The sequence below is a fragment of the Gallinula chloropus genome (genome assembly GCF_964237585.1).
Source record: "Gallinula chloropus genome assembly, chromosome: 3".
NCBI lineage: Eukaryota > Metazoa > Chordata > Aves > Gruiformes > Rallidae > Gallinula > Gallinula chloropus.
Genome location: NC_140087.1, coordinates 119,741,320 through 119,812,324, shown reverse-complemented (window position 1 = coordinate 119,812,324; position 71,005 = coordinate 119,741,320). Strand labels below are relative to the sequence as shown.

The 71,005-nt window shown below is 51.4% G+C and overlaps 1 protein-coding gene across 1 annotated transcript; it reads right to left on the bottom strand.

The window, feature by feature from the left end:
• Positions 1 to 33,889: 33,889 nt before the first annotated feature.
• FAM167A (family with sequence similarity 167 member A) lies at positions 33,890 to 46,465 on the bottom strand (the record flags this gene model as incomplete). The annotated part of the gene is given in 4 exon segments (XM_084261561.1): positions 33,890 to 34,153; positions 45,949 to 46,332; positions 46,336 to 46,431; positions 46,433 to 46,465. Coding segments are annotated over 4 exon segments (777 nt in total).
• Between the last annotated feature and the right edge of the window lie 24,540 nt (positions 46,466 to 71,005).

The window sequence follows — 71,005 nt, the reverse complement described above, 5'->3', positions numbered from 1 at the left end:
CTGTCACCTTGCTGAAGAGACCACTGCCCACCTCTCTACAACCTCCCATCAGGCAGTTGTGGGCAATTAGGCTGTTGTTGCTTCCTTTGGGAAATACAGGCACTGTGCTGGTACTTGCTAACAGTTCTTAAATCATGATAAATTGCTAAAGTGACATCTTCTGTAGAGCATCTCTTCTAGGTAGCTCGTCACAGAGAGTCTTGAGTGTCTTTAGTTACTCAGAAGCATCTCCCCAAGGGTGAAATATTCAAGAGATATTGAGTTCCAGCACTACAGAATCCTGGTTTGGTATTCCAGTAGGGATCTGTGCCTTTGCAGCTGATTGATGTGGGTATCTAATAGGGAAATTAAAAAATAGATGCCCAAGTCCAGCCCCTTCACACCCACATGTGTGTCCCTCCACACTCTTCCCCCTTTTCAGGTGCCTTTGGGGAAAGGACAACAAACAAGCAATTTCCCTTTCTCAGTGTTACTCCTTTTATTTTAGGTCATCTCTGCTTCCACCTGGTTTTATTTTCCATGGTCATGTGTGGGTTAAGGAGGTTTGAAGCTGTGCCAGGGCCCATCGTCACGGCTGGGCCTGTTGAGGTCAAACGTGCTTGGAATAACCCCAAATCCTCCTCCTGTGATCAGTTCCCCACTTGAAGGTGGCATAAAACCTGATGTATATCACAAAAAAAATCCCCAGTTGGGTATCAGCCATCTCCACCAAGCAGGAGGAGAGGAAGCTGATGAGGGGCAGATCCTCCAAGCCCAGGACAGCTGCTCCTCTGGTGTCCACACTAGACCATGTAACAACCTTCCTGGAAGACCTGCTGCCCCTTTAGTATGCTACAGGACTGGAGGAGTTTGTGTAGAGAGTGGGGTGTAAAAATCTCTGAGCTCCTGCCAGGAGCAACCATGGGATGTGCTATTGGACCCCAGTGCTCACTAGAGACTCCGTGTGCCACCACCCTGCCACCGCATTGCCTGTCCAAGCTTCCCCGTGGACATCAGCTCCACACTTCCAGTAGTGAAGGTTCAGCCCTTGGTTTGCACTGGGGGAACCCCACCTCTGTCAGCACTTGCCCACGAATATCTTCTCCATTAATGGCAGAGGACTTGTGAAGCCTCCTGATGGCGTCTGGGCCTACCCAGAGGTTTGCTGGCGGATGGAGACAGCAGCACCTTTATTTCACCATCCCCCTCACCCCTCAGCCTTCCTGTCTCCTTGCTGGGTGGAAAACCTACCCCATCTGTTGCACAAGAGCAGCAGGCTCTCACTAGAGACACCCCACAGACGATACAACAGATGTTTGAGGTGCCCATGACCTGTGGCTGCCATGGGGTGTTTGCTCTGCTGGCGGCCTGTCCCGGGATCAGAGCCAGGAGCAGCTTTTCCACCTCCAGCCTCCCCGCCTGACAACAGCAGCCAGGCAGTTTGCCCAAGATAAGGCTGAGCCTAGGGAGAGGGAGGTGGGGGACACGTTTCCCACCCGTCCCCAGGCACGTACAGCTGCCAGTGACCATTGCAGGTGCTCAGCTGGCAGGAGGCTGGGGCCATCAAGATTGGAAAGGACCTCAAAGCCCATCTAGTCCCACCCGCTGCCATGGGCATGGACACCCCCCACCAGCCCAGAGTGCCCCAAGCCCCATCCAACCTGGACTTGAGCCCTGCCAGGGATCCAGGGGCAGCCCCGGCTTCTCTGGGCAGCCTGTGCCAGGGCCTCCCCCCTCCCTGGGAAGGATTTCTGCTTCCCAGCCCCTCTCCAGCTGCCCTCCTGCAGCTGAAGGCTGTTCCCTTGGGCCTGGGGAATGTCCCCAGGAGGAGCCCGTGGAGGGCATGTCCAGAGGAAGCCATGGAGATGACCTGAAGGCTGGAGCAGCTCTGCCATGGGGACAGGCTGAGACAGTTGGGCTGGCTCAGCCTGGAGAAGGGAAGGCTCCTTTTAGATGACTTCCAGTACCTGAAGGGAGCAGAGAAACAGGAGGGGAATTGGCTTGTTCAAAGGGCAGCCAATGGCAGGACAAGGGGGATGGAGTGAAGCTGAAGGAGGGAAGGGTTAGATGAGATATATATATGTCTGGTATTCTTCCAGCCCAAGTGCAAGACCTTTCCCCCTTGTATCTTTTCCATAGATAAGGTCCATGTGCATGGGGATAACTTCAGGATACCCAGTCACACTGTGGCTCTTGCATCCCCCAAAGTGACTCCAGGAACTGAGCCTGTGCCAAGGAGAGGTGAGCAGTGTGGTCCCCATCCCTGGTTGTGGGGGGACACACCTTCCCTAAGCCATGCATGATGCCTCAGAAACCCAGGTGGTCCCACAAGCAGGAGGGCAGGATGGGGAACTTATGGATTGAGAGGAAAGTGGTCCCTGGAATAAATCCCAGCAGTACTAAAAATGGGAACTGGGGGTGTGTGTGAAGCTGAGCTCTCCTGAGAAGGCAGGGAGCACAGCCAGGTGACATGTAAGGGGGATTGCATGGGGCCAGGATTCCTCCTCCAGTCATTTTCTATGTATTTCACAGAACTTTCTCACAAGAAAAAGTGCCAGGGGCAATTTTCAGTTCAGTCCCTAAGAAAATGGCTCAACCATGTGTCTGTCTGCTCATCAGTGCTCCTCCAGCAACTGTTGGACTCCATGATTAGTGTCAGCCAGGCTGCATTGTGCTAGAGTGGAAAGCAAAAGCCAAATCTGTAGAAATTTTGGGGCATGGGCAGCTGGAAGGAGTGAGAGATGCCACTGAGGGGGGAGTTGAACCCCCTATTAAACTCCAAAGGAGCTCCTCTCTGGCACAAACTTCACTCCCTGGGGCTGATGGCTGCTCTCTCCCCAAAATGCATGCTTGTCTTGCCATCTACTGGTGAGAACCCATCAGAGGAGCAAAGAAGGGGCAGAGGACAATCAGGAGGAGACTGGGTGGACTGAGCCCTGTGCTGCTGCTGCTGGCACCCCCATGGAGGACCAGCCTGATGGGAGGTAACCAAGCACAGCCTTGCAAGTAAGTTTCTTACTTTTCTGCATGTTTTCCTTGCTTGGGTGGTCTGATAGCTGCTTAAACACGTTCCTCTTTGTGATAGCAATGCCCCTCTCCTAAACCCTCCTCCACCCAGGGGTACCTCCCTACTTGCTCCTCCAGGTCATCCTTCAGGGATGCTCCCTTCTCCAGCTTGTTCCTGGTTTCACACTCCTCAACGCTGAGGTGCCAAGGATAAGATGCAGGTGGGTCTGGCCCACAGGAGCCATGGTGTGGATTTTGATGGGGTCAGGGGTCTGTGAAACCTCCTCACCAGGAGAGCACTCTGGCCAGTGGGGCTTAGAGAAGCAGCGAGTCTTTCCTGCACAGAAAGAGGTGGTGATGGGAGGAGCTCACTGTGGGTCTGGGGGAGGGATGTGTCTCCTATATGGACCCATGCTTGGCATGGAGCTGCAGGTGCTTTTGTTCAGCATGCTTGCTGTGGTTTTCTGGATGAAGCTTTTGAACCTCATTGCACCTGGGTATTTCTTCAAGGGTTTCAGTGGGTGAACCCACACCCAAACTGGATCCTTAGGGATGCCTGAGCAGCTCTGTTGTCCTCTTCGTGCCTGTGGTCCAGACCTGATGGGTGATAAACAACCCCGGTGCCTTCCCCATCAGCTTTTGGGAGGATGTTTGAACGAGTAAAAGGTGTCAGGAGAGGGAGCCAGAGGCTCAGCTGAGAGCTGAGGGAGCTGCTGCAGAGGGCTGCTCACCGCTGTAGGGACAGGATCACAGAACGGTTGGAAGGGACCTCTGGAGATCATCCAGTCCAACCCCCTGCCAGAGCAGGATCACCTCGAGCAGGCTGCACAGGACAGCATCCAGGATCATGGGATATGAATGTCTCCAGAGATGGAGACTCCACAACCTCTCTGGGCAGCCTGAGCCAGGGCTCTGCCACCTCCCAGGAAAGAAGTTCCTCCTCAGGGTTAGGGGGAACTTCCTCTGGTCCAGTTTGTGCCCATCACCTCTTGTCCTGTCCCTGAGCACCACTGAACAAAGACTGACCCCATTGTCCTGCCCTCACCCCTCAAGTATTTATCAGCATTGAGAAGATCCCCCCTCAGTCTTCTCTTCTCCCAAGTCCCTCAGCCTCCAATCATAAGAGAGATTTCCAGTCCCCTCAGCATCTCCATAACCCTTTGTTGTTCCCCCTCCAGTAGCTCCCTGTCCTTCTTGAAGTGGGGATCCCAGAATATTCCAGATGAGGCCTCACCAGTGCAGAGCAGAGGGGCAGGAGAACCTCCCTTGACCTGCTGCCCACACTTTTCTCAGTACACCCCAGGATGCTGTTGGCTTTCTTGGCCCAAGGGCACATTGCTGGCTCGTGGTCAACCTGTTGTGCACCAGGACCCCCAGTCTTTCCTCACAGAGTCACTTCCCAGCCTGGGGTTATTCCTCCTTGGGTGGAGGACCCTACACTTGCCCTTGTTGTCATCCCAGATTCTACAACCACACATCTCCCCCCTGCTTTCGACCTGGTCCCAGGGACGTTTGAGGATGCTCAGAGCAAGTCCAGAAAGTCATGCCCTTCAGACCCCTGATTTTTTGGAGATACACCCTGGTGTAGTCAGCACAGGGGACCAGTGCCCTGTGGGACATCTGCCTTGAGTGACAGTGGCATGGAGTGCTCTGGGTGCTGCATGCTCTGGGTGCTGCATGCTCTGGGTGGGATTTCTCCTTCCCCCCTCTTAATGTGGTGTTAGGAACCTGAATCCAGCTGCCTTGAAACATTTCCTGAGTATCTGAACAAGCTGTTGCAAGCCTGCACGTGGCAGCACCTGGTGGGGTGCTCGTGGGGGGTACCAGTGTGTACCAGTACACACGTGGGGCTGGATGGAGGCAGGCACTAACCCAGGCATGTTTGAGAGCTCACCTGGGTGTGCAGCTGTGGTGTCTGTGTGAGAGGGGCAGGAGATACTTGGGATGTCTTTTCAGGGTGTGCTGGCATCAAAGACAAAGTGGGCAGGTGTTCTTCCAGAAGCTCAGCTGATGGCAAATGCACCCAAGGCTGGTTTAGAAAGAGATCCTCCCCGTGCTGTTGTGTTTAACTTCAGCCTTTTGCCTTCCAGTTTTCCTTCTCCCTTCTCTCTCTGAATTTAAGGGATGCTCAGAAAGATGTAACAGCCTCATCCCAGCGTCTCAAGGATGTGAAAGCATTTCTGCCATGCCAGGAAATTAGGAAAACCCTGTTCCAGCAGGATCAAAACCTCACTCAAGGTAGAGAAAAGCACAGAGCTGAGTGTGGGAAGAGTTGATAAATGAGGCTAGTGTCTTTCTTGTGAGGGAGAGTCTAGCAGCAAGCTGGACCCTGATGTCCTGAAGCCTGAAGAGAATCAGGATCCTACCATCTTCATCTGTCAGTGAAGCAGGAGAAAGGATGGGCAGACTGAATTTGGTATCCACCCCTTGAAGCACATGGGTGATAGCACTGCATAGAATCCTCATAGAATCTCAGACTGGGCTGGGTTGGAAGGGACCCCAAGGATCAGAGAGCTCCAACCCCCCTGCCATAGGCAGGGCCACCAACCTCCAGGCCTGGAGCTACACAAGGCTGCCCAGGGCACCAGCCAACCTGGCCTTGAACACCCCCAGGGATGGGGCATCCACCCCCTCTCTGGGCAGCCCCTTCCAGCCCCTCACCACTCTCTCTGCAAAGAACTTCCCCCCAATCTCTCCTCTAACCCTTCCCTTCTTCAGCTTCACTCCAGCCCCCTTGTCCTGCCAGTCTCTGCCCTTTAACAAGCCCATTCCCCTCCTGTTCCTTTGCTCCCTTCAGGGACTGGAAGGCTGCAGTGAGGTCCCCCCACAGCCTTCTCTTCTCCAGGCTGACCCAGCCCAGCTCCCTCAGCCTCTCTCCATAGGGGAGCTGCTCCAGCCCTCTGATCATCTCCGTGGCTCCTCTGACCCCTCTCCAACAGCCCCACATCTTCCTTGTGTTGGGCCCCAGCTCTGGACACAGGACTCCAGATGTGTTCAACAATGGCCCATGGGCAGAGTGATGTTGGGTGCTTCAGGGGCTGAGCAAGCACCATCCTGCATCTGATCTCCAGCTCAGTTTCAGGGCTCCCTGAATTATTGATTGCTCTATAAATAGCTCCCCAGACCTTTTTCCCTGTGGGCTAGAGCTGGGAACACCTTTTCTTTCTCTTTATGTGTTTTTACTCTGACTTGAGCAAATTTGGGAGGGAGGAAGGGAGGAAGGGACAGAGGTGGAACTTGGGGAACATCAAGGGAGGAGCAGGATGGCTTCAGCTGTGTGGGATGGTTTAACAGAGTGGCTGCCCTCATTAGAGTTCATCAAGGAAAGGGGCCTGGGAAGAGCCCAAGCTGTCTGAGGGGTCTTAAACCCATTTTGTACAGGGTGGAGGCTGTGCCAGGAGAAGGCAAAGGATTCTTCTTTGATGCTTTTCTGGTGATGATCACAGGATCAAAGAGTCAGCAGGTGACCTCACATTCCCAGGCCTCTCTCTAAGGTAGGATCATGCCACCTAAACTCACCCTGGCAATTATTTCTCCAGGCTACTTTAAAAAGATGGATGGAGATTAAGGAATTTTCCTTCTTGAATGAGCCTTTCCCTGTCTCTAATCCTGCTGTGAGGGACTTGCCTTTTCAATGGGAGTCACCTCCCAGGGAGATGCACGAGGTCAAAAGGAAGCATGGCAAGGAATGGGGTCATCAAGAGGGAGAAGATCAGATCTCCTCCATCCCAGAAAGTCTTGGACACCCAATTCCTGGGCTGGGGATGGTGCTGGGGTCAGCTTGGGCAACATCATACCAAGGATTGCTCTTGTGTGCAACAGCACACCCTCCTCTCTCCTCAGCTTCATGGGGACTTCAACACCAAGAGCTGGATCAGTCCCATCCCCTCACAGATCCCTTGCTCAGTGCTGGGAGGTGTCTCTGTCCCACCCACGCAGTAAGTCCTTGCTTGAAGATGCACATTAAACATACACTTGAGAACATTCCTTAGAAAATTGTCCCTTTTCTGAGAAACCCAGCATAATTAAAGAGTTGACTTGGTCTCAGCTGCTTGGGAAGGGCGGTATAAATCTGCAGACAGGCTCAGAGCTGCTCTCCTGCTCTGCAACCACTCACTTGTTTAGCTGTTGGCAAAGGTTTGGCCAGGGTGAGTCACACTCATCCACAAAAATACCTGTGCACGTGCATGTGAGACCACAGCTGGAATATTGTGTCCAGTTCTGGGCCCCTCAGCTCAAGAAGGACACAGAACTCCTTGAAAGAGCCCAGTGCAGGGACACCAAGGTGATGGAGGGAGTGGAACCCCTTCCTCATGAGGAGAGGCTGAGGGAGCTGGGCCTCTTTAGCCTGGAGAAGAGGAGACTGAGGGGTGACCTCATTAATGTTTATCAATATGTAAAGGGTGAGAGTCAGGAGGAGGGAGCCAGGCTCTGCTCAGGGATGGCAGCGACAGGACAAGGGGCAGCGGGTGCAGCTGGAGCAGAGGAAGCTCCATGGGAATGTCAGGAGGAACTTTGTCCCTGTGAGGGTGACAGAGCCCTGGGACAGGCTGCCCAGAGAGTTTGTGGAGTCTCCTTCTCTGGAGACATTCAAACCCACCTGGATGTGTTCCTGTGTGATTTAGTCTGGGTGCTCCTGCTCTGGCAGGGGGGTTGGACTAGATGAGCTTTTGAGGTCCTTTCCAAGCTTCCAAGTCCTGACATTCTGGGATTCTGTGTGATGCAGGGGTGGTGGACTTAAAAAGAAATGGACTTTTTGGAGAAAGGATTTTCCAGAGACACCACCAGGCATTTAACTGAGGTGAAGAGCCTGCTACCAGCCTCTCTGGCATCATCTGGGGGTGAAAAGGGAAATGTAAGGGATGTAGTGGGGTCACTGGGATATGCAGAGTTATAGGACCAAGCAAGGACAAAGGGGGCCATTCAGTCTGTATGGCAGAGAAAACCCAGGGCAGATGGGACACAGGTAAGGTAGGTGAGATACCTGATGAGCTCATCACATAGATGCCACCAGCACCAATTTACGTGCAGTTTCTCCTCTCATGGGGCTGGGAAATAATGTGAATAGCTTTTCAAAACCCTGCCCAGATCTATTATTAATCATTTCCTAAGGGCCAAGTGAGCCTGGTAACCAACTGCCTGACCTTCCCTTCCACCCAGCGACGCAAAAAGCCCAGAGATGAGTGGATAAAAGAGCAAAGGTGGGGGTTGAAATTCAGGGCAGAGGTCATGGGAGCCTGTTATAAGTAAACAGCACTTGTTTAAAAGATGATATATATTCTCTGCTAATATTGCTCCCAGTCTCCTACTCATCACTGCAAACTAATTATGCTTCCTGGAGCCATCAAACTTCCCTCTGCATCTCATACACCCTGCACAAGGCCATGGATACGACCCAGCAGCTTGGGGCTGCCCTTTCTGTTTAGGTTTCTTTTAGCTTCTCTGCTGTAATTGGTCATGCAATTACACACTAATGAACTGTGGCCTGGCCTCTGAGGAACTCTGGGCTCCTGCCACGTTTCTTTGAAAGAACATGGGGTTAATAGGAGGTGAAGTCCCATATAAATCTCCTGTAAGGCTTTATGTGATGGGATGCAGGCTGAAAGTGGGGTGGGTTTTTTTTAGCTGTATTTGTGCTGGAAAACAGGGTCCCCACAGGATGGGGGATGGAGCCACTCACTGGATCATGGCCACCTCCACTGGGTTGTTGTGTTCCCTCATAATTTTAGCCCACTGCTTAGAAAACCAGGGATTTCTACCTCAAATCTGGAAGGGAAGTGGTTAGTGGTGGGGTGGTGGAAAGACTGGGAATGGTGGCTTCTTCCCCACTGTCTGGCTCTGTGGTGTCTGAGAGAGACTGTTTAATTTGGTCCAAGTTTGTGGTTTCTTGGGACCACATTTGCAGGGTGTCATCATGGTGGGGGAGGTATATCCCTAAACTGCTTCACATCAACCCCTACTTACATCAGACTGAGATTGGTGGGTGGGCCAAGACCTCCTCTTGAATTCAGTCCTGTTGGAAGGGGGATCCTCTTCTGACCTTAACACCACCCCACAGTTCCTGAGAGACCCCATAGCTCCTGAGAGGAGGCTTTCAAACAGATCCTTGAGGGCTGCAGGTCCTTGAGGCCAGTCCAGAGGTCCCTTGGCTTTGGGTGGTGGGTGCTGTGAAGTGCCCCTTGGCCCCTTACCCAGGGTTCAGGAGAGTTGTTGGCATGTGTGTAGTCATTAGGATGATGCATGCATCCCTCAGTGGTATCCTATCAAAAGCTGAGTAGATGCCCAGCAAAGAGGACATGGCTAAATTGGGGTTCACTCCTTCTCCAAGAGGAATGGAAGATGCTGCCACCTAATTCACCAGCCCCAGATTAGAGCTGGCCCCAAGGATCCCCCTGCCCAAAGCAGGTTGCACATGTGGTTTTGGGGCTGAGCCCACACTTTTCTCTCCACTACCTCAAGGTACTCCTGAGTATGTCAGTGGTTTCTGTCTGCTCATTTGCCAGCTGAATTTTGCTGTCACAAAATAATCTGGTCTTCCATTAACTTCATGCCAACTTTCAGCAGCATCAGAGTCTTGCAGCAAGGAGTTCCACAGTTCAGGTGCCTGACTGGTTTTAAGCACTTTCCAGATTGAATTGAGCCTGGGTGGGGGGAAAAAAAGGGTAATGGTCAGCCTCTGAGAAATACAGACACCTTCCTCTGGCTTCTGTCCCTTGAAAATGCTGCTGCCTTTGAAGCAAAGATGGGGACAACAGACCTTTTCATACCTCAGCAGAGAAAAGAGCAGGGCCACAAAGCTAATCAGCCAGATTTTCCATGTTTCTGGGCTAGACAGGTGGAAAACAGGACTGCCAGCAAAGCACAGAGGGAAACCTAAACACTTCAGGTGCAGTGTTTCATGATGCTCCAGCCAAATGTGGGATTCTTCCCCCTGAAGATCTTAAAATTGCTTTTCCTGAGCCTGAAGATTGATGGGTTCATTCCTTCCTTTCCTGAGTGTCATTTCTCTTACTCTGACTTTGTTCTAATAGCTCCAAGTGTTTAAAAGTCTGAGATATTTTCCAGATAGTTTAAACACCACCTTCCAGGGCTGACTTGATGGTTTCTTGCTTCACTGTATCCCACACTTGGATGCTGCACTGTATGCAGGTGATTTCTGGCATCTTTCTCCACAGACCAGCAGCTTTCCAAGGGATGATGTCAGTGAATTTGGCTGACCCTTCCCACACAGAACACCTGCTTTGCTTTTCAAAAATTGCTCCAATATGCTGAACCTGAGCAGCCCCCAGGAGATCCCCATTCCCACCTTTGAAGACCCTCCTGTAAGGCTTTGCTGTGACGTTTCTGGGTGAGTGGTTCACATCTATTTAAGTTATTGGTGTCACCAATGTGCTGGAAAATTGATTTAAAAAGAAAAAAAAAACCAAAAAACCCAGCACCAGATGTAGCCCCCAGAAGTAAAACTTCTTCCTGGCCTTGGTGACTGGTAGTAGTTAGTTTATTAGCACAGACCACAGGAGCAATTTGAAATGGTGGGATAATTCAGGTTGGAAGGGACTTCTGGAGCTCATCCTACATCCTACTCAGTGGAAATATAATTAAAGCAGGTCACCAGCTGGGTCTTGAATTCCTCCAAGGATGAAGATTTAACAGCATCTCTGGGATCACAGGATCATAAGGGTTGGAAGGGACCTCAAGGGATCATCGAGTCCAACCCCCTGCCAAAGCAGGGTCCCTGGATGCCACCAGGAAATTTGTTTCTACTCCTTTACCAGAAGCTACCACCCTGTAGCAAAGGCAATAGTTTCCTTTCACAGGCTGGGACAGCATCACTCACCTTCCTACCTGCTGGCCTAGGGCAGGGGTTGGCAGAGGTGTCTGCTTTAGTCCTCTGCTTTTGGGGGTGTTTTGCTAATGGTGTCCACACTGTGACTGTTCCAGCTTAGCAACTTATCCTAGGTGGGTTGGGCATGATGTGAGATGATGGCTGAGAGCTGAGAGTGCCATTTACACCATGCTCAGCCCCTTGGTGGGTCTGTAATAGGCTGGAGAGACCTGCAAGGACCCACCCTGGGTCATTTTCCAGTCTTGCCAACACTGAACATGAAAATATCAACCTGTTGTAACATCTGCCTTCACTTTTTGGTCTAAACATGGTGTTTGTTGGTTGTAGCTGTGATCTTTTCATGGGGTATGAAGCAGGTAGCAATGAGCAGGGTGTGAGCTAGCAAAGCCCATGCTTTGGTGCTTGGAGGCCAAGAAGGGCCTGCCCATGCCATTTGAAGCTTTGAGGCAGGATGGCAGCCTTTTCCCCTGGTCTGATAAAGTCTATCTGGCCTAACATAACTCTGTGGAGACAGGTAGGGAGAGATGATGAATGCATGAAGACCTGCAGCCATGGTACACCTAGCTTTGCACAGGGAAACATTCTTTGCCATGACCTCCATAGGAGAGGCTTTGGAGAGTTGAGCCTTCCTGGGTTCAAACCAAGGCTCATCTGGCACCATGAGAGACTTCTGCAGTCACTTCATCTCCCCAGGATGAGCCTGAGCTGCATCAAGCACCATAACCTGCTGTGAGTCTGCCTCTAAGAAACACCATGGCCACGGATGGAGCCATAGGTGTGTCTTGAAGCTTTAGCTGGATTTAGAAATGAGTTAAATTAAATATGAGTCTGCCCAGGGGCACTGAAAGGATAAAACAGGCCCTTGCACTCACACCCATCCTGGTTTTGCAGTAGCTGACCAAGGTGGTGCTGGGCTAGCTGGAAACCTGGCAGCAAGGCAGGACAGAGCCCTTCCAGTCATTGGGACATCTCAGTCTGGAGTGAGACCCCCAAGGTGCTTATATCCTCCATGAAAAAGGGAGAAACCCCATGGTCTTTAGCCAGCCAGAAACCCTGAGGCTGGACAACTGGGCTGAGAGCTCTCCCACTACAGGAGACATTTCCAAGGGCTGTGGGAGAGGAAGGGGTGTGAGCTGCATGTGTTGGATGGGAGCCACCGACCTCCAGCCAAAGGCCACTTTCTGCTCTACTGTTCTGGTCCCTTTTTCTCCTCATTAATGTCACTTCCATGTTCCACAGTTGTGATTTGAATAATTTTGGCTGATTAGTGTTTACACAGCAACATTTGGAGGGAATGAAACCACCCCACAGCCAACAGCCAACGCGAGGCTCTGAAATGCTGGTTTGGTTGGGTTTCCTAAAGAAAAAGGGGCCTACAGGACCCTGCAAACCCATGCCACTTGCTGGTCTGAAAGGTGAGTCACCTTGAAACGTGACACATCTCATTTTGGGGGTGAAGGTCTGGAAGACATCTGGCTCTTGCAGGTTTTTAGTAGGACTAGCTGCTGGCTGGAGGATGGGGGATGCGTTACTGTTGGCACTGGAGGAAGGGCAGGGGTAGCAGTGCCTTGGGTTGTTTGGTGTGCACTAGAGCATGGGCACAGCAGCTGGACAGTGCCCTTGCACTGTGGCTCAGCACTTGTGTAGCTCCAAAGACAAGACAGAATCACAGAACTGTAGGGGTTGGAAGGGACCTCCAGAGCCCATCGGGTCCAACCCCCTGCCAAAGCAGGGTCCCTAGGACAGGGCACACAGGTCAGTGTCCAGACAGGGCTGGAATCTCTCCAGAGAAGGAGACTCCACACCCCCTGGGCAGCCTGTCCCAGGGCTCCCTCACCCTCACCAGGAAGAAGTTCTTCCCCAGATTGGGGGGGAACTCCCTGTGCTCCAATTTGAGCCCATTGCCCCTTGTCCTGTCCCCACAGACACTGAGAAGAGGCTGCCCATGTCCCCCTGGGTCCCACCCTTCAGCTATTGATACCCATTGATCAGATCCCCTCTCAGGCTTCTTTTCTCCAGGCTGAACAGCCCCAGCTCATTCAGCCTTTCCTCACAGGGGAGATGCTCCAGGCCCTTAATTATCTCTGTCCCTCCTCTGGACTCTCTCCAGGAGATCCTTGTCTTTTTTATCCCAGGAAGCCCAGAACTGGACACAACACTCTAGGTGGGGCCTGACCAGGGGGACAAGACATGATATATCCACAGCCTGAGAGCCAAGGATGGGTAAGAAACAGGAGGAGAGAGGAGAGAAGGAGGTGGAAGTGTTGCACTTAGGAGATCAAGGGGACTTAGGAAGGATAAATGAGGTTTATGGGTTTATCTGGGAATAAGTGTGAGTGGTCAAAAGAGGACTAAGAGCTGTGGGACACAAACATAAATGCTGTAAAGATTGATCCTCTGCATGGAGCTTCTTTACCTTTTTTCAAAGGTTTCTGGGGATGCAGAAACCCTTTTGGTGAATCCTCTGCCTTTCTTCCTCTCTGCTGGCAGAGGGGCCTTATCTGTTCTTTTTCTGGAAACAGATGTCCTGCCCCCCTTCTTCAGAGGTGCTGGTGGAAGTTGGGATCCTTGAAAAGGTGATGGGCAAAGCCAGGAAGGTTCCTCCTCACCAGTCTGCCTTTGGCACTGGCCACCTCTGCTTTGTTCTCGTCTCCTCGGGGCTCAGCCGCCTGCTTGAGCTGGCTCAGGTGACCCCAGGCATATCCTGGTACCTCCAAATCCTTCAGAAGAACAGTTTCAAGGGGGAATATCTGAATGCAGGGGGAGGAGGAGGAGGTCTGAACAACCTCAGTGGAGCCTGTGAGTTGTCCCAGTTAGCAGTGGACGTCTGTGTGCAGTGACACTGGTGCGACTGGTGCTGGGATTCCCCAGCGCAGGGGCATGGGGATGGGACTGGCATGAAGTGCTTTGGGCCCCATAGAGTTTGCCCAAACCCAAATCTCTTCCAAATCCAACCTGCAACTTCCCTCACTGGTGTTCACTTGTCTGGGGCAGTGGGAGGATTCCCACCACTCTCCCTTTCCCTTCAAACCCAAGAAACCAGGAAAAGAACAGGAGAATTTAACACAGAGACAACCAAATCCCAACTCACTCCCCCCACATCCAATCTTTGAACTGAGGAAGGAAAAGGAGCAGCTCCTGAGCCCCCTCAGTGCCCAGTGGGAGTTTGGGATGAGTACTGATATTATTCAGGAGATGCTCTGATCTCCAGCAGCGAACTGAGGGTGAAACCCCAGGAGAACTCCAGCAACCTTCCTCTGTTTACTTATTTATGTGCCACTGTGTGCGTGGGCACGTGTGTTTGGATGGGTAGGGATTTCTAACTCAACTCAGGCTTGCATTTCCTTGATGGTTGGGCTTATTGAGGAGGTTTTTTTGGTGGTTTTTTTTCTCCTTCCCTAAAAAGGCTAAAATGCACCCCTCTAATTTAAGTAGATCTGTGTTGGCAGTGACCACACACACCCCAGGGGTGTGCTCAGTGTCTCTGAGGATGGCTGAGAGGAGCCTGGCTCTGGCTGGGTGTCTGAGTGCTCTCTAAATGAGGGAAGAGAAGACATTTTTGCCTTTTCTCTTCCTGCCTGCACATGATACTGCCAAGGAAATGCAAACACATCCCCTCCTGGCTGCAAGAATTAATAACCAGTTTACTGAGACAAATGACACCAGCCTCTCTGTGTTCACAGCTCAGCAAACACTGATGCTCAGCTCGTGGTGGCTCCCAGCTCTGCTCTGCACGTGATGCAGGTGGGGATGGAGAGCTGCTCCCAGGGAGAATCATCTCCCCTGAGACAGCCATGTCCTCTGTTTTCCAAGGTCTCTATCCTTGCAGGACTTCTGGGTGGGTGTTTTGATGCATGGCTCTGGCTTTCCCCATCTGCTGCCCCTCTCCTTGGTTGGACCATGGGCTCCCTCTGGGGGTGTTTCCACAGCCCCGTGGGTGTGGGGCATCAGTCCCAAGAGGGATGGTGAGGATCTGGGTGGCACAAGCAGGAACAGATGTCAGAAATGTCCCTGAGGATCAGGGCATGGTCCCTTGAGCCCATGCTGGCCAAAGAGATGCATTTTAAGCAGAGCTCATGAATCCAGCACCTGCCCATGGACCACTCCTCCCCAGCATCCTCATCTCTGAGAGTAGGAACACTAGAGAGGACATCCCAGCCCGGTCTTTAACATCCATTTGTGGCCCTGCTGTCCACAAGTATTTCTTGCCCTTCTCCCAGAATCCTTCTGCTTTCGGATACCCCAACACAAGGAAGATGTGGGACTGTTGGGGAGGGTCCAGAGGAGCCACAGGGATGCTCAGAGGGCTGGAGCAGCTCCCCTATGGAGAGAGGCTGAGGGAGCTGGGCTGGGTCAGCCTGGAGAAGAGAAGGCTGTGGGGGGACCTCACTGCAGCCTCCCCGTCCCTGAAGGGAGCAGAGGAACAGGAGGGGAATGGGCTTGTTAAAGGGCAGAGACTGGCAGGACAAGGGGGCTGGAGTGAAGCTGGAGGAGGGAGGGGTTAGAGGAGAGATTGGGGGGAAGTTCTTTGCAGAGATAGTGGTGAGGGGCTGGAAGGGGCTGCCCAGAGAGGGGGTGGGTGCCCCGTCCCTGGGGGTGTTCAAGGCCAGGTTGGCTGGGGCCCTGGGCAACCTTGTGTAGCTCCAGGCCTGGAGGTTGGCGGCCCTGCCTGTGGCAGGGGGTTGGAGCTCTGTGATCCTTGGGGTCCCTTCCAACCCAGACCAGTCTGTGATTCTATGGTTCTATGATGGTATAGACATCATTAATCACAAGCACATCCAGTGCTGGATAAATACAGTGATGGAAAAGGACGTGAGAAACATTTGTGGGAATGGGGCATCTCTGGGGTTCACTGCTCTGTCGAATCCAGCAGGGACCAGGAGGTTCCACAGTTGTTTGGAGGGAAGAGGAGGTGGCCAACAAACAAAGAAGTACACAAGCTATGTCATTCATAAGTGGTGTAGGGAAAAAAACCCAACAAACACTCCAAAACAGTCCTGTTTGACAGGACAAGGGGCAATGGCCTCAAGTTGGAGCACAGGGAGTTCCCCACCAATGTGGGGAAGAACTTTTTCACAGGGTGAGGGAGCCCTGGGACAGGCTGCCCAGGGGGTGTGGAGTCTCCTTCTCTGGAGAGATTCCAGCCCCATCTGGACACCAACCTGTGTGCCCTGTCCTAGGGTTGGACTCCATGGGCTCTGGGGGTCCCTTGCAACCCCTGTGCTTCTGTGATTCTGTGAAAACCTGCTTCTGCATCAAAATCAGACCTGATACCAAGCAAATGAAGACCAGGACAAACAGGGAAATCTTACAAGGCAGAATTAATCAGACCCACCAAATAAATCACAGCCCTGCCTCTGAGAAAGCTGGAGAAGCAGGGAGGCAGAAAATGAGTCTGAGCATCTCTCTCTCTCTCTCCCCCCACACACACCCAACATGCAAATCCGTCCTGAGTAATTTCTGGAGCAGCAGAAGGTCAGTAATTGATTTGGAGACCTGAGTTTCTGACTAGATCACAATGCAGATGTGCTTCCCAGCCTGGCTGGCGGCTGTGCAGCTCCCACTGCAGCAAATGAGCTCAGAATACAAATAGAGGAAGGGAAGGAGCACGCTCTGCCTTCAACAGGGGAGCAATGGGGAGACAGAAAAAGAACCCAACACCCTTCCATGCTGAATTAACCCAGTTTTGCCTCGAGTTGCAACCCACTCCCTGCTGCCTTCTGCTCCCCAGAGCAAAACGCCTGGCTGAGGTTGCCTTGCTGGAGTAAAAGGATGCTGGAGGAGGAGGAGGAAGAGGAGGAGGAGGAGGAGGGGAGGGCTTGGGAGAAGAGAAGGCTGCGGGGGGACCTCATTGCAGCCTTCCAGTACCTGAAGGGAGCTTATAAGCAGGAGGGGATTCAACTTTTTAAAAGAGCAGATAATGGCAGGACAAGGGGGAATGGACTAAAGCTAAAGGAGGGAAGGTTTAGATTAGATAATAGGGGGAAGTTTTTTACAGAGAGAGTGGTGAGGGGCTGGAACAGGCTGCCCAGAGAAGTAGTAGATTCCCCATCCCTGGGGGTGTTCAAGGCCAGGTTGGCTGGGGCCCTGGGCAGCCTTGTGTAGCTCCAGGCCTGGAGGTTGGTGTCCCTGCCTGTGGCAGGGGGTTGGAGCTCTGTGATCCTTGGGGTCCCTCCCAACCCAGCCCAGTCTGGGATTCTATGATTCTATGATATCAAAACCAGCACATGGAATCATGGGCCAATGAAGGCTCTTGGGGTGATGAAACCTGTCCCTTCAGGACCTGGATGGAGAACCACAGCTTTGTGTAGGGGATCTTGCAGATCTAAACCAGCTACACCTCTGATTTATGAGTGTTGGTACCTGACCACCACATCCTCAGGCTGTCAAGCAGCTGTCCACAATAATGACTGTGTTGGGAGCTGTTGCTGTTGTTTGAAAAAGTTCAGGTGTCCTCTAAGCTCATGTCTGTAGGTTTTAAGTCCATTCTGCATGCTCACCAGCTCTGGATTTTGCAGCAGTGAAGTTGGGTGGGTGTCTCAAGAGTCACTATGAAAAACCCAGGGAAAAAAAATGGAATGCAATGGCTGGAAGAGCTCTGGAGGGGTGGAATTGCTCTGGAAGGTCTCTGTGGGTGCAGCCCTGACCTCTCAGAGCTCCTGAGACAGAGGAACGTGGTGAACCATCTCCATGTAGAAAGGGATGGATGTCCAAAAGGGCAGCTGGGGCTCACTCCCTTGCTCTTCATCCTTGAGGAGCAGTGCAAAGAGCAGCTCTTGCCTGCTGCAGACTTGGGAGTTTGTTTGGATAGAGTGCTCCAAACCCCACAGCAGTGAACAGGAGGGATCCCTTGGATACACCCAGCACAGGATGTGCACTAACAACTGAGCAGAGAAATATCTCAGAACATGATTAAACAGCCAAGCAGAAGCAGCACAGTTTTTATTTGTTTCCTCTTTAATTATGTCCTCTCTTTTAATAAGATCTACACTGATGCAGAGGACAGATGGGCTGGGCTAGTCTTCTCCTCCCCCTCCCTCTTTATTTCTACAGGGATGCTGCAAGGAAAGGCAAATATTTGACCATTTGGGATGTGGAGGAAGGAAAAAAAATGAGCCACTGAGCAGCTCCTCACCCAAGCAGAGCTTTCTGCAGCACCAGCACTATCCTCTGTCTGTATTGGAGGGGCTGGAGTAGGAGTTTCTGGCAGCCAGCTGGGAGGTAAGACTGAATGAAGAACATCTGCATCCTTTTCAAGGACATGCCCTTATCTGAGTTCCACAGCCCAGGGCATTTTGGAGAGGAAAAAAAAAGGGTGTTGGGGAGGAGAGGGGTGACTTGGGAATGAAATGTGCCAAGAGGATCCTTCCTCTGACAGTGGATCTCATTCAAGGAGGTGTTGCTTTGGTACCACTTCACCTCCAGTCCCCAAGGACAGCCAGGCTCAGCTCTTCCTCTCCACACCTAACCTGCCTGCACCACAGTGGGTGGCATCAGCAGGCAGGGATGAGGTGGCTGGAGGTGACAGCATGGTGAAGGGGTGATCACTGGATGCTTGGCCCATCACACATCCCCAGGGATGGTTTGCAGCCCTTCCTTGGAGTTTCCAGAGCCTCACTCCACTCCTTGTTGCTCTTCAAGGAAACATCTAGAAACTGAGGATGGAAACAAGAGTCGCAGTGACCTGCCCCCCACAGCACCAGCCTTACACACCCACTGTGCTCACAGAGCTACACAATGAGACACACACACACAAACACACCCCCACCCAAGGCACAGACATGCACACACATGTAAATGTGCACCTGCTTTGTGGTCTACACCTGGTACAGGTAGATGGTCTTCACACAGGGGCTTCTGTCTTCAGCTCACACCTGTGCTGATACATGTAGGGGCATAAGCATGGTGGCACATGCCCACACTTAGGGGGTTTATTATCCCTCTGCTGTGTTTTGGACATGACACTTGTGTACAGAAACACACACACACAAAGCCTGTGTGATGCACACACAAGTGTGTCCAGCGTGGGCTGTGGGCACACACACCTGGGGCACACCACGTGCCACACCATGGTATGCACACACACACACACTCATGCCCAGCAGACACCTCACACTCTGGAAGCCCATCCCCAGAGAGATGTCTTCACGTGTCTGAGGCAAATTGATGGGGTTTGGCAGCTGATAATAAATGATGATCTCTCTGTAACAGTGCACGGAGCCCTCAAAGCCTCAGGGGTGTGTGGTTGCCTTTCTGAATGCCTGAGCACAGAATCCCTGAATCACAGAGCTGGAAGGGACCTCCAGAGATCATCAGGTCCAAAGCAGGGTCCCTAGGACAGGGTGCACAGGTCGGTGTCCAGATGGGGCTGGAATCTCTCCAGAGAAGGAGACTCCACACCCCCTGGGCAGCCTGTCCCAGGGCTCCCTCGCCCTCACTGGGAAGAAGTTCTTCCCCAGATTGGTGGGGAACTCCCTGTGCTCCAACCTGAGCCCATCACCCCTTGTCCTGTCAAACAGGAGAGAGAAGAGGGATGCACTTCACTCTTAAGACAGAGGCAACAATATGTTTATTGATATAAACCAAAGGCTGTAAGGGTGTTTGATAATAAAAGTGATTAAGGATTGATGGTAAGGTAATCTTGATTATTTAGTGCATAGAGAACAGGGTCAGATCAACCTGTCACAGAGACCCTCCTGTTGAATCATGAGGATCAGAGAGAGGAGCCCAGGTGTGGCTGGATCCAGTCTTCCTCCCAGTCTTGGCCAATGGCTTATGTCTAAAGGATTATATATGCACAGTCAATCCTTCAGATCACAAAGTTTAGTGCACTTCTTCCCAATTCAGACCTGTTGTGGGTCTGTGGTGGCAAGGATTCTCTCAACCTCAAGGAGTAACCTTCAGAGGCGTCCCTTTCAAGGGGAGATCCTGCTGTGCAGCCCTCTGTCATCTCAGGAGATCTCAAAGGGCTCTTGGGCTGCTCAATATTTATGGAGTAAGATGATTGGCTCATGATTGGTTTACATACCACCCATGGGTGCCAGTGGGCACTGAGCAGCGCTCTGTCTGGGTGGGCACATCAGCACAGACAGCCCTTGGCTGTTGTGCTGTCATCTGTCTTCCCCAAATCACTGTGAGACAGATGCAGGCATCACCAGGGGTTATCAACAAATCCAGATTGACAGGGAAAAGGTGGGGACAGCTGGGGGAAGCATACTGTCACAGCTCCTCTCTGCCAAGTGAGGTGCATGACTCCCACCTGTGAGACCCTGCAGGAGAGCATCTGTGTCCCAGCTGCAGCCAGGAGCACAGCAGTGTGCCTGAAAGCAGGACACATGGACCAGGCATCACTGGTGCAGGGACATCACCCCCCTGTTGCCCAAAAACATCCCAGACCAGCAAAGTTTTTGGCCCTTCGGTCTGGCACAGCCACTGGTGGCAGGGGACAGCACAGATATATGTTCAAAACCTTCCCCTTTCCCCTGTTTCCAGGCTGGGATCAGCACAAAATCCATGGCAACCCAGACAGCAGCCCCAGAGCCAGCTCCTCGCTCCCTCCCCTCTGCCTGCATCTGCCACTGCCACATCCTTCCAGCCCCCACTTTTTGCTCTCCTCACAGATTTCTGAGGGAGCAGCTTTGCTCTTTCCTTCCCCTAGGGCAGTGATGGGGACAGAAGAGGTGGGTTTTCTCCTCTTGTAAGAGACTTACCTGTAAGAGACAGCTTTACACCTCTTCCCACATCACCAGCATCCCTTACCCACCAGTGATGAGCACAGATGCTGGCTGGGAGGAAGCAGCACACTGGCATGAGCATGCAGGAGCTCCTGTGCCTGCAAGCCAGCAAAAATCCCAGGGAAACTCTCTGTAAGAAGCCAGGCTTATGCTGGCAGGATTCTGGAGGGGAAAGCCTCTGAGGAGCAGCTGAGGGAGCTGGGGGTGTTGAGCCTGGAGAAGAGGAGGCTGAGGGGAGACCTTCTCCCCACCTCCCCTGCCCTGCCAGGAGGGTACAGAGAGGTGGGCGATGGTCTCTGCAGCCAGGGGACAGGAGATGGGACAAGGGGCAATGGGCTCAAGCTGCCCCAGGGCAAGGTCAGCTCAGCTGGGAGGGCAAAGTTCTTCCCTGGCAGAGTTGTGGGGCTGTGTCACAGTCAGAGCTCATGCTCAGCCCAATGTAAGCCCATGACTTGCCTGTGAGTACACCCTGCAGAGGACAAACAAGTGGTATCAGGGGAATCTGCCTCCTTTCCAAACAAAAGCAGAGCAGAGGGAATCCCAAACCCTCTGCCTGAATCCCCTCAGGCTGAGCTCAGCCCAGATGTGAAATCCACGCTTCCTCCTTTAAGAGCAGCTCTGGAATCTCTCCTTCTTCTCTGTTCAGAGCACATCCCCCTGGGAAACAGCCTCCTCTGCAGTGTATGAACCCCCCAGGTACCTGAACAGCCTCCTCTGCAGTGCATGAACCCCCCAGGTACCTGAACAGGCTCCTCTGCAGTGCATGAACCCCCCAGGAACCTGGACATGATGAATTGGGTCTCTGCATCCCAGGAGTGCTGGCTCTGTGCTGTTGCCAGGCTCCCAACTCTCCCTGTCCCCAGGAGACTGGGGTGAACCACTGAGGAATCCTGTGCTGGCAGGAGCTCTCCCCCCCCACCCAAATCCTGGCCAGAGCTGCCCAACATCCCTCTGGTGAGAGTAAGTGATGGCAGCAGCAGGAGCAAAATCCCCTCTGCATCCCTCACAGACAGGCTTTGTGTTCATGACCCTGGGGCATGCACAGAGAAGGGCTGACTGTGGGGAAGGGGTGATTTTGGGAAAGGGGTGACTTTAAGGAAGGCTTAACTTTGGAGAAGGGGTGACTTTGGAAAAGGGATGACTGAGGAAGGCTTAACTTTGGGGAAGGGGTGACTTTGGCGAAGGGGTGATTTTGGGGAAGGGGTGACTTTGGGGAAGGGGTGATTTTGGAAAAGGGATGACTGAGGAAGGATTAACTTTGGAGAAGGGGTAATTTTGGAAAAGAGGTGACTAAGGAAGGCTTAACCTTGGGGAAGGGGTAATTTTGGGGAAGGGGTGACTTTGAGGAAGGCTTAACTTTGGAGAAGGGGTGACTTTGGGGAAGGGGTGACTTTGGAGAAGGGGTAATCTTGGAAAAGGGGTGACTTTGAGGAAGGGTGACTTTGGAGAAGGGGTGACTTTGGGGAAGGGGTGACTTTGGAGAAGGGGTAATCTTGGAAAAGGGGTGACTGAGGAAGGGTGACTTTGCAGAAGGGGTGATTTTGGGGAAGGTTTCTCTTTGGAGAAAGGGTGACTTTGGGGAAGGGGTGATTTTTGAAAAAGGGATGACTGAGGAAGGCTTAACTTTGGGGAAGAGGTGACTTTGGGGAAGGGGTGATTTTGGGAAAGGGGTGACTTTAAGGAAGGGGTAACTTTGGAGAAGGAGTCACTTTGGGGAAGGGGTGACTTTGGGGAAAGGGGTGACTTTGGAGAAGGGGTGACTGGGGAAGGGGTGACTGAGGAAGGCTTAACTTTGGGGAAGGAGTGACTTTGGGGAAGGGGTGATTTTGGGAAAGGGGTGACTTTAAGGAAGACTTAACTTTGGGGAAGGGGTGACTTTGGGGAAGGGGTGACTTTGGAGAAGGGGTGACTTTGGGGAAAGGGGTGACTTTGGAGAAGGGGGCACTTTGTGGAAAGGGCTGACTTTGCAACGTGGCATTTCTCAAGCCCCTGCAAGAGGAGCCCCGATGCCTGGCGTGATGTACTCCTCACCTCCCCTATGCAAGCTGCCTTCCTCTTCAAGATAAGCCTGTGCCTGCAGCCCGGGCTGGCTGGAGCCCAGCGCCAGCACAAAGAGCGCTTTGTGTGAGCAGGATGCGCCGAGCCGTGGGGCAGAGCCCCTCTCCAAGGAAACTGGAGGCCCCTAGACAAAACCCTGTCCCTGGGGAGAAGTTCAAAGGGGGACCTTCCTTTCTCTGCTTCTCTGCAGAGAGATGGGGGCAGAGATGCGCGTTGTAATGAATAAGCCGCAGGTGATCAAACCCCTGCAGCCGCTGAGCAGGGAAAGGGAAATAAAGAGGCGCTGGGAGGGAGGAGTAAACACTCTCTGCAGGGCACTGCTGGGAAAGAGAGGGGGGCTGAGCTGGGAGGGGATGGGAGGCTGAGCCACGGTGGCATCTCTCACATCTGCCAGGCTTGGACTCATCAAAGGCTGTGTCCCCTACGGGCTGAGCTGTGGAGAGCTGGGCTTGAGACTGACTCTCCCCCTGGTTAGAGGAAAGGGAGAGGAAAGTGGTGTGATTTCAGGGGAAAAGCATGTCCTGGTGAGCTTTAGTAGAGCTGAGGCCTTGGCCAGGCTGTGCTGGATGTCTGGCCAAGCAGAGGAAATGCAGGCTGGTCTGGTGCCTGGGGAGGGGGTATCTGCAAATCCCACTTGCCATGAGCATCAGCTGGAGCATTGCAGCTGAAGCTCTGGCAAATCACAGAATGTCAGGGGTTGGAAGGGACCTCAAAAGCTCATCTAGTCCAACCCCCCTGCCAGAGCAGGAGCACCCAGACTGAATCACACAGGAACACATCCAGGTGGGTTTGAATGGCTCCAGAGAAGGAGACTCCACAGCCTCTCTGGGCAGCCTGGCCCAGGGCTCTGTCACCCTCACAGGGACAAAGTTCCTCCTGACATTCCCATGGAGCTTCCTCTGCTCCAGCTGCACCCGCTGCCCCTTGTCCTGTCGCTGCCACCCCTGAGCAGAGCCTGGCTCCAGCCTCCTGACTCTCACCCTTTACATATTGATAAACATTAATGAGGTCACCCCTCAGTCTCCTCTTCTCCAGGCTAAAGAGGCCCAGCTCCCTCAGCCTCTCCTCATGAGGAAGGGGTTCAAGTCCCTCTATCACCTTGGTGTCCCTGCACTGGGCTCTTTCAGGGAGTTCTGTGTCCTTCTGGAGCTGAGGGGCCCAGAACTGGACACAATATTCCAGGTGTGGTCTCACCAGGGCGGCTGAGGGAGCTGGGGGTGTTGAGCCTGGAGAAGAGGAGGCTGAGGGGAGACCTTCTCCCCACCTCCCCTGCCCTGCCAGGAGGGTGCAGAGAGGTGGGCGATGGTCTCTTCAGCCAGGGGACAGGAGATGGGCCAAGGGGCAATGGGCTCAAGCTGCCCCAGGGCAGGGTCAGCTCAGCTGGGAGGGCAAAGTTCTTCCCTGGCAGAGTTGTGGGGCTGTGGCACAGGCTGCCCAGAGAGGGGGCTGAGTCCCCACCCCTGGGGGTGTTTAACAGATGGGTAGATGAGGTACTCAGGGATATGGTTTAGCACAGGACAGGGATGGTTGGACTCAATGAGCTTAAAGGGCTCTTCCAACCTTGTGACTCTGTGTGATTCTATGATTTTAAACAACCCTTGATCAATGCCTCTCCACATTCATCAATGTACTTGACCTGCTGCTCCTAAATGTGGAGGAGCAGGGGGCAGTTGTGGTCTGGGGCAGCAGCTTGGTCTCTGGTAGCTGTGAGATGACCTGGGCTTCCATCTGGAGAGAGGCTTGAGAAGACAAGCTGTGGATTGAGGATGTCAGGAGACTTGACTTATTTGTGGAATTGGGAGGCTGTATTGAGGGGAGAAGGTGTCCAAGACAGCTGGCTGATAGTTGGGTGGGTTTTTTTAAAGAAAACTTATTCAGAGCTTGGGAACAAACCCTGCCTTTGCACATGAAAATCAGGAATTTCAGCACAAAGCCTGCTTGGCTAATTAAGATGCTTCTTAGTGAGCTGAGCTGCTAAAAGGGAGCATACAAGAAATGGAAATAAGGAGAGGAAATGAAAGAGGAGTGCAAGTGCATTGCTTGGGTACTTAGGGATAAAAGCAGAAGGGCTCAAGACCAGCTGGAGCAAAGGCTGGCCAGGGATGTCAAGAGTAACAAAAAGGGTGTTTGCAAGTACTTTAACAGCACCCTTCAGAGAATATGTAGGTTGGTTGGTGGTTGAGGCAATAGCTAGTGATGGATGATTGTGGTCATAACAACCCCAGGCAGTGCTACAGGCCTGGGGCAGGGGGGCTGGAGAGCTGCACAGAGGAAAAGGATCTGGGGGTGCTGGTTGAACTCACCTGAACAGGAGCCAGCAGTGTGACTGAGTGCCCAAAAAGACCAATGGCATCCTGGCTTGTGTCAGGAATAGTGTGCCCAGCAGGACCAGGGAGGGGATCATCCCCCTGTGCTCAGCTCTGGTGAGGCTGCACCTTGAATACTGTGTCCAGTTTTGGGCCCCTCACTCCAAGGAAGACATCGAGGCCCTGGAGTGTGTCAGAGAAGGGCAACCAGGCTGGGGAAGGGGCTGGAACACAAGTCTGATGGGGAGCAGCTGAGGGAGCTGGGGCTGTTCAGCCTGGAGAAGAGGAGGCTGAGGGGAGACCTTCTTGTTCTCTCCAGCTCCCTGGAAGGAGGTTGTGGGGAGCTGGGGCTCAGCCTCTTCTCACAGATACCCAGTGACAGGAGGAGAGGGAATGGCTGCAAGTTGTGCCAGGGGAGGTTCAGGTTAGAAATGAGGAGACATTTCTTCTCCCAAAGAGCAGTTGGGCATTGGAAGGGGCTGCCCAGGGAGGTGGTGGAGTCACCGTCGCTGGGAGTGCTCAAGGAGAGGTTGGATGAGGTACTCAGGGACATGGTTAGTGAGTGGTAGAGGTGGGAGGGGGCTGGTTGGACTAGATGACCCTGGAGGTCTTTTCCAACCTTAATGATCCTGTGATTATGGAGCAGGTTGGATCCCATATTTGCCTCAGTTTCCACAGGTCGGGCTCACTCCAAACCTCTGCAAGTAACAGCAGCATCTGGGAAGCAGAGCAGCCAGCAGTGGGGGAAGAATAAAGAGTAGGGACTATTGGGTGAAATTAAATGTATTTACACCAATGAAACTGGAGGAGATTCACCCCAGTGCTTTGTCAGAGCTCCCTGGTGTGATGTGAGGCTGCTACCTGGCTGTCTGGCCTCTGTCCACCTACCAGGTGTCTCCAAGAGTTATCTGGATCTGAAGAAAGGGAGAGAGGAGGATGTGGAGAGCTGTAGAGCTCAGCCTCACCTTGAGCCCTGGAAAGACCATGAAGCAGGTACTCTGGGAATTGATTTCTGAATACTTGAAAAGCAAGAGGAGAGGGACCCAGGGGCCCTGAGCTTGGCTCTGAGGAGACTGGGGTTCAAGCTGCTCTGTGGAAACAGAGGCAGGACACGGGGCTGAGAGAGAACATACCAAGGAGTCTGCTTTCCTTCTTCAGTGGCAGCAGCTTTGAACTGGGGCCAGCCAGAAGCCTTGCATTTCAGGCCTGTGAAGAAACCCCTCAGCACTGAAGTCCTGGCACTGAATCCTTTCTGCCTCTGCCAGAACCCTCTGATAAATAATTCCCTTTCTTTCTACTCGTTGCATCTCGTCACCAAGATGTCTGGGGAGCATCCTGGGACCACCTCAGAGCAGACTGGCAGCTAAGGTTTTGTTGTCATCTTTCCTAACACACTGGCCAAGCTTTCCCATGGGCTTTGGAGAGGACCAGGGCTTATAAGAGACCCAAGCAGGGGAGAACTACTTCACAGGTTCACAGATTCACAGAATCACAAGGTTGGAAAAGACCTTTAAGATCATCAGGTCCAACCATTCCCATCCTATGCAAAACCATATCCCTAAGTACCTCATCTACCCTTTTTTTTAACACATCACTGGGACTTTGCCAGTTTTTGTGCTGTGGCTGTATTTGTGCCAGCAAACCAAAGGGCTGAGGAGCATTTCCAGGGGCTGGAGTTCAAACATTCAGTGGTCATCATAGTCCCTGGCAGGATTTAAGCACAGGACAACATTTCCCATCTTCCTTGGGTCAGGAGCCATTCCAGCTGTGGCTGCCATATATTCAATAATATGGACCTGGCCAGATTGCCCCCTTGACCTTAGGTCAGAGAATGGGGTCCTGGTTGCTAGTGGAGAGGTTGCTCTTGGTGTTCTCCTCCTTATGAGTGATCTTACATCTGGGTGGGAGGTTTGTGTGTCATGAATCAAGAAAACTTTGTCTCCACAGCCTTGTCTTAACAGTGCACTGGGGAACTGTTCCTTCACAAGGCTTGTGAGTCACTGCTGACTGCTGCTTTGTTAGAAAGGTTTATTGCACCGTCCTGGCTGCAGATGTTGCAAGGCTATTGGTGAGCTGAACACCACCAGGGTCCCTCTTCTGTCCTCAAGATCATAGAATCACAGAGTGGTCTGGGTTGGGAGGGACCCCAAGGATCACAGAGCTCCAACCCGCTGCCACAGGCAGGGACACCAACCTCCAGGCCTGGAGCTACACAAGGTTGCTCAGGGCCCCATCCAACCTGGCCTTGAACACCTCCAGGGATGGGGCATCCACCCCCTCTCTGGGCAGCCTGTTCCAGCCCCTCACCACTCTCTCTGCAAAGAACTTCCCCCTAATATCTAATCTAACCCATCCTTCCTTTAGTTTTAATCCATTCCCCCTTGTCCTGCCAGTCTCTGCCCTTTAACAACCCCATTCCCCTCCTGTGTCTCTGCTCCCTTCAGGTACTGGAAGGCTGCAGTGAGGTCCCCCCACAGCCTTCTCTGGTACAGCCCAGACAAATTCACATGGTCAAACCCTTGTGCCCCAAGAGAGGTGGCTGCACCCAGATCACCTGTTCAGGATGGTCCTTGTCTTACCCGAGCTCCTGAGCCCTACCTGCTGGTTGCTGTACCAGATGCTAGCTGGGCTGGACAGACAACATGCCAGGACCCACACTGACAATGGAGCAGGCAGAGCTCATACCAAGACCACAGAAGCTGTGGCAGGGTGGTGAGGGAGACAGGGCAGTCTCACAAGCCACCCATTGCACAAGCTGATGTTAACAGCCTTAAGAACTTGATCCCTCTGACATGGTTTGAAACCTTGCAACAGGCTTCCAGTTTTAATATGCTGGCAAGACAGGCTTTTGTCTGAAAGCCCAGTCCCAGCAGCTTTCATGGTGACAAAGGACAGGCTGAGCATGCCAAGGTGGGCACATCTGAAAGTCCAGAAGGTCCAGTCTGTATCTCAGGCTGAGCAGCCACTGCATGGGGCACCCCATATCTCTTTTCCCACCTTATAATCAAGAGTTTAATTGTCATATCTACCCTTCTAGGGTGGTAGGAAGGGGGCTCTTTGTAGATCTCTGCACAGCACTATTAGCAGCGTTCTTTCTTCCCATCCAGTTGCCTCCTTAGCTACCCAGGCTGCAAGCTAAAGCAGCTGGGGGGGACGACTCACTCTGCCTGCCTGAGCAACCCCCATCCTAAAGAGATCCCCTTGCAGCACATGGCATTTTTTGGAGCAGCTCCTTCTTACCCCCATTGTTCTTGGGGAGGAGAGACAATGATCTAAGAATGCAAAGCTCTTGAAACCCCTCCAGAAAGCTGCAATTTATGAGCAGCCTGTTCCAACTGGCAGAGGGAGACTGTCAGTGGAATAAAAACATTGTGTAATAACCCCAGTCCTCCTCCTCCAAGGGGTTGGGGAGGATGTGGGGGGTGCTGAGATAGTCACCAGTGAGAGGGGGTGTGGGGAAAGGGTGTTGGGTGAAGCACTGAGCATCTTCCAGCAGCATCTCAGGGCTGGGGCATTGCAGACCTCTCGTGGTGGCTGACACAGAGTGCTTGCAGCAGCTCCAAGATGCTGAAGTCAACAGCAACCAGGGTGGCTTGGCTGCCCCAAGGCTTGGACCACGGGGACCCTGCACTGCCCTCCTTTCGCAAGGATGGGGCGAGTCCAGGTCACAGCTGGTCTGAGTGAAGGGTCATGAAGCTGGCACCTCGGTCCTTCTTCATAAAGGACATGGAAAGGATGAGAGAGGAAAGCCTGAAATCAAGGATTTTCTGGAGATCTGATCATCACTTACCTTAAAATCCACATCCAACCATTGCAGCTTGGGGCACAGCTACATGAGAGTGTGGTTATCTGAGGTTCAAGGGGTCCCCTGGTCAGAGAGGGGAGGCAGGTGCTGATGTTATTCAGCTTTCCATGTTTCCCAGGCAGAATGGAGACTGGTGAGGATTTCTGGGAGCAGCCTGCACATCCTTTGGTGCTGGATCCTCTTTGGGGCACTGCCTGGCCGCTCTGGATGCTGGCTGGGCTATGAGGGGTGATTCCTCCACAAGGTTTTGGGATGCCTTGCTCCCCTGTGTGCACCCCCTCAGACACAGCACTTGGCTGTAAAACAGGCAGTGAGGGGAGCCAGGCTGATTCCAGTCTCAGCATGTAGCCTGCCACCTCCTCCTTGCAGTCCTCCCCCACCCCCCAGCTCCCATCTCCCTTGTTCTAAAATAAACCACTTAGCAGGCAGCTTCACTCTGCTAGAGGGAAACACAAGGTGCTGGGCAGACTCCAGCTGGGGGCTTGGGGGGGTTTCTTTCATATCTAAAGGTTAGACTGTGATACTTGTGACAGCAGAATCTGAATATTCACTCTTTAAGTCACAGAAATCACAGAGTCACAGAATCACAGGGGGTTGGAAGGGGCCTCCAGAGCTCATTGAGTCCAACCCCCTGCCAAAGCAGGGTCCCTAGGACAGGGTGCATAGGGCGGTGTCCAGACAGGGCTGGAATCTCTCCAGAGAAGGAGACTCCACACCCCCTGGGCAGCCTGTCCCAGGGCTCCCTCACCCTCACTGGGTAAAAGTTCTTCCCTAGATTAGTGTAGAACTCCCTGTGCTCCAACTTGCAGCCATTGCCCCTTGTCCTGTCCCCACAGACTCTGAGCAGAGGCTGCCCATGTCCCCCTGTGTCCCACCCTTCAGCTATTGATACCCATTGATCAGATCCCCTCTCAGTCTCTTCTCTCCAGGCTGAACAGCCCCAGCTCACTCAGCCTTTCCTCACAGGGGAGATGCTCCAGGCCTCCTAAGGAAGTAGGACTTGGGTGATGTTCCCATGATTTGCTGTGGCAAAATCAAGGTCTAAGTGGGACATATCAGGGCACTTCCCCGACGTCACCTCTGTGGAATTTCATTTCCAGAGCTATATGGAGGCGATTGTGGGTGACATCAAAATACAAACCACTCACTTTGGCACTTCCCAGTGCCGAAAAAGTGAGGAACAAGACACCTTCCTAGGAACAACGACCCCTTTTTGTATCACCACTGCACTGGAGTGCTGACAGATAAGCCCAGTCTTGCCTCTTGGTACACTGGGGCAGATCACACCAGGGATCATGGCCAATTAAAATGTGTAAAATTGCTTTGTGCTTCCTCTTAATTGACCCAAAGAAAGACAAGAATCAAGCTGGGCAAATTTTGGGCTTTTTGGACCAGTTTCTTTGTGCTGAAAGACACACAGAGCTCTAGGTCGACTCTAGCTGGATGGATGGCTGATGGAAAAGAGAAAGTGGGAAAGTTTCATTAAGGGAAAGTTTCCATTTCAGGGAAAGTATTTTGACCATTCATGACAAATTAATGTTTGAAGGAAAATGAGGTGTTAAGGGTTTCAGTTTTAAATCAAGGCTTTGAGAACTATTCTAAGTAAAAGCACAATGTGACTAATTAAGATGCCAGGCTGACTCCTCCCATCCACAAATCTGCATATACAAGAACTTTTTGGGTCAATTAAAAAGCTATCTGAAGTTTGGTCTTCTAGTTAGCCTGGAGAAATCTGTGGTCTTCCAAGTCTGGATGTTTAAAATAGAATGCAGGTAATTATTCACATAGGCTAGTCCCAAATGTGGTCTTTAATTTCACATAGGCTAGTCCCAAATGTGGTCTTTAATTTCAGTGAGGAGCATGTCTCTCTGCTGGACAGCTATGGACAACCATTGAACCAACATCCAGCAGTGCCCTGCTTCTCAGATGGAGCAGCACCCACCTCCACAGTGCTGCTGGTGGTCCACATGGCAGTACCACAGCCTGGATTCCACACACATGGTTGTTTTAAGGGGGGTATTTTCAATACACACCTCAGAGATGTCAACCTTAGTTGGCACCAGCCTTTCTCTGCAGGCATCATAGGTGATCTAAGGAAGGGGATCTGGCTGTAAGACCACTTGTATGAGGAGAGGACCTGGCACTTGAGGGCAAAACTCACCTCATTGCAGACAGCAATGAGATCTAGACATTCCTTTCTGGGAATTTTGGGGCAGGAGAAGTGATTTGAACTCAATTTTCAAGGTCTGGCCAACCTTTTACAATGCCTTTTTTTTTTATTTTAAAGAAAGTTCAACAAAAATCAGACACCCTTCTCTTTATTTTTCTTCCCTAGCCTGATATATATCTTTAATACTTGACCCTTTTTTGACTCAGGGGTTGACTTAACAGCACCTGGCATGTAAGAGTGGTTTTGGGAGCGGGGGGGGTTTGGCTTCCTTTCATGCACATTTTTATCCACATAGGTAATAAATGCTCCCACCTTAGTTTCTTCCCATTTCCTCCAGACTGGAAGGCAGAGGAATTGCTGATGGAGCTGTAGGGGTTGTCCCAGTGATGTCTACAGATAGAGAAACCTGTCTGGAAACCTCACACACCCCAAACTGGTGCTTTCCCCGCCCACTCTCCAGGCAGGGCTGGAGCCATTGAACACAGAGGCAGAAATCAATACAGACATCATTTTATAATTAGAAAAATGTGCATTTTGATGAACAGCTGGCAGTTGTAACCACTTAATGCAAAAAATACATGTCTGGAACCTCAGACGTCTGATATTTCTAATGCCACGTGTCGTAACCTCCTAAAGACTGTGCTTGTATTAACCTCCTCCTTTCAGCTACCAGGCAAGAGCCCAGAGGTGGGCCCACCCTAAAGTCAACCCTAGCTGATCCTAAAGAGAACCAGCCCCCTTCTTCCAAGGCATTGTCTTCACTGAGAAGTCCTTGTTGCTACCTTTAGATCGGAAACTCCTCTGAAAATCAACACGTGGGACATGACTTGGTTTCACTTTTTTTAATTAGAAAAGTAAGCAAAGAAAAATATCAAGGAGATTTATTTGTTTTTCTCTTTCTTTCTTTCTTTCTATTTCAAGATGGCCATGGGGAAATAAGGCTGTTTCTCTGCTAGTAAACTAGAGGGCATCGTGGCCTGTTGTCTTGTCCAGAGGCCAACTCGGTTAAACCTCCACAAGATTCAGCTGCCAGGCATGGCACTGATTAACTTACTAGTACAGACAGAGCTCCAGTGCCCAAAGCACCTCCTTCCTTGGCAGAAAGGAGTGGTACTCAGTGAGCTTTGAAGCTGAGGGGAAGGCATCACCAAGGGGTTATGTACCATGGGAGATAAGTGACTGAACTCAGCTCTAGAGCGCCCTGCCAGTCCCCAGCCCCATGTGGCTATGAACCCCTTCAGAGGTTAGTTTGTTCCTCCCATGGAGACCTGTGGAAGCAGGTGAATTATTTGCCTTCCATGTATCACCCTAAGCCCTCTGTGGAAACCCCAAATCTCAAAGCCTGACTGTATCTTCCCAGACATGTCAGAGTTGCATCGGTTTCTGGTTCACATCGTGCTTTAGGAACAAAGACATGGGTCCATCACTCAACCTCCTGAGAGAGGCATCCTGGGGGCTCACACACCCCCACACCCCCACACCCCAACTTACACACACACACAGAGCTTACAGACACAGTCAGGTACAGGCACATCAACGTGGCCACACAGCTGTCAGCTCAGCCCTGGCTTTCATCTCCTACTCATCCCCAGGGCTGGGGCTGGTGCTGCATGAACACAGTCACACTCACTCAGCCACAGCTCTCTGTCTCTGGGGACATAGCACAGAGCAGAGCTGGGGTGATGGGGTGAGTGGTTGCACCTCTCTGACATGGAGAGGAGAGGTGCCCACAAAGGAGGGAGAACCTAGAGGCACCCACGCTCCCTCAAGACAGTCTTGGGTGCTGGGTGTCCCAAAACTGCCATGGCTACACCACTTGTGTCCCTGCCCTTGCTGGGCTACCCCATGGGTCTCTCTGCCCTCTGTGCCATGCACAGGCAGGTGTGCAGCTGCGTGCACTGAAAGGCAAGGAAATACAGATCCATCTTACATGGAGCAGGGAGGGGATCCTCTGTGTTTGTGGCAGGTCCAAAGCTCATCACAGCAATATTTCTCCCTCTGATTTTAGTCACAATTTGTGTTCATTACACAGAAGTCCCTTGTCTCCTCTTGAAGTTCCTTTCTCTGATGGATATGTTGCTACAGAGGATCCAGGATGTGCTGGTGCTGCTACTGGGGAAACGTCAGCCTGGGTCGTTTCTCTGGTAGGAGGTATATCTCAGATGGAAGTCACCTCCTTTGCCTTACTGCTTGCAGGGGGCAACCTCATAGTGTCTTGTGGCTACTGCTGACAAGAAGGTCAGGAACACGTATTGCTCTGGGTAGAACTTCTGTGGCACACAGGTGACTTCTGGCTGGCTGGAGTCTCTATATAAATGTGTCCATGATCCATTGGTAATTTATGCCATGGGCAAAATTAAGCTGGAGTACACTGGACTCAACAGAGCAAGTCAACAAATGAATCTTCTCACCATTTCTTGGGCCTGCATGCCATTTAGGCTGCTGGGAGGGCTCCTTTCCACTGGAAACCAGCTTCCCACCCATAATAGCTCTACGGAGCCTGTGCTTGGGCCAGCACAGGCTGAGGATTGATGCCCAAGGAGACACTCAGGGAGGAGAGGTGGCTCTAGCCTGGGAAGAGGTGAAGGGGAAGGGAAAGGGGACTTTTCTCTGCTTTGTGGCTAATCTTTGAGACCCTCCTTTGATTCTTGAGTACAAACAACCACACTGGGGCTGCGTCCTCTTGGTTGCTGGGGGGTGGGGGTTGAAGAGAAGGAGAAGGGACTTTGCAAAGGAGCAGGCTGAGTGCACGTGTTGGGTTCAGATGATCTCCACACTTCCTCTGTGCAGGTCCTGTCTTCTTGACAAGCATCCCTGGGCCATCTCAGTGCCCAGCTTTGCTGCTCTACCCTGCCACCAAGCCCAGCTGAGGGTTCCCTGTTTGCTCCTGTTCCCTCTGCCCCTCATCAGGCGGAGAGAGCCCTGGTGCTGCCCAGTCCTCTCTCTCTCTTTCTACCCCCCCATCCTTCCCTCTCCATCCTCCCTTCAGCACAGCGAGAACCGGCGGGAGTTGATATTCATCTTGGTGACCCCGATGAGCTTGAGGGGGGTGGAGAGGCTGAAGGAGCTCACCAGGGGGAAGTCACAGAAGAGGTCAGAGAGCTCGTCCCTCTCCTCCAGCTCGTAGGTGGCGTCGTTGAGCATCCGCTGGTGCAGGTGGCAGGTCTGCTCGATCTTCAGCTTGTTGATGTCGCTGCGCAGGCGCATCAGCTGCCTGGCCAGCTGCTGGTCCTGCAGGCGCATTTCTGCCTGGAGCACAAGACAGAGGGTGGGGAGGCAAGGGGGTGATTGGCAAGGGCACAGCAAATTGATGCTGCCTGACAGAGGCCACAGCAAATCACAGAGTCATGAGGTTGGAAAAGACCTTTAAAGATCATCCAGTCCAACCGTTCCCATCCTGTGCTAAACCAGATCCCTAAGTACCTCATCTACCCATCTGTTAAACACACCCAGGGGTGGGGACTCAGCCCCCTCCCTGGGCAGCCTGTGCCACAGCCCCACAACTCTGCCAGGGAAGAACTTTGCCCTCCCAGCTGAGCTGACCCTGCCCTGGGGCAGCTTGAGCCCATTGCCTCTTGTCTCATCTCCTGTCCCCTGGCTGGAGAGACCATCGCCCACCTCTCTGCACCCTCCTGGCAGGGCAGGGGAGGTGGGGAGAAGGTCTCCCCTCAGCCTCCTCTTCTCCAGGCTCAACACCCCCAGCTCCCTCAGCTGCTCCTCAGAGGATTTGCCCTCCAGCCCCTTCCCCAGCCTGGTTGCCCTTCTCTGGACTCGCTCCAGGACCTCAATGTCCTTCTTATGGTGAGGAGCCCAGAACTGGACCCAGTACTCAAGGTGCAGCCTCACCAATGCCCAGTCCAGGGGCACATTCACTTCCCTAGACCTACTGACCACACTATCTCTGATACAAGCCAGGATGCCATTTGCCTTCCTGGCCACCCAGGCACACTGCTGACTCATATTCAGCCTGCAGTCAACCAACACAGAGAGTGGTGAGGGGCTGGAACAGGCTGCCCAGAGAGGGGGTGGGTGCCCCATCCCTGGGGGTGTTCAAGGCCAGGTTGGATGGGGCCCTGGGCAACCTTGTGTAGCTCCAGGCCTGGAGGTTGGTGTCCCTGCCTGTGGCAGGGGGATTGCAGCTCTGTGATCCTTGGATCCCTTCCAACCCAGACCATTCTATGATTCTATGATAACACCCCCAGGTCCTTCTCCACTGCTCTGCCCCCAGCCTGTAGCGCTGCATGGGGTCGTTATGTCCCATGTGCAACACTCTGCACTTGGCCTTGTTAAACTTCAAGGTGTAACTCACCCGAGAGAGGCAAAGAACTGTGAGGGAGACCGAGTCTTCCAAGCCAGCAGTGCATCCCAGTTAAATCCCAGCTCAGGGTGGTGAATGCCTAGCATTCAGGAAGCCTGAGCCTGTTCAGATTTTCAGGAACATTGGGAAAGGGGAATTAAAGCCAGCCATGCCAAGGTTATTGGCTTGTGTATCTATCAGCACAGGCTTCCCAGCCTTCATCTAAACCTCAAGCAAAGCCTGAATTAATTTTGCTCATAAGGGAGCAGCCACAGTGAGAGGTAGCAATTAGAGGTGGAAAAGACCTATTAAAAACACCCCAGAGAACCCATCCTCAGATACTCAGCCTGGGTTTACAGCCTGCATAAATCAGAGCTGCTTCACAACAGCCAGGAATGTGGCCTTCCATCCCCTGTGGCTTATCTCACTGATCTGAAGTGACTCTTGGGATGGGACCTCAATGGTTTCCCACAGGAGAGAGAACAACTATCCCTCAGGCTAATGAGCTAAGTGTTTCCCAGGGATTTTTTTTTACCCCATCCCCTGGCACCTAACTTTGTCAGGTGGAAGATTCAGAAGGGATGAAAGAAAAGAGCTTTATTGTTTTTAAAATCCCAACCTATAATTAAGCATAAAATGTATTGCTGGAGGATATTGGGAGTGGAGAAGGAAAGAGGTGAACCCTTGGTGAGGTGCCTTTGTTTGGGGAACAGAAGCAGGCAGAGCTAGAGCAGCAGATGCTGAGAAGACAATCCCCACATCTCACCCCACATCCCTCCTCACAGAAAAGCAACAAGCCATTAAAGCCACAAAGAAAAGAGAGGGCTTAAGTCTGTCAGTAAGTGCTGGAGACAAGGACTAGGCAAAACTACCTGGAAAAGAGTCCTACATTTGCCCCAGTGAGAGGTACTGCATCCAGCTCTGGAGCCCTCCACACAAGAAGGACATGGACCTCTTGGAGTGGGTCCAGAGGAGGCCACAAGAACCATCAGAGGGCTGGAGCAGCTCTGCTATGGAGACAGAGTTCACAGAATCATAGAGTCACCTAATATACTGAGTTGCAAGGGACCCATAAGGATCATTGAGTCCAACTCCTCCAGTTGGGCTTGTTCAGCCTGCAGAAGGCTCAGGGGAGACCTTAGAGCCCATTCCAGTCCCTGAAGAGACCTACAGGAAAGCTGGGGAGGGACTGTTAGTAAGGGGATGGAGCGATAGGATGAGGGGTGATGGTTTTAAACCAGAGCAGGGCAGGTTTAGATTAGACATGAGGAAGAAGTCCTTCACTCTAAGGGTGGTAGATCACTGGAACAGGTTGTCCAGAGAGGTGGTGTAGGTCCCATCCCTGGAACCATTCAAGGTCAGGCTTGATGGGGCTCTGAGCACCCTGCTCTAGTGAAGATGTCCCTGCTCACTGCAGGGGTTGAACTAGATGGCCTTGGAAGGTCCCTTCCCACCTAATGCATTCTATGATTCCCCTGGTCTTGCCTCCATTGCAGAAGATGGAGTGGCACTGGCAGGAGCCCCTTGGCACCAAGGCCCCTGCTTTTGTTTTGTTTAGGCATTTTATTTTCCCTCTCAGTTGCTCCCTGGGTGGATCCTGTCCTCACCAACCTCTCATGAGATGATACCATGTTCTCATCCCTGGCTTCACAGGGGAGCAGTGACCCCGAATCCATCCTTTACCTGTCTCCTTTGATTTGCCTCACTGGTTTCTTGCCTCTCTGTGGTTTGAGCAAGACTACAGCTACAGCAACACATTAAATAGAGCATTGCAAGAGTCATCCCTGCAAGCAACATCCTGGCTTCTCCTGGACTGAGGACAGATCTCACAGGCCTAAGCAGTTCCCCAGGGGCCCTCTTCAGGACTTGACACTGAGGGGGTCAGCCTCAGTAGACCCTTGGTATACAGCCAAGGCTGGACTTTAACAGCATGGACATGGCCAAGCCATACCTGTGTGCCTCCAGGCCTGAAAACCAGCTGTTCAGTTTGCATGTATGGATGTAGCTCTGGAGTTGGGAGGTAAATCCATTCCTTGTACATCAAACTGCAGAAGAGAAGGGAGGAGGGATAGTTCCCCTCCTGACTCTGCAGGTGGCTGTAGTATTTCTACATGACATTTCTTGTCCACCAGAACCCCCAGGTCCCTCTCAGCAGGGCTGCTCTCCAGGAGCTCTGCTCCCAGTGAAAGTTAATCCAAGCCAAGGAAGCTTTTTCTCACTCCTGCACCAAGGAAGCACACTGGAGGACCTTGTCTGGTGCTCTCAGCCAGCAAATAGATTCCATCTTGGTTGCCTGGAGATAATTAAGTCGTCTTTGTCCAAATTTTGGAGTGATTATCTCTCCTGAATTGTTGGCAGAGTTGTGGCCATTTACCTTCTTCAAAAAACCCACCATTTGCTCACAGACCTCACAGCCTGTCCCCCCAGCAGAGTAATGCTGCTCTGTAGGCTTTTCTTCTCCCACGTGAGTTGCAATGAAAGAGAAACCCAAAAACATAGAATTACAGAATTACAGGGGTTGGAAGGGACCTCCAGAGATCATCAGGTCCAACCCCCTGCCAAAGCAGGGTCCCTAGGACAGGGCACACAGGTCGGTGTCCAGACGGGGCTGGAATCTCTCCAGAGAAGGAGACTCCACACCCCCTGGGCAGCCTGTCCCAGGGCTCCCTCACCCTCACTGGGAAGAAGTTCTTCCCCACATTGGTGTGGAACTCCCTGTGCTCCAACTTGAGCCCATTGCCCCTTGTCCTGTCCCCACAGACACTGAAAAGGGGCTGCCCATGTCCCCCTGTGTCCCACCCTTCAGCTATTGATAGCCATTGATCAGATCCCCCCTTAGTCTTCTTTTCTCCAGGCTGAACAGCCCCAGCTCACTCAGCCTTTCCTCACAGGGGAGATGCTCCAGGCCCTTCATCATCTCTGTAGCCTCCTCTGGACTCTCTCCAGGAGATCCCTGGCTTTTTTATCCCAGGGAGCCCAGCACTGGACACAACACTCCAGGTGGGGCCTGACCAGGGCAGAGCAGAGGGGGAGGATCCCCTCCTTTGACCTGCTGGCCACACTCCTCCTGATGCCCCCCAGGATCCCATTGTCTCTCTCAGCCCCCAGGACACACTGCTGGCTCATGGCCAACCTGTCATCAACCAGGACTCCCAGGTCCTTCTCCTCAGAGCTCCTCTCCAGCAGGTCTGTACTGATTCCAGCAGTTATTCCTTCCCAGGTGCCAGACTCTACACTTGCTTGTGTTGAATCTCACCTGGTTTCCCCCTGCCCAGCTTTCCAGCCTGTCCAGGTCATTTGCCAGGATTTTTCCCTGTTTCATGCTGAGTGCTGAAACTTGACATTTTATCAGGAAGGCAATTGTGAGTGTTATTGAGCTGACCCCTTCTTGTCAGTTTATCAAGCTACATAAGAAATGTAAACAAATGCCTTTATGAAGTGCTTTGAGGAATGTGGGATTTAAAAAAAAAACCCAAAACCCAACAAACAAGAAAAAAAAACATGCAAAGAAAAGGCTTAAAAATTAATTATGAGGCCACTGTGGAGAGGGATGTGGGTTGCAAATTGCTGTTTGCCAAGCTTTCCACTTTTGGACCAGTTCTTGCTTTACCTGTCTTCTGAGGAAGCTGTCTTGATTTCAAAGAAGCTGGAAGACAAAGCCCCCCAGGGCACAGCCTTCAGGTGCTCAATCTCCACTCACCCTTCTTTCCCCATCAGACCTCCTGCCCTTGCCATTTACTGAGCCAGACATGTCCCCACTGGGCCACCTTCAAGGTGGGGGCAATGTGGCACGAGGCAAACCCACCACCCATCTACACTGATCACCTAAGCTGACCAAGCTTAGGGCACTGATCACTGTGTCTTGGACACAGCCCTTTCTGGCTGTGCTCTGGGCAGAGAGGAGAAGCAAGGGTGACCTGTCCAATGAGCATTACCAGAAGGGATGATATATCAGGGCTTTCCCAGGGGAAATAAAGCCCTCTCCTGCCCCCCCAGGGAAAGAAAGGTAGATGGGTGAGGAACAAAGTCTGGCAATGCTTGACTGAAGGATGATGTGCACAGTGAGGAGATGGCACAGGGGGTGAGGGCTGTCACAGCTTGCCTTGGCTTCCCAAGGGCTTAGAAGGTCTTTGCACAGTGACAAGTTCTGTGGAGGTAAGTCCATGGGGCAGGAGACAGAGCATGAAAGGCCCACCCTGGGCAGGAAGGCTGGGCTGTTCTACAGGGCACAGGATCTCTCACTCTTCCCACTCATCACAGGGCCTTAGCTTTAGATGTGAACATCCTATCCTCCCTCCATGCACTTGTTGAGTCTCACGTGCAAAATACAAGAGCAGCCTCAGGTATATCTTGCCATCACCACCTGCTTTTTGCCCTTCCCTACCTTGGTCTGCATGCCCAGCTCCAGCAGGCAGAGAGCTGCTTTTCATCACCCTGGCTGGAGCATGCTGTGGGGACACACAGGCTGCTGGTTTGAACTGGGAGGGGGAGCAAAACTCAGGTCCTTCCTGGCAATGGAGCTTCTGCAGCTCCTAAGACTGAATTACAGACCTGGACCACAGATGCCCAAAGCCTTATGGTTTGCCCTAGATTTGTCTTCAAGTTTTCCTTAACCATATGGTCACAGACAGGAGGACTGATGATGTTGCCATTGGCAGTGGTCCATCTCCCTGCATGGCTACAGGGTCTGAGCAGACCCTCATGGCATGGATGTGTGGAGATCCTTGGGACCTCTTCCCAAAGGAGAAGTGCCTCATGGACAGTATCCCATGCTGTGGTCCATGAAGCTCAGGGTGATGGTCTGTGGAGAAGTGACTGCTCCCATGGGACTAGTCCTTTTTATTTCCAAAAGATCAAAAGGGATTTAAATCTAGACTGTTGCTTTCCTAACTGAGTGCAGACACTTGGCTTCAAGCATGAAGCAGCACAGGCCAGTTATTAGACCCTTGACAAGCACTTCAGAGAAGCCAGTTAAGTCTGCTTTTTGGTTTGAGGCTGAGATGCCACCCTCCCATGGCTAATTTTAGCTTCTCACGCCCTTGTGGTGTAACCCATAGCCCCAAATAAGGCTTCTCATCTTCTGCAGAGCCTGGGAGTTGCACACCACTGAAGTCCAGGGTACCTCTGCCAGCTGACACATGCAAAGACTGACATTGGTCTCAAATCTCACCCTTCTTCAGTGATGAACTCAGTCTGTGTTGACTGCCTCAGAATTCATATTCAGGTTACCTTTCCTGGAGGATGTAGTTACCTCTCAGTTTTGGTAAATTAAGGGGTGCCAAGAAAACATTCAGATTTGAGAACGGTGTACCTAGGACAAAACTCAATCCCAGAAGAAAAGCCTCTCAGCTTAGCATGAGTGAGGCAAGGAGAAGGACATCTCAGTGGGCTTACACGTGGGTTTACACAGGAGAAGAGCACATCACTCCTCAGATGTGTCTGCAGTTACATTTCTGCATAAATCCACAACCACCCCATGAAACACCCTCTCTCTCCAAAAGAGGGTGGCTGCACCCAAGCTGCCCTTTAGGGATCATAGAATCATAGAATGGTCTGGGTTGGAAGGGACCCCAAGGGTCACACAGAGCTCCAACCCCCCTGCCACAGGCAGGGACACCAACCTCCAGGCCTGGAGCTACACAAGGTTGCCCAGGGCCCCATCCAACCTGGCCTTGAACACCCCCAGGGATGGGGCACCCACCCCCTCTCTGGGCAGCCTGTTCCAGCCCCTCACCACTCTCTCTGCAAAGAACTTCCTCCTAATATCTCATCTAACCCTTCCCTCCTCCAGCTTCACTCCAGCCCCTTGTCCTGCCAGTCTCTGCCCTTTAACAAGCCCATTCCCCTCCTGTTCCTCTGCTCCCTTCAGGGATGGGAAGGCTGCAGTGAGGTCCCCCCACAGCCTTCTCTTCTCCAGGCTGACCCACTCCAGCTCCCTCAGCCTCTCTCCATAGGGGAGCTGCTCCAGCCCTCTGAGCACCTCTGTGTCCTCATCTGACCCCTCTCCAACAGCCCCACATCTTCCTTGTGTTGGGCCCCAGCTCTGGACACAGGACTCCAGCTGGGGCCTCACAAGGGCAGAGCAGAGAGGGACAATCCCCTCCCTGTCCCTGCTGCCACCCTTCTGCTGATGGAGCCCAGGATCCCATTGGCATTGTGCTCCATTAGAAGAGGGGTGGCCAGCAGGGATGCTCCTGTTCTGTGGCAACTCCTACGCTGTGCCCCAGTTCTAGCAATTAAACAGTAGAGATGACCCTGCTGTGGTGTCTGTGCCCATGTCCTTTCATTTTAAATACAAATATGGACAAATCCTTCCTGGACCTGCTATGTAACAGAAGATTCCCAACACAGGCCAGTCTCCATCACCATATCCATGTGCTAGATGACTCCTCCTCCACTCTGCCTCCAACCAGCTGCAGAGCCATCTTCAACAAGGGTGATGTCAACACTTTTTGGTGCTGCATTGTTGTTTAAATTCACTGAAGTGCTTGTTCAGCCAGTATCAGTATCCCAAATGGAGGCAGGAGATGAATGATTTCCCAGGAGAGAGCATCAGACATTTGTGCCCCTTTTCAAGAGTCTTTCCTACATTCTGGCTCACACACCTCAGGCTTCAGTGCCAAACATTAGTGAATTTGAGACAGAAAGTGCATTTTCCTACTGGGACAAAGTCAGAACTGTCCATAGATGTCCCAGTTCACTGTGGAGTTTTGTTCTTTAACCATGTTCCAGGAGGAAGATGACTTTGTGGGCTTAATTTGACTTGTATAACCTGACAAATTTCAAAAAACATAGAGGATAGTACAGTCTGACCACTCTGATCCATGGTTCTGTCACCATACCCTGCCTGGTGATAGTTTTATTTTCAGCCTTGATGAAGAGCAGCCACCCTTGACAATGCAAAGACAAACAGGAGGGCAAAGAAGAGGCAGGAGGAGCTGAGGAAGGAAATACTCCAAGCCCCCAGGCAGTTCAGCACATGCTGAGCACTGCAATTTGCTCAAACACCTACACAGAGCCTCTCAGCACAAAAATAAGAGCAGGAGCTTGCATGTCTAAATAAATCAGCTTCCCTGGGCCAGATTCTCAGCAGGTCCCAGCTGACACTGGCTGGAGCTCAGTGGACATATGTCAGTCCTGTAAACCAGGGCCAGGACTCGATGTGCAGGGACAGGTACTGGGACAGGTCACACGAGGTGAAGGACCAAGAGCAGCAGATGCACAGTGAGACCTTGGGTTTGTCCTTCTTCTGAGCATGGGGAGCCTGAGCCTGGCTGAACATGGACCAGATCAGACTCTGGAGACATGGAGGCAGATTCCTTGCACTGGAATTCCTTCACTGGATGACCCTTTCTGACTTGACTGGGAGTAACACTTCAGATTTAAAAGTTAAACTTACTTTTAAAGCTGGGCACTCCTAGACTATCAATTCTCCAGGCAACTAACCTGTGCCATGACCTGTTCTGTAGCCACAAGGCCAAGCAGAGGTTTGAGTATCTCCTGCTAAATTCACTTCCCTGCCTCTACTGGTTTTGGTTGCGATAGGGTTAATTCCAAAATTGGGTGGTCCTGTACAAATTGCCTGTTGGGAACAGACTCCTGAAGCTCTAACTGTTTGGCAGGGTGCTAACCAGTACAAGCCAAAACCATGCTGGGACCATGTTATTGAAATAACCCAGCTTAAACATGCTGGTTAGCTGTGCAGAGGCTTGCACAGTGTGGGTGATGGAGCCACATGCCCTCCCATCATTGCACTTCATTCAGTAAGGACACAGCTTGGTGTACATCTTTCCTGGATAAAAATCTCCACATCCACCAGGTTCTGTCCTTTCACTGGATAGCTGAACCCTGCAAACTCTAAATTGACTTCTCTTGAAGGACTATGTAGAGTGGAGGAGAATTCACTCCCTCCACAGCAGAGGACAGCATGGTGGAAGCAGATTTTACACCAGCTATGCCAACTGCATCATTTCTGGATGATCTTCACAAGCTGCCTGGGATAGTCATGCTTGCTTGGGGCAGGGCTGGGTTGTGTGGTGCTCCCTGGTTAGTGATGTCCTATGTTAAACTAGAGCAGAAGGGTTGATTCCCTACTTAGGGTGACCTTACACAAGGTGTGGGGTCCTGACTGCCCCAAGCAGGATGCTGAGGGATGCTGCCCCTTCTGCCTTAAGTAAATATAGAAACTTCACCATAACCATAGGCTGCCATGGAGCCTTCCTGATCTACTATCACAACAAGGGGATAAACAAGGAAAAAAAATCCTGGCTGTGTTGGGATGTGTGGAAACTTGTTTGTTTATTTGATAAAAATCCAAGTTTCACCCTTGAAATGTAACGTGAAATGCATCTTTCTGTTCCAGCACCCTGTGATGTGATGGCTTTGCTGTGTTCTCACTGTTTGCTGGCAGCTCTTACCCAACAATAGCGCCTCCAACATAGTTATTTGACTGTGTGGTCAGTCAAATGCAGGCTCTGTCTTTTGGGGAAATTGTTCTAAATTACACGAGTCCCATCCAGATCCAGCAAAGACTGGTATAATTAAGAGGCAGGAAAATGGAAAGTGAGGAACAATTAGGGTTTACTTTGCCCTTTCTCCTCTTCAATTTCAACTTCTAGTTTTCCTTAGATGGTGGTTTGTACACCACACCCTACTCTAAAGGGTAGAATCAGACTCTGAGACAGTTTATACTTTCACCATGGGCAGAAACTGAAAAAAAAAACCCCAAACAAAACCTTTAAAACCTGAGTTCTCTGAGAAGGAAAATCTGCTTCTGACTGTCTTTGGGCATTTTGTGACTTGGGTTTTATATCAAGTGCACAGTGAATTTCAGGTTCCATCACAGACACAAGCGTAGATCCTGAATCAAGTCTCAGATCAGGAGTGAGACTCTCCAGAGCACTAAGTGATTTTAGGAGATGACTCTTGTGCTGGATCTGGAGCTTCTTGGGTCAGAACTAGTTGGCCCAGGGGAAATTTGGACCGAAGACGATGCGAGCAACACAACATAGGAGTTCAGGAGGAGGATCACAGATGAGCTTCCAACGCCCATGCCCTGACTTTAATTACTTAGCACAGATGTAGCATTTTTGTTTTGTCTTCCTCTCTGTGAAACTACCAGTTTGTAACTACCAGAAGTAAAGATACATGTCTGATAGAGCCCAGGGCTGAGCTGGGAGGATGACAGAAATGTGGACCAGCGTCTAATGAAGCAGGACCCAACAGATGCTGATTACAGGTAAGAGCTGGATGAGGATGGGTCTGAGACAAGGTTCTGGCACCATGCATACAGCAGGAAAAGGCAAAGTATTCCTTAGGTATTACATGGTAAGAATGAGGGGATCTCACAACAGCTTGGAACACTTGGTCTCACTGTGCAGAAAGGACTTGTGGGAAGCAGGTTCACAGAATCACAGAATCACAGAATCATAGGGGTTGGAAGGGACCTCCAGAGATCATTGAGTCCAACCCCCTGCCAAAGCAGGGTCCCTAGGACAGGGCACACAGGTCGGTGTCCAGACAGGGCTGGAATCTCTCCAGAGAAGAGGACTCCACACCCCCTGGGCCACACCCCCTGGGCAGCCTGTCCCAGGGCTCCCTCACCCTCACTGGGAAGAAGTTCTTCCCCAGATTAGTGTGGAACTCCCTGTGCTCCAACTTGAGGCCATCACCCCTTGTCCTGTCCCCACAGACACTGAAAAGGGGCTGCCCATGTCCCCCTGTGTCCCACCCTTCAGATAATGATACCCATTGATCAGATCCCCTCTCAGGCTTCTTCTCTCCAGGCTGAACAGCCCCAGCTCACTCAGCCTTTCCTCATAGGGGAGATGCTCCAGGCCCTTAATCATCTCTGTAGCCTCCTTTGGACTCTCTCCAGGAGATTCCTGGCTTTTTTATCCCAGGGAGCCCAGCACTGGACACAATACTCCAGGTGGGGCCTGACCAGGGCAGAGCAGAGGGGGAGGATCCCCTCCTTTGACCTGCTGGCCAGGCTCCTTTTGATGCACCCCAGAATTACCCCAGGTTACCACAAGACCTTACAGAGAGTTCTGACTTTAAGAGAAAAAAAAGAAGAAAAAGGGGAAATTAGGCAAACTCTTGGAGCTTATACCTGCTAACGACTGCTAAACGCAGTGGTCAGCACACAGTCTCCTTCAGGGGGAGTCCCTAAACCACCGATAGCCACAAGGTGCAAGGGCAGGTCATAGAATCACAGAATCACAGAATCACAGGGGTTGGAAGGGACCTCAAGAAGTCATCGAGTCCAACCCCCCTGCCAAAGCAGCTCCCCAGCTCATATTGCTTCCAGGAGGTGGATCTAGTCATGCTTCCTTCCTACAGCCCTTCCCAATGCCCAGCAGAGACAGCCTATTGCACCAGCAGTGTCCACACATTGGTGGTGTATTCATGCCTGCTGTACTCATCTGAGTGTTGAGAAGCAGGGGAAGGGGCAAACTGCACAAGCTACCTTCTTTCCCCAGCCTGCTGGATGCCTGCAACGATGCTGAGATGCTCCTAGCTCCTTCACTGAGGCTGTGGATGCTCTGGCATTTGTTTTTTTCCCTTTCCCTGGGCTGTTCCTGCTCCCACCAGCCACAGAAAACACAAGGATTGATTGTTGCTTTTTCACCTGGGGCTGAAGGCAGGTAGGAACAAGGAGTCACTTGTTTCCTCATTCCTTTATGATTTTTTTCATTCTCTCCTCTTGAAAAAGTGTGCTGTCTGACAGGGGCAGGTAACCACTTACCAGCTCCTTCCTGAGCCACGTCAAAGCTTCGTCGATGCTCTCAAAGCCACCTATTCTCCCTGAGGTAAGTGTCACCTTGTCCTGGGCAGGGCTCCCATTGAGATGTAGCTGCACCTTCCTCAAGGGAACAGTCTCCCCAAGAGCCTTTTTGACCTCGGTTGCATCCTCCTCTCCTGCTGGCTGGGGGCTCTTCCATGCCTGCTCCTCCAGCTTTGCCTTCCATTCCAAGTAGGATGGGCGCCTGGTCTCCAGTCTCAGCTTCTCTGTCAATGCCTTGAGGCTCCTCAGATGGTCATCAGGAGGAGCAGCACCTCCAGAGCCTGCATCCATGCTGTCTAGCGCCTCTTCTATTTGGATTTTGGGTAGAGACATCCTCTTTGGGAGTCAAATGTCATAGGGGTGTATTGCAAAGGGCCAGGGATGGAGATGGGGAATCCACAGGCTTGGACTGGCTTCTGCAGTGTGGTCAGCACAGCCCCTTGGGTGGACAGTTGTGGTGGTAGTGGCTTCTGCTCATGCACCACGCTGTCCCTGGATGAACACCTGGAAGAAAAGCAGATGGTTGGGTTCTGGTTTGAGAGGAAAAAGTGAGTGAGAAGGGAGAGATGGCTCCTGCTGCAGAGGAGGGAGTAAGGGCTGTGGGAGAGGCACGGTGCCAAGGTGCTCCTGGGGAGTGTTACCTCACCTCAGCTATCTGCTTTTTGGGCAGGAACAGACAGGCTCTGGCTTTTAGGGAAGCTGTGGTTACCTACATCTCCAGTCTTAACTCATGGGGCCATGAAAGGGATGCTAAAGGGGCCAGGACACATTCACAGACCCCTCTGGAGCTGCAGCACACCAGCCAACATCCTCTGGAGACAGCAACCACTGTTGATGGGGATTGGGGTGTCTGTGAAGGCTGGATTTCCAGGCTGGAAGACCTACATCTTTCCACTTGGGCAAACCAGGTTGGAATAACTCAACCCAAGCTTCTCCCAAGACTTTGAGCCACTGGGAGAGCTGGGAAAAGTGGATTTTTTTTCTTTTTATTATTATTTATTATTTTCTTTCCAGTTTTACAGATTTGTGTTTAGGCCTGGTTTTGTTAAAGATCACAGAATCACAGCATCACAGGGGTTGGAAGGGACCTCCAGAGCTCATTGGGTCCAACCCCCTGCCAAAGCAGGGTCCCTAGGACAGGTCACACAGGTCGGCATCCAGATGGGGCTGGAATATCTCCAGAGAAGGAGACTCCACACCCCCTGGGCAGCCTGTCCCAGGGCTCCCTCACCCTCACTGGGAAGAAGTTCTTCCCCAGATTGGTGGGGAACTCCCTGTGCTCCAACTTGAGCCCATTGCCCCTTGTCCTGTCCCCACAGACACTGAGAAGAGGCTGCCCATGTCCCCCTGTGTCCCACCCTTCAGCTATTGATACCCATTGATCAGATACCCTCTCAGGCTTCTCAAGGCTGAAGTTCTCAAGGCCCCAGATGCCAATCTGCAGCCCTAAGATTCAGCCCCTTCCTGTCCATCAGGGTCAGGGCAGGAGCATCATCCCCAGCCAAGTGTGGGAGTAACTGGGGTGCTGCCTCAGTTTGGGTTCAGGTACCTGAGCTCAAGGACACTTGGACTTGTCATCTCCATCACTAGACACATCGAGTCTGCCCACTGGGACAGGTCCCACTGGTCCCCTTAAAAGCATCTGGGGGAAGGGCTAGCACAGAGTCCTGGGAAACCCTCCCCAGTTCCTCCTGCCATGAGCTGTGGACTTGGAGGAGCAGTGCCCACAGCCAAAGCTGTCCTACCAAACCTGCTGCCGAGGGATGTGGTGGGACAGAGGACTCTTAACAACTCTGCAAGAGTTAAGCCCAGGCAGCTTCTGCATTCATTTGGTGGTAGGATTAGATAAGAGACTTTCTCAAGGTCATAAGCTCATCTATGGCTGAGCTAGGAATAGATCCAGAGCTCCAGTCTACATGTCTAACACAAAACAAAATACTTCTTTTGCCTGCCTGGTAGCATGCCAAGAGAGACCAGTGAGAACTTATTCAGCTCTCTATCTGGAAGCACTAAACCACAGCAATCTGAGTTACTCAGCCAGGCCCCACCTGGAATACTGTGTCCAGTTCTGGGCTCCCTGGGATAAAAGGGACAGGGATCTCCTGGAGAGAGTCCAGCAGAGGAGCACAGACATGATTAAAGGCCTGGAGCATCTCCCCTGTGAGGAAAGGCTGAGTGAGCTGGGACTGTTCAGCCTGGAGAAAAGAAGCCTGAGAGGGGATCTGATCAATGGGTATCAATAGCTGAAGGGTGGGACACAGGGGGACATGGGCAGCCTCTTCTCAGTGTCTGTGGAGACAGGACAAGGGGCGATGGGCTCAAGTTGGAGCACAGGGAGTTCCACACCAATGTGGGGAAGAACTTCTTCCCAGTGAGGGTGAGGGAGCCCTGGGACAGGCTGCCCAGGGGGTGTGGAGTCTCCTTCTCTGGAGAGATTCCAGCCCCATCTGGACACCGACCTGTGTGCCCTGTCCTAGGGACCCTGCTTTGGCAGGGGGTTGGACCTGATGAGCTCTCAAGGTCCCTTCCAACATTCTACGAGTCTGTGATTGATTCTTCTCCCTGCTATTTGCACCCACAAAGAAATGTGTAAGCCTGAAATCCAGACCATAATTATGCCTCCCCAACCTTTTCAGTAAGAAGATTCAATTTAAAACAAACGCCAACAGAAAGCCAGATTTTCCCCCCCAGTTGTGTGGAGGCACATGAGCTGAACGAGGAGTTGATAATATACACACAGACAGTCTGGGGGTGGAGAATTAGTCATGTTGTGGTCTTGTTCCTGCTCCTATTTATGTTAATGAGAGTTTTACGGTGAGCAGGGAGCACACACAGATACTATATCACTTTGGAACCAACAGCTCCCGTGGCTGGAGTGGCAACTATTTCCCTTCTTCTGCTGAAAAATGGTCTGTCTGGAGGGGAAAGCAGAGGGCTGCCCTGTGGAGAGCTACGTCCTGCATCAGCTCTTGCACAGATGCTCTGTGGCATGTCCGTGAATGTCACTTGCCTGAGGCTCCAGCCTATAGAAATCAATAAAGGGAAACATCTGGGGGTCCTGGTAGATGACAGGTTGTCCATGAGCCAGCAGTGTGTCCTGGGGGCTGAGAGAGCCAATGGGATCCTGGGGGCATCAGGAGGAGTGTGGCCAGCAGGTCACAGGAGGGGATCCTCCCCCTCTGCTCTGCCCTGGTCTGGCCCCACCTGGAGTGTTGTGTCCAGTGCTGGGCTCCCTGGGATAAAAAGGACAGGGATCCCCTGGAGAGAGTCCAGAGGAGGCTACAGAGATGATTAAGAGCCTGGAGCATCTGCCCCGTGAGGAAAGGCTGAGTGAGCTGGGGCTGTTCAGCCTGGAGAGAAGAAGACTAAGGGGGGATCTGATCAATGGGTATCAATAGCTGAAGGGTGGGACACAGGGGGACATGGGCAGCCTCTTCTCAGTGTCTGTGGGGACAGGACAAGGGGCGATGGGCTCAAGTTGGAGCACAGGGAGTTCCCCCCCAATCTAGGGAAGAACTTCTTCCCAGTGAGGGTGAGGGAGCCCTGGGACAGGCTGCCCAGGGGGCTGTGGAGTCTCCTTCTCTGGAGAGATTCCAGCCCCGTCTGGACACCAACCTGTGTGCCCTGTCCTAGGGACCCTGCTTTGGCAGGGGGCTGGACCCCATGGGCTCTGGAGGTCCCTTCCAACCCCTACAGTTCTATGATTCTGTAATGACTTCAAAGGCCTCACCTTGGAGCTTTTTCTCTGGCCATTGAGATGGAGATCAGTAGGGATGGCCAAAACCAGCAGCCCACTAAAGCCTGCTGCTCCACACAAGGCGATTGGGTTTGGTAACCCCTAACAGAGCCAGTATGTCTGAAAATCCTTGGGGTGGAGAAGGCACTGCCTATTTGAGTCCTGGGTACAGCTCAGTTAGCACTTACACCATCAGACTCTGAAAGCACTGCAGCAGTTTTGCATCCCCCTTTGCCAGCACCCTGCTGCCATCTCCCCTTCTCAGTCCCCATCTCCTAGCAGCTGGGGAGGGATTTGATTTTTTTTTCTGCCCTGAAAGCAGCCAGGGATCCAACCCACCCTTCACCTCCTTCCAGGTGCAAGGCAAAACCTTCTTTCATTCCACAGGGACTCCCCCTGAATGGGAAGGTCTGTTTCCCAGCCTGCCCCAGCTCAAAGGAGCCGCCTCTAATGGCCTATCAATATCTTGGACTTGCATCAAAGACCTGCTGGAGAAAAAGAGATCTGAAGGTGGTAAGCGTGTGAAAAATGCCTGTGTGTGAGGCTGTAATAGGAACCTGATGCTCAGGAATAAACCTGGCCTCTGGCTCAAGTCAGGAGTCACCTCCCAGTCTGCCTCTTTCAGGCTCAGTTTCCCCCAGGCTGGTCTGTGCAGGGCAGTTGAAGTGATTAACCCTTGATTTGTCTTTGTTATCACTATACCTAATGAGTGGTAACGGGAGCTCAGCAGCAAAACGGGGTGAGGGTCTGTTCCCACCTGGCTAAAACCCTTTGCTCAGGGGTTCCCCCCTTCCCTTACACAAATCCCATCAGTGCTGAAGGCATGGGACACCACACAACAAAAAAACCCTCTTAATTTCTTTCTTGGGTTAGGTTTCTGTTGGAGAAACCAGCTTAACTGCCTTAGCCTGCAAGCTGTAATGCAAAGGGAGCAGCAGAAGCACAGGACCAGGATGGAGAAATGACAGGACTGGGCTGGGTGTGAGGTCCTACCACCCCAAGACTCACAGAGCTGGCGTGCCCTGAGGCTTGGCTCTCGCATGGCTGCAGGTCAGCCATGCAAATCCTTCCCTCTCCCACATCAGACACACCTTCTGAAGCTCAGGGGGGGTGTCCCCTCCTCTAAGAAACCAGGCCCAGCAGCACAACACCCCACTCCTCCAGCCCTGAAGCCCATGCAGAGGATCTGTTGCCATCACACACCCTCAGGCACCCCTGCCCATGCATCATTAGAGCTGGGGAGCCACACGAACCACCCCTGACAAGCCAGGTGTGATGGAGCAAGTACTGAGAGGCACAGGAGGGTGTACAGGGGTGTGAGAAAAAGCTTTGCTTTCTCATCACTGATGATGGATAACAATGAATTCACAGTCTAAAGGGAGGTTGCACATAGTGATGCTAGGCACAGCCTTTTGCCCTGAGGGGCTTTTACGTGCCTGAGAAGTTTTATACCTCTGTACCTTCCCCATCAGGTCCCTGAGCTCTGGTCAGCTTTGAATGTGAGGTATTCATGAAGTAGCACTGGTTGGTATGTGCCAGACCAGGGCAGCACAGCTACAGCTTGTTAAATTAAGGGCTGTAAATAAGGACACACACTGCTTTGGAAGGTCACATGCTGGGGAGCGTGAGGTGTAAGAGAAGAGAGAGAGGGGAAAAAAAAGAAGGGTGAAAAACTCAGGGTGGCAATGAGAGTGAAAAAGCAGAATAAAAACCCCTATCAGCCAGGACAGAGGTGTGGGAAATGAATTATTCCTCTCCTTCACTATTCCTGGTGGACTTCAGCTTACTGGAAGACTGTTTTTGTTGCAGAGGAGCCGTGGTGATTGTAAGATTCTGTATTACTCTGCTCATCTCACCTCTGAGAAGATAAAGGGCCTCAGGATGAAAGAGCCCAGGCTGTGGGATGTCGCTGTGCAGGATGAAGGGGTGCCTGCCTGGCCCATGGATGGCATTTCTGGCATGGGTTAATCAGGGTGGAGGTAATGGTTAATGTTAATGACCTTCAAAAAGCACTTCAGCCCCTTTTATGCCTCAGTTTCCCTCTCACTGAGAAGGCAGTTCGTGCATCTGGCCTTCAGGGGATGGACAGAGATTCACCTCTGGTATCTTCAGGTCTCTCCATCTCATCCACAACCCTATGCTGTAACTGTAATCAGCTCAGGGTAACCCCTGTGAGCCACAGAGCTGGGAAAGCTGTTCCCCAGACAGTTTGCAGGTCTTCACCCCAACAAATATCACCGATGTGGACACCCCTTGATCCTTCAGAAGAAAACCCTAAATTGCACCTGCTAACAGCACCAGAGAGCTCTGCAGGTCCCCAAGCTGGGAAAAGACCGTGGTGGGGTACAGTACATGCCCTGTACAGGGAGAGCTGAGTTTGCTTTCTGGGGATGGAGTGGCTGACCCCAACCCCCACCCCCACACCAAGGTCCGCAGCAGGTTGGCAGTGAGGAGGAGATGGCTGTGGGAGGAGGTTGCCATAGCAATGGAGTAAGGGAGGACTCCAGCTGCTGCACGGTGGTGGATGGTGGAGGCTCCAGAGCATCCTCAGGGCAGGGGAGATGCTGAGGCCACAGCAGTAAATGAAGGGAGGAGACACCCATGTGGGTCATGGCTCCCTTTCAGGGAGGCTACACGTGAGTAACTCCTTTCCTCATCCCAAAATGACCCTGGTCAGCAGAGGACCCTCTCTGCTGTGTGGGCTTGGGTGAGCTCAGGCTCTTCCTCACCCTGGAGTCCCTTACCACATCTCCCCAAACAGCACAGCTGTAGCATGCTGCTCTGCACAAGGCTCCTACAGAGCTGGAGAGCAAATTGCTCTCCTGGCTGTCCCACAGGCTCAATGGAGAGCCCATCTCTCTGGGTTATATTATCCAACATTTGGCCACCTGATCCCCTTCTGCAGCACCTGAAATCTGCTCCAGAAAACTGATCTGTTTCCCAACTGCATTTCCCTCCCATCCCAAAGTGACCTCAAGCCTCATTCCCTCAAAAGGAGATGATACCAGCAGCCCAAAGATGAGCCCAGTATCCTAAAGCCAGGACTCTCCAGGGCAGAGATCCCCCCACTGAAATAGGGGTGTTAAGGCCTTGGTGGTCTCTGCCTGCTCAGCATGGTTGGGAGAGGATGGAGGGGTCATGGCAGAGCCCCCAGCCCTCAGTATTCACTGGACATAGTGGCTGTGGAGACCTCCTGGCCACACTCATGTGGGCTGTGAGCTCAGCCTTTCTTCCAGGGGCAAGATGAAGGCACCAAAGTGACCAAGCCGGGCATCACAAGCACAAGTGCAGGTCCACATGTGGTGGCTCTTCCTTCAGACACGATTTCCAGCCTAATACATGACAAAAGCCCAGGGAATAGCCACGTTTTGGTCTCCTGCTGATCCAGAACCCCCCTTGCTGGTGGATTAGGAGAGGTGGTGACACAGATGCACCGTACAGTGGGCTGAGATACGGGTACAGCACCTTGCTTAATGGCATCCCCAGTGGATAAATATCCTTATTCCTGCCCATTTACTGCCGTGAACACCTCCTCCCCAGCAGGAGGTCTCCCAGACAACTCAGATGCTAAGGTCAGCAGCAGGAAAGCAATCCCTCCTGCTGCTTTAGCCCTTCAGATGGAGATGGGGCATTGCAGATACACAGCGGGGAGAGGGGAGAATTGGGGCTTTCCATTCATGCCTGACCTAGAGCAGGTCACCCTGCCACATCCTCCTGCCCCAGTGACCCCCAGACAGACTGGGGGAGGAGGGGAGAGCAGTGCAATCCACCGGCCTGACAAGAGGAGCAGAGCAGAAGGGAAGAGATAGCAGGGGACCAGCCTGTACTCCCTGTCCTAAGGTATTTCTCCTGTGCTGATCTCCAGCATCACTAGTAGAGTCAGGACCTGCTTCAATAAATACATCTGTCCTCTCCTGTCTGGCTACATCTTATCCCTCCTGCCTTCCCTACACAAAATCGAGCAGGCTCCTCATGGAAGCAGGATGGGAGATTGCTGCCAGCTTTAGATGGACCCTGGCAGCTCCATTTTCTGACCAGCTCAGCTCAGCTCCCATTAATCAGCAGATTTCCAGCGGTGGGGTGGAAATCCTACACAGAGATGGGCATTGCCAGATGTTTGGCATTCCCACAAACCAGTCTTCCAAGGAGTGGGGAGCATTTGCAAACTGGGAAGCTGGGGGGGAAGGGGGGGGGGGGGGGAAGTGATGGGGCAAAGGAAAGGGATTAAGCAGCAGCAGTAAAGGCAAGTTTATAACCTCTTGGTGAAGACACCCCATCCACCCTACTCATCTGTAAGGTCTCTTGAGATGCAAAGGGAGCTGCAGATGATGGGCAAGGGTTGCTTCCCCACACGTTGCCCCAGCAGGTCTCAGGATGTAATCCTGGAGGTGAGATGCCTGACCTGCCCCAAAATATGGCCCCCAAAGACCCAAGGTTTGGAAAAGCCAGCTCCTTCTTTAATTTCCCCTGCTGCCACCCCGAGCACAGCCGAATTTCAGCGAGGAAAGAGCAGATGGAGCAGGCAGGGACCTCTGTTCCCGTGCAAACAGGGTAATGAGGAGGGCTGGGACTCCTTGGGAATGAGCCAGATCAAGCTGAGAAATGCTCTCTTCCCAGGAGACTGGCACAGGGAGTTATTTTTCCCTGAATGCAGCATGGAAGAGGATATTTTCAGACAGAAAAAAAACCAACCCCAAACAACCAACACAACAAAACCCCAACGGCTTTGCTGGGCTCCAGCACCCAGCTCCCCCCTCAGAGACATGCTGCCATGGCCAGCTCCCACTCAAGACCCCCAAGGCTCCGGCTTAAAGTGATCAGGGGAGCGGGGTCAGCCCTCAGTGATCCCCTAATCCCCTTTACATGCTCCCTGTCCCATCCAATTACCTGCCCTGGCACTCGCCCCAGCAACGATCACACAAGAGCTGCATTCAGACCTGCTGCCTTCTCCCAGCTCCCAGCACTGCCTCCTTATTCAACATTATTCAAGGCAAGCTGGTTGCAAACAGAACCCCACTCCCTTTCCCCCCGACCCCCCCAAAAAAAAAGGCTACGTCCCTCTGAAGCTGATTATTTAATTTTCATTTCCCTGCAGTGTCTCTGCCACATTTTGCAAACACCTAATGGCTGCGGAGCTGTTGGAAGCCCAGAGCCTGGGAGAAGCTGGATCCCTCCCATTCTGCTTTCTTTCCCCCCCCTCCCTCCCTCCCTCCCCTCCAGCTCCCCCCTCCCCATGAAGAGGTACTGCTGCAATGGGCATTGGAAAGCAGAGGAGCCCTGAGATGCAAACACACCAGTGACAGCCCCAGCATGCTGAGATGATGGCTGGCAGAGAGAAAACCCACAGCAGCCAAAACAGGCTTGTTCCCATCGAAAAGTGGGGTGTCCAAAGGATACTGGGAATGAGGAGACAAAGCCAAGCTGGACACAGCTCCTCACTGGAGACAAGGCACTTGGTTTTCATCCATTTTACACCCCCCCCACACTTTCCACTGAGGTCCTTGATGTAGAAAAGCTCCAAAAAAGAAGAGCAGTACTGAAAAACACAGGGAGCATCACAAGAAAATAGGGAGGGGTCTCCTTAGCCCTTGTGGGAGAGGTGTCAGCCTGCGTGGACTGGAGAGGCTGCAGGCTGTGCAGTTGGGGAGGTGCAGGGGTGTGCATCGTCTGGGGGTGTGCATGGTCTCGGGGCGTGCTGGCTGGGGTTGCACAAGTGCTTGTGCAGGGAGGGGTGTGTGGGCTGATGGAATTATTTTACCAATTAGCCCCAAGCTTTTATAAAAGGCTCTAGAAGAAGTTCTGGGTGATTTTTTTTTTTTAATTAATTAATTTCTCCCCATCACCACCATCACCACCACCACCTTTTTTTCCTCCCTCTCGGTGTTAACATGAGCTGCAACAGCCAGACCTGAGCAGGTGGAGACCTGCTCTGCTCAGCACGCAGTGCCTGTTTTCAAACAAGAAAAATCAAAGGTAGCAACGCCCTGCGAGGCCACCACGCTTCATCCATTATGTCTGCGCTGCACAAGCTGATAAACCTTTCCAGGGCTCTGGGAAATCTCGGGAAAGGGGCAGAGGGAGCAACAGGTGATCATCCCAAAACCTGGCCAGACTCTTCCCTGTTACACCCCAGCCAGTGCAGGGGATGGAAATAAACCCCCAAAGCCTGAAGGTGGTGAGTTACCCCCACGCTGCTCCCAAATCCACATCCACACATCTCTTTGTAAAGCGGGGCTCAACCCCTGCCCTGATTTCCAGCCTGTCCCAAGCAAGGGGGAGCTGGCATGCTGGCCATCTCCAGGGGAGATTGTGGATGGGGGGGGTTGGATAATGCACATCCCCCCACACACACATCCCAGCTGACGTGCCAGACCCCATTGCTGAAACTTCACGGTGTGCATTGGGGTCCCCATCACCTCCACCTCGATGCTCCCCATGGATCTTGCTGGTACCCCTTTCTTCAGGAAAGCTGGGGGTCCCCTCCAAGCTACAGGGCATCTCTCAGAGAGCTCCTGTCCCGGCTGCAGCAGGGTATCCCCGGCTTGGCTCTCCCCGGGGGTGTCCCCAGCGTGGCTCTGCTCTCCCCCTCCACCCCAACCCCATCCTCCAGCCCCAGCACAGCCGAGCCCGATGCGAGCAGCAAACTTACCGGGGACGGAGTCAGAGGGAAGGTGGCACAGACATCTTGGCTCCCTCCTTCCTCCGCAGGTCTCCAACTCGGGGTTCGCAGAGGAGTGTCACCAGTGCCTTCAGGAGACTGGCTCATCCTCCTCCCTGTCTCGCTTCAGAAATCTCAGTCTCTGTGTGTTGGTTGGGTTTTGGGTGGTGGTTTGTTTTTTTTTTTAATTTAAGGGACTTTTTTATTTTTTTTCCCCTCTTCCCAGTGGTTGCGTCAGGCTTGTTGCCTGGAGACAAGGCGAGCTATTCCAGTTTGAGCTTTTCAGTCCAGATTTCCTGTCTCCCTTTCATTCATACCACCAAGCCCTGAACCTACCTCCCACCAAGCAATAACCCTGGAGAGACCTGAAAGGGAGGAGCTGAGGCAGCCTGGGTCCTAAACATCCTCCTTCTCCCGCACCCAAACGAGGGAGGAGGGGGAAGCAGTGCCCGGGTAACGGGGATGAAGGGGTGCTGTCGAAGGCAGGGACCCAAAAAGCTTGTGCAGAGGATGTCTGAAGGGCTGGTGTAGTCCCGAAGGTACATGTGGCTCTTCTGGGTAAGAACCCGGCTGGCGTCCCCATCTCGTTGCATGCCACAGAGAGCTGTGAGCCCTTCTCCAAGGAGCCCTGGGGTCCTCTGGCACTCGGGAGAGCTTCGGATAACGTTTTCCAGATGCCACGGCTTGCCCAGGGGTCAGTGTGTGTGTGTGTGTGTGATGGGGAGTTTTGCAAGGCTTCATCAGCATCTCCGGGAAGCCCTGGGGTGGGTATCTCAGGGCACTGTGACTAGTACCCGCTTGCTGGCACAGTTCATCTCCGGGCAGAAACCAGATCAGAAGCCAGCCTTTGCCTGGTTTTTCTATTGGGAAAGTGCCTGTTGCTCCCACATCTGCCCCAGTGGGGCTGGAAACCGTTTTAACTGCTTCCGAGGAGGGACAGATAGAGGCACCTGCCCCAGCTGCTGGGACCAGAAGCAGAGGACAGAGGGAGTTTCTTCCCTCCATCAGAAGCTGAAGGTGAACCCCTGAAAGCCTGGGTGCAGCTCTCCAAAGCATTCCCCACATCCATCCCTCCTGCAGCGATTGCACAGCAGTGTTTCAGGTCCAGTGACCATGTTTGTGAACCTGGTGATGCAAAGGGTTAAACACTGGCCATCGACACCTAACCACCCAGGGCCCTTCCCACATTCAGCTTTTGTGAGAGAAACCCTCCTCACAGCCTCCTTTTATTTTACCCTTCCCTTCTCCTGCTGAAACCACCTCTCCTCTTCCCCACAGGCACTGAGGAGAGATTTACAGCCCTCTCCTTTCAGGCTTCCTTACAAAACACATCACAGGGCTGGGATTTCCCACCTCCCTTCAAATGCCAGGCAAAGCAGGGGTGCCCCAACCCTTCCCCCCAAGTAATTTAGAGGCTATGGCTGTACAGCACCCAGCGCAGGGGCAGTGGGTGCTCTGCAATACATGCCATGCAGACTCAAAGAGTGAATAGAATTTTTTTAATGCAAATGCACTTTAATTTTTCTTTATTTTTTTGGTTTTTTTGCTTTGCCAGCACCCTTTTTTGTCAGATTTCAAATCAGCATATGCAAAAGTCTGATCATCAGCTCTCCCTACGCTGCGGCTCGCACCCGCCCTTCCTGGGGGCTGCTGCTGAGATGATGGGAGGGGGGACCAAGGAGATGGAAGAGCTGTGGCCTTCGTGATGAAACCGTCTGACACATCGACAGCTGCATTTAAACTCTTAGCAGCAAACAAGTGGTTCAACATTTCCCTCAGCATCTCATCAAAACAAAACCTGGGGCTGTGCCCATGAACCAAACGGTGTCAGGAATTGAGCACGGGGGCCTAGGGAGAGACATAGGCCTCACTCCGGTTTTGACGTGGGACGAGCAATCCTGGGACACGCCTCAGGAATGAGCAAAGACCAGGGCCCCTTCCTGACAGCCAAGTTGGATTCAGACACCCAGATTTGATAGCCAAGAGCGTTTAATTGCACAGACGTCGCCAGACAGGGTCAGCTGGCCTCAGGGCCGGAGACCAGGCCTAGCACGGGTTAGTTTACTAGCGGAGGTGTCACTACCCAGACTGGACATCTATCTCATTGCAGTAACAGCCTACATGCTGTCACCCGCTCCCTCTTCTGTAAATGTTTATTTTTAATTTAGTAGTGTAATGGATTTCAAATGAGCTGCCACGAGACACCAGTAAAAGGCTGAAGTCAGATCCCTCTGAAGTCTCTTCATGAGTTTTGAATGCTTATTTGGCCTGGGTTTACCTCATTTAAGTTGTCTTCACCCAAAAAAAAAGAAAAGAAAAAGCAAGCTGTGGTGGGGATCTGCTCTTCCCATCAGACAAAAAGCAAGGCTTTTTGGCCTGCAGTGGTCAACCTGAGATTAGGTGTGATGAGGCAAAATAGACCTCTGCAACACCAGCGCTGCCTGTACCTACAGCTCAGAATTTTTCTTTTGCTCAGGTACAGCATGGCCTTTCTGTTGTACTCAGAGATGTGGAAGCTGCCTGTTCTCAGAACTATGTGGCACAGCATCCCTGGATCCAAGCCTGGGTCCTTGCTGGGATGTGGGTTTGTAAAGTCCAAGCTGGAAATTGCCTGTTGTAATGGTAATTCCCTCCAGACTTTCTTGGGGAACTATGTCTCCTGTGCCAGTCTCAACACCACTAATGCTGTGAGATAGATGTGCCCTATGGACAGTTAAATATCACCTGGACCTTCTGGGCTGTGTCACCAGAAATGGGCACAAATGGACATTCCTCTTCCAGCAGCTCAGTGCAGCTTGGATTTGAACCGTCTGCTCCTTGCCCTGGCTCATGGCTTTGGGAATTTCTCCTTGTAGGCATCCTGCCAACAGACCATGGAGGAGCTGGACATCCCATTAGGGGAGTGTGGCCATACCGTGGGGCTATGTGCTGGGAACATCTTGGAAGACCATTGATGGTTGCTTCTCAGTTGGTCACCAAATAAAGATCTTTCCCCAAAGCAAAGCCCTTGGGCTTGCCCAGGCTGGGATGGGAAGAAGAGGCTTGTGATGCTCTCAACCATCACCATACTATCCTAGCAAGGTGCAGCCTGTACTCCATGCACAGGGACTTGTACCAGGAAAGTCCTCTGGTAGAGTTGGGGGGCCACCTGGGATCCAGTCAATATGGAAATGTGGCAGAGGCACCTACAGAGGGCAGCAGGTCTCCAGCTAATGCTGTCCCCTGGTCACCCCCTGGGGAACGGCTGCAACTACAGATGATGTGCAGGGGGTTGTGGACACCGGGATTCTCATCTCCATTGGTCATTGAGGGATGTGGGGCTGGTCTTTTCCACTATTGATCTGGGTAAGCTTGTTTAAGAGATACCAGTTCCCATCTGGGCTGGCACAAGGATTCTGAGCCTATTTCAGTGGGCTATTTCAGCAAGGGCAAGACCCTTGCACCCATACGCTTGGCCCCTCTCTGCTTCTGGACGATGCTGAGCATCCATTTCTTACTCTGCCAAGATGATATGCATGCTGGGGTTGAGGGATTGCCTTTCCTGTGGAAAGGGTTGTCCACCTGTGCCTTCAAGTCCAGCCTGGAGTGTGGTGTGGGTTAATTGCTAAATACTGGAACATTGCACTGGGAGGAACTGGGTTCCTGGGAATCTGGAATGGGATGGCATTGAGTGCTGGGTCTGCTTCAGTGTAAAAAAAAAGTGCAAGCAAGAGGGAAGCTGTTTTTTGGAGCATGTATAGAACCATTGAATCCTAGAATGGTTTGAGTTTGAAGAGAGCTCATCTAGCCCATCTAGTTCTACCAACAGCCCAGGGTGCCCAAAGCCCCATCAAACCCAAGCTTGAACCCTGCCAGGGATCCCAGGGCAGCCCCAGCTTCTCTGGGCACCCTGTGCCAGGGCCCCCCTGGGAAGGATTCCTTCCTAATACCTCATCAAAATTCACCCTCTTTCAGTTTAAACCCATTCCCCCTTGTTCTATCACTCCACTCCTGACAAACAGTCCCTCTCCATCTTTCCTGTAGCCCCCTTTAAGTCCTAGAAGGCTGCATGTAGGAGACAGAGTAGGGGTATAGGGATATAGGTGGACCCTCCTCTTCCAAATACCATCCTTGTAAGTCATTACATTTCTTTCTCAATATTTTCAGAGTTGGTATTCCTGTTCATTTCCAAGCCAATTCTATCACCAGTCCATTCACCAACACCTCCCACTAAATAACATGTGAACTTTCTGGTGAATTCCAGCTGAGTTTGGTAAAGGAGAGGATGTTTCACAGACGCAAAGAGGTGGCTGAGCAGAGGAGTGACTTTGCTAGAGGAAAAGCTTCATGGTGAGCACCACCAGGGTGTTAAACACTGAAATATCAACAGGAAATCAGATTTCATAAGTTTCACTGTCATGGAACACCATGATGTGTTTTGCCTTGAGGTGTCAGCAGTATTTTCTCTATGGGTTTCTCCTGGATGAGTCAACTGTTACCTGAAAAGCTGGTTAAGAAACTCTCTAAGGTTGTTTGAGGTATCAGCTACCAAAGATGAAAACACAGGACAATTGTGCCTGAAGTCCTACTGAAATCCTGGTGGGAATTTCATAGGTGAAAGGAGATCAGTTTTGGTGACTCCAGATCTAACTTCACGAGTGTGCATTTTGAGCTAGCAACTTATTCCTCCCTCGGACTCCAAAACACTTCCCAAGCCCTGAAGAACTCGAAATCATTCCCAAAGAAAATAAAAACCTTTCCCAAGGATTTTAAGTGTCTCACTTGTAATTGTTTTCCTTTGATAAACCTGCTAATCCAATTCACTGCAGCAACACACAGAGGCAAGGAGTGTTTAAAATCTCAGGAACGATATGTCGCTTTTTCCACCTCTCTGCTGGAAAAAGGATTTGTGTTCCACTTTCACCCAAAATATTTGTTGTACATGATTTTCCAGAACTGCTAGTGAACCAAAAATTCCCCTTCCAGTCTTACCTGGCTATGTGGTAATTCATCTTCACTGAGAAACACAAGGTTGGAGGGATTTTGGGTGGACACCATCTCCATAAACTTCAGTTAAAAAAAATTTCTGTGATTGCCCTTAACTTATTTCTTTGGCTTCCTAAGCCAAGGATGGGAAAAGTAAGGAAAACCCATCTCAGATATCTGCTTTAAATTGGGATGAATGTCTGATGAAGAGACAAGCTGCAGCATCCCTCATCATGCACCCTCAGTGCCAGAACCAGTTTCTGCTCGCTCCAGTGATAAGACCTGGGTGAAATTTCCTGAATTTTTAACTGACTGTCAGAAAACACAGTTTCACCTCAATACTTGGTGAGTGAATTTGGACACCAGGCTTCAGTTCAGGGCAAAAAAAAATGAAAGACCAATAATTTGGTTTGATTTTTTAAAGGTTTTTTTTTCAACCCAGCAGTTTGATTTTTCATGTTCCTGGATCAAACTGACCCCTTTTGGGGGCATTAAAATGAAAACAACAATGAAATGTTGCGGCTTGATGGCTTCTTCTGCTTTGCTGGGGTTTTTTCAGCCCAGCAAATGCACCATAAAATCAAACATTCACTTCACTCCTTTTGACCGTTGTTCCAGAGAGATCCGTACTCCGCAGGTTGTCTCCATCCCCCAGCCAGCCACCAGCAGGAGGCTGTTACCTCAGTCAGAGGTTCTGAAACTGCAGGACCAAGATTCAACCTTCTCTTACACAAAGTTGTCATCCTTCATCTCAAAAAAAGGAGTTGATGAACAGCCCATCACTCAAACCGCCTCAGGCGGGATCCCCGTTGTCCTGTTGGATGATGCTTTGGCTGGCTTGCCTTTCTCCTCTTCTCAGTGTGGCAGAGGCTCTATCCAAAATCCAGCAGGATCAGTGAGTGACATGCATCCACTTCCTGACCTTCAGGTGGGCTGGCTGGTCTGAAACCCTGCTGATGAGGGTGGACCCAATGATCTCTGAAGGTCCCTTCCAACCCCTACGATTCTGTCTGATTCTGATATGAGCACGATGGATCTTCATGGTATCTCATGGTTGGAGTCAAAGCTGTGCCCAGAAGGGTCTTGGCACTGAAACACCCTGGTGTAGTGAGATCTGAGCTGATTCCTGCCCGCAGCATCTCCATGTGGTCGCTGGGTGCTCAACCCAGGCAGAGCTATTTTGCGATACAGCGAGTAATTGCACAAGAGAAGTGGAAGGCAGACCTGACAAGATCGATCTTACAAGTGATAAAGAGATATCAGGATGTGCGGTCAGCTGTCTCCTGTACCTCTCTCCCTCCCCCCCCCCCCCCCATGCCCTACATGCCATCAGCCATCCTGTACTCATGAGAAGGCAGACAGCTCTGAGGAGGAACACGAACGTTCTCTTTGGGTGAAATTTTAAGCATAAATTGAGCCTCAAATGGAAAGTGAGTAAGATTACAGCACTGTAACCTAGCTGATTACAAAAGGGGAAGCTGCTCAGAGTAGAACCTGACTGGAGACAAAATCTCCCTAAAGGTTAAAGGGTGTGCAATAAATATCTCCAGCCCTGCTATTGGCCCAGGCTGCTCTTAGCTGTGAATGGGCCAATCCAAAAAACTCACAGACCCCTATTTCTCCTCCCATTTACAGACCAGTTTTGCGGCTCCAGGGGAGAACTTTCAACTCACACCAGCCTGAATGAGAGCGATTCAGGGCATCCTTTGTAGCAGGACGGTACTTTTTATAGCCCGACGAGCCTCTGTGGGTAACGGTTCTTCTAAGGTAGACACCGTGCTCACATTAATGCTACGTGAGCAGTGTGGTTATACTACCAGCCCTTAATTGCTATAAGTGTAACAAACCAGTTTGATTTGTCATTCAGATGTTGTCTACAGGAAACCACTAACAGCAGTCAACTGACAACACCAAGAAGAATTAGGGTTTCTCTTTCTACGTGCCTTAAGGATTAAAACCTCTCAAGACAAGCTTATGTTCTCAAGTACGCACCTTGAAAGGGATTTTTTAACTCTGGTGGACAACTAAGATCAAGCAGGATATGATTTAATCCAAACATAGGACTTGCCAGGTAAGTACAAAAGATTTTTCCATCGCTTTTGCTTCGTTTCTGCTGCCTGTTTATCTTCCTGCACTCCACTGGGTGCATCCCTTTAAAGCATTGAAGTAGTTGCCCCATCTCTGGTTATTGTCGATGGACCAGTGGTAATTAATCCCTTAAAGACTGGATGTGGGATATTCAATGGTCCATGCTGCTGCTGTGGAGCTGGGCAGGGTATATCTCCTTCCTCCTAGTGTTGTCTCAGTACTGAAATTGGGGCACTTTCTGATGTGGGAGCATTTTCTGCTCTAAGTCAGACGTTGACCTGGCAGGTTGTCTCTTGGGCACAGATCAACCTCTTTTCCTTAAAAAAAAAAAAAAAAAAGATGAAAACCCTTTAAGTAGCAAGGGGTGAATGAGTTTCTCCCAGCTGCAGTCCTTGGAGGGGAAAATAAAACCAGGGACCTAATTCTGAATTTAAGAATAGGTGGAAGTTTGGATGCTCAGCCTTCAACTCCACAACCTTTGCTGAGTTGAACCAATGGATGTTGCGTACGGTGCAGGCATAATCCCCCTTCTGCTGAGAGGCACATCTCTGCTTTCTTTTACCCTACAGATGGGTTGGAGGGAATATTTTGTTTTCACCAGCTCTTCCATTCAAGCTGGTAAAACCAGTGGCAGGTTAACAGTGGTTGTGGACAAAGCTTCTAGCAAGTTGGAGGTCTCCAGCAGAGTTACAGTAGAGATGGACTTACTGTTTCTCCCTCTGGTCACTTCCCATCCCCACATCTGCAGGAGTCTACACTAAACCCCTAACTTCTGTTCTCAGCTAAAATTGAGGCCATACTCAGCTTTCCTCAGTGCTCTAGCTCGGAGCCACCTTGTTTGCTGTGATACTTGTGTCAGGGAAGAGCGGTTGCAGCATCCTGGATATTTGCATCTCAGACCTCCACAGGTGTTTACTCAGGGCTTTGTGGCCAGTTATGCCTGGCAAGGCAATGCTCTTCAAGGTGCCTCAGTTACTCCACTTGTGAAACAGGGACATTTCTTGCCTATCTTGCAGGCCTCCTCTGGCATTTAATTGATTATCGACCCTTAAAAGTGCAAAATCAGAGTTCATGCTACACAAATACGTGCACATGGTCCCGACCCTGGTGCTTGCTGGAGAAAAGAAGATAGAAGGAATGGATGTGTTTAAAAAAAATGTGTTTAGAAAAAGGGTAGATGAGGTACTTAGGGATATGGTTTAGCACAGGACGGGAACGATTGGACTTGATGATCTTAAAGGTCATTTCCAACCTTGTGATTCTGTGAAATTCAGAAGGAAAAAGGACAGCTGCAGGGCAGCAAGGCCACCCTCATTAATATGCTCCATTAGTCATTCTGTCAAGGTTTAAGTAATTCTTATCAGGAGATTTGAGGGCTGCAGAGCTTGTGCTTTCTTGCCCACATTTCTTGTTTTTCCTCCCTGGCCTCTTGCAGCATTATCATCACACTGACGCACAACAAGTTGTGAAGAAGCAGCTTTCTGTCCCATTCTTGGTTAGTTCTGACAAAGAACATGCTATGATTCTGTGAGAACAGGGCCATTGCTGTGCCTTGGGGGTTATGAAGTTGAATGCTGGATTTCCTGAGGGAGGAGGAAAGACCCGAAATTTCTATCTAAGTGAAAATTTTGCTAGGGTTCTACTCATTTTCTCTTTATCTGCTTTTCTAGTGGCTTACTGAGTTCTGCTGAATCGGCATGGGGTGTTGTGTCATACATTTTGACCCTGGGCTCACAGCTGCACCAGTGTGCTCCCCAGCCCCTGTTAAATAAACCCACAATATCCCAGGCCAAGCATCCCGCTTCTGCCCAATGTGGGCTGCGCATCCCTTTCAGCAGAGGACATCATCTCCTATATTTCTGCTTCATGACTTCGTTTCTGACTGACCTTTCAGCCTTCGATTCTCTGTGGCACCTTTATGAGCACATCAGAATCCAAAAGGGCCTTATTTAGGTGCCGACAAGGCTTTTTGTCGTCTTGGTCAGGCCACCATGGTTTTAACGGGGGTCACAACACCGTGTTGAGCAGAGTAGAAACATTAGGGCACGTTATTACTTCATCATTATTTGCCTGCCTTCCTTCCCCTCATTATTTCCATTCTCTCTATGTTTAAAAGGGAATTCCCTCGCTGTTCTTCCATAGCTGACAAGACTCTGGAGGCAACCAAGCGTTGACTCCATGTGGGTGAGCCCCCCTCATAGCCAACCATTTCCTCCAAGCCCACAGGGTTCAATCATGGGCAAGAATTTTGCAAGATACCTGGGGCTAAATCCTGATGGAAGCCTTGGCCACCTCAAAGTTTCCATTCACGGTGCCGTTTTATGTGGTGCAAGTCCCTTTTCTGGTTAGCTTGGCACCACACTGCAAGATTAGACATAGCCAAGGGGGTAAGAAAGGATGCAATTCCCCCTTGGCAGAGGTCTTGGCAAGAGATTACAGCCTCAGGGTCCTGAAGCTCATGGTGGAAGGAGTAGCTGCACCACTAGACATTGCCGTGACACTCAAAGTACATCACCCTACAAAACAGGATATACAGGGTCATGGTTATTACTTAAAAATAAGTGCTAAGGTGCAACATATGTGATATGAATGTAAACCAGGCCTTTGTTATTTCATGCTGGACAAGCCCTGTGCTTCTTGTGGGTCAGCCTGTCTTCCATATGAGGATTAAATCCAGGAGAATTCATTTCACTGGCCAGCCAGAAATATCTCCCTAAACCACAAAACTCAGAACGCAGCAGCTTCTTGTGTTGAAACCAAAAAAATAGGTTTCTAATTATGACCTTTTTTTTTTTTTCCCAAGAAAATGTTGCAACTGAGCAGGAGAACAATGTTCCTGTGGTTTTATGGAGTAATTTTGCCTTTATTAATGCTGGTCAGTTTTAATTTGGAAAATGTTGTGGGCTTGCCTATTCAAACTCCTAAACCCAATTACGATGCCTGAAGGGGAGGGACACAGTTGAGCAAAGGTGTGGAAAGTGTGATCAATGAGAAATGTTTGTAATTTTTCATCTGGAAAATGAAGCTGTAGCAGCTGGAGCTACTGTGAAGGAGGAGGGAATAAACTTCTTGTCCCCCATGATGGGCAGGACAAGTCATTGTTGGTCTTTGAGTGGAAGAAATTAGTGCTGATCGTTAAGAAGGCTATGGGAATTGGAGGGCTGGGATAGAGTGATGGGGAGCGGTGGGAATTTCCATCACTGAAAGCTTTGAAGCACAATTTAGGTAGGTCCACTAGATTAATGACTTTCTAGGGGCCAGTTCTACATTTCTGCCGTCCTTCAAAATACATGCGGCTTCCGAAGTGAAACGCGCTTTTCAAAACCTCTCTCCTGCATTTCCCCCTCTTTATTTATTTACATATTTATGAAATTGTTCTCCACATTTGACTGAATCTCACTCATCATCTCTGCTTCTCTGGAAACCCTGAAATATATTATTGATCAAAACGCAGCGTGCAAGACCTCTCAGGTCCTCCTACATGTCAGGCATTTAGGAGACAGAGCAGAGACAAGAAAACACATGATTTACAAATTAATCCTTGGCTACCTAACGAGGGGAGGAGAGTGAAAAGTTATTCTGTTGTCTGGGATGTCTGGTTTGCCTTACTGATGGTTGAATACGTGACACTTTTGGTGGGTGAAGGTTGAAAAAACTCTTTGTGACTTTTCTGCTTAAGCATCCTTATGGCCAAGAGGCAACACAGGTGATTGGCCTAAGTCCCAGGGTCCCAATTTACTACATTATGGTATATCCTCATACACAGAATCATAGAAGGTCACAGCTTCCCCCTTTCTCAGACCTCTGTGCTCCCCTGGGTTGGGGTGACTAGTGCTGGAAGACCGTCGGGTCATACAAGCTGTCCTCATAAGAAGGTACCCCTCTTCTCCATGAAATCTTGGAGCAGGGAAAGAAAACCCTTGACAAAATGCCACAGGCAGAGGAACTACAGGATTTCTTTCATCCCAGAGGGATTGCGAGCCCAAAACCCGAGCCATGATGGCATCCACACCTCAAAACGCGCGTACGGGAAGATGATGCTTGAGAAGTGGGCTTCAAACAGAGGTTAAATTTGATCTGGGGGAAAAAACCAAGGCATGTCTTGCAATACATGATGGAAGGAGGGAGAGCTTAGGTCACGATAAATAAATGGAGAAACTGATATAACAGCTTTAACTTGAATTTTTAGCACAAGAGTTTTTCCTGGCTGTCTCTTAACGTATTTGGCCTTCACCATTTTAGAAGTGCAGGAAGAAGATCACAGATGCTTGAGACATTAACACAGCAAACTTCATGGGGAATTGTTCTTTTTTCCACTGAAAGATGCCAATGTGCATCTTTTTTTTTTTTTTCTGACAGGACCTTTTCAAGGGTGGCCATTTCCCACAGGAATATTTTTTTTTTCCTGGAAATTTGAATGGAAAAGTAGAGGAAAATGTTCTGAGCAAAAGTGGCTGGGTGGACTGCCAAGGAATAACGACTGTGTACAGAATGGAACTGAGACCATGGGACTCCTTGCAAGGGAGGTTTAAGCAAAAAGGGGAAGAACTCCTGGTTGTCTAAACGCAGTTCTGTGTGGGCACCAACCTGTCCTGCTGATGTTAGCGAGGGCATGGACCCTGGCAAAGCAAGAAACTTGAGGAAATAAGATTTATTCTCACTGTGATGCAATAGATTTAGAGCAGGTGAAAGATAAAGTAACTCGAGAGTGGATGAGCCCCATCACTTCTGTGCCATAAATAATGACTTGGGCAATAGACCTGGCTGCAAGGGTTGGCTTTCTTCTGCTGTGATTCTATCTCCTTCAAGCACCAGAAGTCAAGCTTATCTTTTAATTTTTAATAAGGGCTTTAAAAATGGTGTAGTTTGGGGTTTTGTTGTTGTTTTTTTGGGTTTTTTTACTAGCAGCAAGAGGAAAATAGTACTGATTGAGAGTCATTGAGATGAGGCATGGTGCGAGCAGCGTAGAGGAAGCCTGGCAGGGGCGACTGGTGTGGGTAGAAAGAAGAATCATCCCAGTCATGACCAGCATGGGTAGGGTCTTAGAGCAAGGACAGAGGACCACACGCTCCTCCAGCAAGGTTTTGGGAGGCTGAGGGCTGTGCTAGGTGTTTCTCCTGGGGCTGTTTTTTGCGAGTGGCTGTGCTGATTCTGAGCAGTGAGAATTCAGACTGCGTTTGTCCTCATAAGTTCTTTTATTTATACCTGAAAAGAAGGAAAAGAAAAGAAGAAGACAGTCACTTTCTCCTATTAAAAAAAGCTTTTCTTAAATGGTGCCAGACAAAATTAGTTTGTCACCCCTGTTAGGCGAATACCCCCCCAGGTACCATCAGCCAAAGCCATCGCCGTGTTTTCATCCCCATCCCATAAGGTAGCCCTGTAATGCCCATGGGATTCAGCAGCCAAACAAGAGGGTGGTCTTGGGGTGGTCTGGGGCTACACAAGGTGCCTTTGAGTGTCACCCCAAATGCGGTGACATGTTTAGGACAGTAAATCAGGGGGAAAGGGACAGCCTGTCTCTTGGAAAGCAGAGACCCGATGGCAAGGCAGAGCAACTTGAACAATCGGGCTAGACACACACGAGCACAGTCCTGGTGCTAGGACAAGGTAGGGACTACAAGGAATTTAGATGATGGGTGAGAGAATGGACCCTGATACTGCCTCTTTTAGTAGTAGACATGCTGCTTCAGAGGGCTCAGAAGTATAGGTGGTCAAAATGGAGGCTGGTGTATGGGTTATAATGCGTCAGCTTCTTCCTGGAGCAACGGCACGCTGCTTTTTATCTGCTAGAGGAGTGGAAACAGGTTCAGATGGTAAATTAGGCTACTCTTTATAAACAGGGAAAAGAAAAACATGGCTAGACCATGAAAACAACATCTGGAAGGAATGATCGGCAGTTTTCATGGCAGGGGGATAGGGAAGAAGCCCCAGGGGCCAGTTGGAAGAGGAGAGGTGCCTACATCCCTCTTGTGATGTCAGATCAAGCTGTTGACCTCTGCAGCTGACACCTTAACAGGAACACTTTTGGTTCAGTGTGAGCCCAGTAAAATACAGTGGGAATGGGTGCTGTCACAGAAGGAGGCTGTGCAGGGTGTCAGTGGTATAGGTATCCAGCTGAGGGGTCATCACGGTGTGATGTGGGTCATCCAGAGGGAAGCTGCCACATCTTCTGGTCCCTCTCCACATCCTGTGAAGTGATAGGTCCTAGAGGTCTTTCTTATGGGCAAGCCCACGGGGCTGGACCTCTCCATGAAGTCTTAATGGGGGATTGTAAAAGGTAGCAGAGACAATCCAGCTTTGTGTAGAGGCCTGCAAAGATGCTGAGGAACACCTGGGGACTGAGGTATGAAAACGGGACGGAAACCACTGCCAGACAGCCTCTCCTCATCTGTGTGAGATTACAGCCTGCACTGTCAGGTCAGGGAAGTGGGGGCAGGTAGAGCCCATCTGGAGCAACCCAGGAGCTGTACACCAGAGACATTTTATTTTAGTGCCCTTTCTCACATCCTTTCTGGATGGTGTCCCTCCAGCTGCTGTCAAAGCACAACCCTGGGCTGTCGCTTCATGTCTTCTGAGTAAGCAAATCACAGAAGGGCACTCACTGCCCAGGCCTCTTGACTCACAGCTACGAGATGCCCAGCCTGGAGCCAACCGAGGAGGCACAAGGATGAAGGGATGTGCCCCAGGCAACGTGCAAGGGGCACAAACAGGCTATCTTAGATGCCAAAAAGATCCTCCCTGGGATGCAACAGGCTGACCTCACTGTATCTAATCCTTTATATTTTTACTTCCCACTCCTAAGCCACCTTAACTGTGGGTGTCACTGGAAGGGTCTTTGCATCAGCCCTGCTGCAGCTGCTGGGTTTCCCCACTGTCAGCACTGGGAGGGTGTCTCAAATCAGAAGCAGCTTTCTGTCTGAAGCTGCTGTGCTACCGTCCTGTTTCCCAAGATGACTTGGCATCCACCACCTTATTTCTGAGTCCTTTCTGCACCTCATGGTAGCTCTTCCTTCCTACCTCAGCGGTGGATGACAAGCAGCTTTCTAAAAAAGACAACTTCCCTTTTCATAGGAATAGGAAGTGAAGCTCACTTAGCAAAGAGTGGTCAGGTACCTCAGATGTGCTTTCTGCCAAAGGATGTGCCCCTGCCCTGAAGCTCTACTTGCTCCAGCTAACCCTGAAGCTGTCCTCTCCTTGCCCAGCCCCACTCTGACCGCATCTGTCTGTCTCCTATCTCCCCTGCCTTTATCTGGAGGAGAATTGAGCAGGCAAGACACGAGCTGGCAAGAGAGATGTTTGATGAGTCTCTGAGGGCTTCCTCATTTCTGTATCTTCTCGGTATGCAAATGGCAGGCCTGACCCTGTAGCACATCTCTCCGAGAGGCGATGGGGTGGGCGTCTGTCCTGGTTGTCTTCAGAGTCAGCCTGTGCTGGCCCTCCAGGTTATGGGGTACAGTGTGACCCCCTGAGCACTCACAGACTGCCCCCCTCCCTCTATGTCCCAGACCTGCTGCTCACACAGCATCATGTCCTCAGCCAGCCTCACCTTGCCCTGTGGTCTCATGGCTGGT